General features: G+C 38.4%; 1 protein-coding gene and 1 long non-coding RNA gene across 2 annotated transcripts; one reads left to right on the top strand and one right to left on the bottom strand.

Annotated features, from left to right (window-relative positions):
* Window positions 1-9,371: 9,371 nt before the first annotated feature.
* Window positions 9,372-12,921, bottom strand: LOC104606257 (uncharacterized). Its single transcript, XR_736748.2, has 4 exons — window positions 12,701-12,921; window positions 11,458-11,577; window positions 10,879-10,941; window positions 9,372-9,562 (listed from the first exon to the last, which is right to left on the bottom strand). It is a non-coding gene; the product is annotated as an uncharacterized LOC104606257 (long non-coding RNA).
* A 38,007-nt stretch (window positions 12,922-50,928) lies between these two features.
* On the top strand, window positions 50,929-71,535 carry LOC104606256 (eukaryotic translation initiation factor 3 subunit E-like). Its single transcript, XM_010271357.3, has 8 exons — window positions 50,929-51,264; window positions 51,387-51,541; window positions 52,506-52,733; window positions 52,820-52,941; window positions 54,348-54,567; window positions 63,135-63,277; window positions 70,815-70,952; window positions 71,036-71,535. Exons 1-8 carry the CDS (start codon window positions 51,057-51,059, stop codon window positions 71,139-71,141), a joined length of 1,320 nt encoding a protein of 439 aa, XP_010269659.1. The 5' UTR covers window positions 50,929-51,056; the 3' UTR covers window positions 71,142-71,535.
* The last annotated feature ends 554 nt before the right edge of the window (window positions 71,536-72,089 follow it).

Here is a 72,089-nt window from a genome sequence, read left to right as displayed (position 1 = left end):
AACAAAATCAGCCACCTCTTCCCTCTTGGCTTTCCCAAACAATAGTATTATCAGTAAACAACAAATGTGATATCTGTTAGACAATGTATACCCTTAGTTTCAATCAGAATGATATACTGATACATTTATTATAAATGAATAAAAGTACATAATTGTTTCATGTTATAATTGGTGTGTTTCTGTGGAATTACCCTTAAACTAGATACTTATGAGACCCATGTTAGTTTATAATGTTCTCAATCGTTGGATATATTTGGGGAAGTTTATCCTGCCATGACTGACACTGATGTGCTGCCAAGAAGGTTGGGGTAGCCTGTCTCAGCTGCCAGGGTTGGACCCGAAGCACATGGAGTGTGTGTTTATTCGAAACACTGAACCCGGACCAATTTCTAGTTATGCCTGAACCTTGGAGACTGGTAGGCAAAATTGGAAAGTACACATAACCCCTAGACTCGATTATGGTACTGCACTGTGTATCAGATTGAGTTGTCTTTGATATGCCAATCAGTGAGATCCTTTGGGGGTTAAAACTTGGGTATGTTGGGGCAGTTTGAGAATTCACTCGAGAGGGTGATTATAGTGACAAGATCAGCCCCTTTGTCGGACAAAGTGAATGATCGGGACTGTACTCTCTCTGATGGAAACCAAAACTGTTGGCAATCGATTTTAACTGTATTTGAGATTTGTTTTACAAAATATATTTATATGATAATATATATATATATATTATTTTTTAAGAAAAAAAAAATTTGCAAAAGGTTTTAATTCCAGAGACCCATCCGAGTAGAGAGTGCAACACTGCACCTTGCAGCCAGGGGAGAGGTCCTTCCCTGTTGGGCAGTATTTGATCATTAAGGGTTGAGAAGTTAAGTGTAAGAGACCATTTAGGGTTGTTTACGTGATGGCCTATATCCTACTTAAGTCCATTGTCCTTGGGCCTTCATAAGATGACTGAACTCAATGATCATTTAATGTAAATGTTAGTCCTACAAAGAGCCCATACTGATGGACTCAGGAGTTCACTGTGCTTGATAGTGAATTCAGCCAAGCCTTTTTCACAGAGACTGGATGGGCTTATGTAGGGTCATTGTTGGGGTCCTACGCCATACAAAGTGAACCAACGGGCCAACAACTACTTAGGGATGTGTGCCACTTGCTTAATGGGCCATACTGATGGACTCAGGAGTTCACTGTGCTTGATAGTGAATTCAGCCAAGCCTTTTTCACAGAGACTGGATGGGCTTATGTAGGGTCATTGTTGGGGTCCTATGCCATACAAAGTGAACCAACGGGCTAACAACTACTTAGGGATGTGTGCCACTTGCTTAATGGGCCTGAAGCCCATGATTAATTAGATTAATCAAGGGGTCACATGACAGTTTAAGCAGTCATGCGACTTAGGCAAATATGGGTTTGGATAAGGGTATGGAGCACCCATTAGGATAAGAGGATAAGTCTTATCCACTTAGAGAGCCCAAATCCAAATAAAGATTTGGATTAGGAATCTCCTAATTAGATTAGGAGTGGTGCTCCTTATGGTTTATAAATAGGGAGGAGGCGAACTGCTCCTGATATCACAGTACTCTCAGTTCTATCTCTCTGTTCTTGCCGCCCCAGAAACCCTAATTTGACCTCCATTTCTTGGACTGATTTTGATAAGTTCCCTCTCTGATTTTTGCAAGAAAAATACAGAGAAAATTCGTGCTCACCTCCCTTGATCGATCCAAGGTATTGGATTACAGTTTTGTTGAAAACTGTATTGCTGAACCAGCTTCAATTCAAGTTGTGCCATCTTCAATGGAAGCTGATTTTGGAACTCTCTTTGGGTGTGAACTACCAGTTTGGGAGCTACATTTGTAGAATTCGTTTCAGGTATACTTCTCCCTTTCTTTTGGTTTTAAATTTGATCCGATTTCGGTGCAAGAACGATCCTAGAAAAATGCAATTTTTCTAAAACTGGGAATATAATTCCCGGATTTTGAAATTTCGCCCAACCATTTAGCATGGTTCGGCCATCCATATGATGGATTTCCCCTCCTTCAGTTGGGACTTCTGTAGCTATCTTAATCCCTTTAATCATCCCATCTGCATTTGCACGAGAGGTTAACCTCATTAGGCCTTCCCCATTGAGGTTAACCTCAATAGAGGATCCCCTTGCCTTTTACCTCTAGAAGCCTCAAAAATTCCCTTAGCCACCCCATTGACCAAGACAAAGTAAGAAATTGAGCTAATACAAGCGCTAATTAAATCACACCACTCTTGTGCAAATCCTAATTGCCACATGGCCCCAAAGAAGATAATCCCACTCCACAATGTCATAAGCTTTAGTGATGTCCAATTTAGCTATCATTATGCCCCAAGACCTAGACCCCTTCTTCTTCTCATAGTGAATGACTTCTTGTGCTATAACTATATTGTTCTAAATTTGCCTTTGAGAAACAAAGGCACTCCGAAATGGGGAATGCACTTTTGGAGCACCAGTTTCATTCTGTTAGACAAGAGTTTGGATGTAATCTTGTATAGGACATTACATAGACTTATGGGTCCAAAGTCCTTTACCCTATGAGCATCTGAACAGTTTGGAATAAAGGGCAATGTGAGTATGATTAATCCTTCCCACAAACCTTTTATTCCTGAAGAATTCATCCACAAACTTAAATACGTTCTGGCCCATTTCTTCCCAAAACTCTTGGAAAACAACAACAAGAATGCCATTAAGTCCCAAAGCTTTAAGAGCCCCTAGGGATTTAATCGCCTGTTCCACTTCCTTAAAGGTAGGTTGTCTTAACAACCCAACATTTTCTTCCTCAATAATGATTGTATCGGAGATTGGAGGGAACTCCTCAGGTTTTGCTCTCTAAGAACTAAGAAGGTCCTCAAAATATTCAACAAAAACCCCAACTATTTCCTCATGATCACTAGTCCACTTCTCGTCCTACCCCTAAATCCAACCTATATTATTCCTCTGGCATCGACAAAGGGTCTCTCTATGAAAATAACTAGTACTTTGGTCTCCTTTTTGTAGCCATAACTATCTAGACTTTTAATGCAAAAAGATTCATATTGATTTAAAATTTTGGTTCTCAAATCTACTAATTCCCATAGTCTTGAATGATTCTCTCCCAAATGATCCTCTTGCTTAATTTGACTTATTCCTTATTTATCCTATCCACTTTAGAGTTTACATCACCAAAATCGGTTCCATCTTTGCATTTCCTTTTTATTAGGTCCAGCTTTGACACAATTCTAAAACTAGTGTATCCTTCAATCTCTAGTTTCCAATTGTCTTTAATTATATTGTGATAGCTTTCTTCCTTAAGCCAAGCTTAAAAGAAACATAAAGGCCTAGTGTTTGCACTCAATTTTTACTCAGTCCATCGCTTGAACCCCCAATTCATCCCAAACACTTGATCAGACCTTTATGGTCCCTTTGGAACACCAAAAAACCTGAAGAACCCAAATCCCCAAATGAGTCATTTTCTGATGCTCATAGATTGGAAACTCTACTAGGAGTTCTTGGATCATAGGTGGCGCTCACATGGGGTCCATTTGGCTTGGATTGTTCTTTTTGTATGTAGGTATGCTTTTCTGTTATTCCTTTGCTTTATGATAATAATTGTCGGTTTCATGATTCTCATTGGATATTTGCTTATTGTTTTGCTCTTGTTGCATGTTGTTCAGTCACCTATTGCACACACCATTTGCATTAGATATAGAATCCCATGATCTCCTATTAGGAGGAGGGATAGTAGGTGTGAGGCCATTTGTACTGCACTGACAACCCACAAACCAGCCACCAACCTGAGAAGCCCGTTTGTACGAAAGGTGGAGGTTTGAAGGCTTGCTACCTTGCTGGAACTTGTATCTCGAAACAAACCATGTTAACCCATGCATTTTCACTTAGAACCCAATTTTGAGTCTAGAAAGGAGTAGGAAAAAATACCCCAGTTTTAGGATAGAACACGTATGTTGAAGAAAAGGCAAATGAGAGGAAAAAGGGAGAGGCCTAATAATCACAACTAAAACAGCAAGAAAGAGAAAATTATAAAGCATAAAAATTATATATATATAATACAAATGATTAAAAAATATAATAAAAAATTAACAAAAATGTATGAAAAAAGAAGGGAAATGTAAAAAAATAAAAAACAAATAAAGTAAAAAAGTGAAAAGGAAAAGAAAAGAAACAAAGGAAGGAACCAAAAGAAAGAAAAAGAAGAAAAATTATGATAATAATAAAGAGAGAGAAAAAGAAGAAAAAAACTTAAAAAGCATGAATGAAACCATATAAAAAGTAAAAAAAACACGATACATAAATAAACAATATAAATGATGATAATGGAATAAGCTACTGAAAAATAATCAACCAAAGATATGATAAATGAAATTTATCAAAAAAAAAAAAGATATGATAAATGGAATAAAGACATCTTCAAAACAAAGAGAGAGAGAGAGAGGGAAAGATAACATGCATGACCTAAGTGTGGGGAACTAGACTGAGGTTTTGCAAAGTTCTGCAAGTTCTAGGCCTTTGAAGTTGAACAAGGTGGTTCCTATTGTTATATCATGTTTTGCATATGCCTAGTTGAGCTATGAGATGTTTTTCCGATGAAGGGTATTAAGGGATACAAGATTTGATTGTTCTCATAAGATTCCTGAAAATTTATGGAGTTTGGGTGAGTTAGAACCTTTGGATTCGAATGGTATCAATTTGCTTAATCAATACCATCTGTTAATTCCAACCTAAAAGAGAATTCCTGCCTAACGACACTAGCTTTTGTTGGGAGCACCTTCGGCCATTGGACTGAGAGGTTAGGTTGAACTAGCATTTCATGGAAATTATCCTTGTAGATTTCTTCTACCAGAGCTTGACAATTTGAAGAGCTTGGAACCTCTATACCTAGGAGATCGATAATCAATTTCACTTGGAGGGGGATCTGGCATTAGTTTACTCAGCCTTACTTGATTCAAATTGATTGCACGGAATCTATTAATAAAACAACTTTTTTGTTCGTTAGACTTGTTGTATTGCATCTTTGCAAACTTGGATAGGGAAGATGAGGCGAAGTCTAGATTAGTGGGAACTAAACCCACTAATTTTACTAGTTGTACAATGTCAAAACATTAGCTACAGATTAGGTAGCTCCAACACCAGAACAGTGGTATCAACAACTATCAACAACAATATTAGCATCATGGAAGTTCACATCACCTCCCGGTCGTGTATTCGGAACATCTCCCGATGATGGCATCATCAGTTATGATACTATTATTTGAAGATGTTCTCAATACACGATTGGGATGTGCTATGGGGTGTCCCCTTGTGGGGCGGAGATGTGAACTCGCATCATGGTTTATAGAAAATGAGTAGAGAGATTTATAGAATGAGATCCAAGACATGAATACAAGTCTACAATCTACTAGTCATGATTGCATAGTAGCTAGGGTTCGAGGTCGTTTGTCATTCGAATATCGTCAAGATGATGTAATTAAGGTTGTGTTTGGTTGCAATACAAGTAATTTTGCACTGATGCAAAACTATGACGGTGCAAATGATTTGAGTGTAAATTTTGACCTATCTTTGTTTCAAATGTTAGTTTGTTTTGTTTGATTGCAATGCAAATGAAGTAATTTAGGACATGAAGCAGAATAAAGTAAAACCCAAAACAAAATTAAATTAGAATTTGCATTTTCTTCATTTGCACTCTTATGCATTTGTACTAGTGCAAATAAAATTGCACAACAAAATGCTGCAAAGGAAAATGGTAGCATGATGGATGTATGCCCGGAATCAACCCAAAACTTGCTTTCACAATTAAGGTTTGCTAAACATGAGAAGCCACCTTCCAATTCTAGTCCAATTAGATGTGAGGATCAAGATGATATTGTAGGTGGAGGTTGTCATAGTGACAGAAGAAGCCGACTAGCAAGTTGTAATAGTGACATTCCTAGTGATATTGCTCTAGCAATTGTGTCAAGACATTCCATCCAGTTTCTGTAGACTAGCAAGTAGCTACTGACCTTGTAGAAGGTGATAATGTTGTTTATGGCAAAGATGCAGGTTGTACTGCTAAAGGGGACAGAATGGATGTTGAAGTTGAATCCAACCAAATTTGTGTCTGAATTTAGGGCTAGCTCTCTCGGCATAAAATTGAGAGTACATGTGCTTCTCTGGATATACCATGGTTTTAAAAAGCAACCTAAAAATGGAACTGTTATGGCCACTGGTTTCTGGGTCGAAGATTCGACTGTTTAGTTTGAACAGATTGCCCGTTCTGACAAAAAATTAAAAATAAAAGGTCAAAACCGTTAAACGGGTCAACGATTCAACTGCCCGAATCATTAACTGATTCAACAATTTTTTATCAGGGACCAGATTTAGAATAAAATAGAACCATTTACCTGAACGGTTCCTAGGCCGAACAGCTCAATTGTCTAGATCAACACTAGTTCGAAAACCATGGGATATACACATAATGTGTAGTTTAACAAATGAAAGAGCAAACATGCAGTATATATCTAACAAATTGTAAGTCACTACTAATTGGAAACCGCTAGAGGTGGCATCAGTTCAAGCTAATGGATACCAAATTATTACATGGTTTTCTGATGTAGATTATATATATATATATATTAGATTTACAATATGCCACGCTCTCTTCAGTTCAATCATGATCTGTTAGATTTACAATATTGGCTTTTAAACCCGATTTGACATCAAGCCCGGTACCATTGGCACCTGTTGTTGCTATAAATCCATCCTTGTGGTGTCTTCTGGACCATTAATTGTTCAAGTGGTAGCTGGTGCAGTAACAATGAATTCAAAGGTTAACTCTCCTACATCAGCTATTGTTACCTCACCAATTTCGGCTCCATGCAGCACTAAAGTTCTTGTCGCTTCTGCTAGCACAACTGCTACAGTTATGAACAATGCTTTGTTGCAATTGGTATGGATTGAGCTTCTACTCGTGATATGGAGAAAGCAAAGATAAGCTTTTAATGGTGTGCCCTTGGCTTATACGAGTAACTGCTCTAAGGCTTTGTTTGTAATCTGGTAAGTTATTTATTCGGGTAAATGTAATTATCTAGGTAAGTTTTTTCTGGAAAACATTTACTTAGGTAAGTGCATTTATCCATGTTTTTGTATTTCTTAGGTAAATAATGTAATTATTATTTTAGTCATAAAAATCCATTATTAAAATGGGCATTTTTGTCTCATTTAAGTATTGACAATTTTCCCCCTAGGTGGGAAAGTTATTTACCCCCTCGGTAAATGATACACAGGAAAATAAACTTTTCGTAGTCCCCATATAAATCTGAAAAAAAAAAAAGAACATGAGGTTTTTGGTCAATGGGAACCAAAATCCCATTGACCAACTTTCCCCCCTCTCAAAATCCAAAAAAGGAATGCCCCCCTAAAAGAAAAAAAAAAGAGAAAAAATAAAAACAAGAGAGAAGAGGTGGGGACAAATTAAAAAATTTTAAAGCACTTCCATGGGACTAATCTTTAATCACAAGAGATATGGTGCACTAGAAGTTCCCGGAGAGTGGTGCAAACCTTGATATTTCACTAAAGAAACTAACAAACATTGTTGAGGCCCTTGACTGACTGGCCCGTTTCAAAATATATCTAGGGTCGGCCAAGAGAATTAATATATTAAGAAAAACAAAAAAAAAAAACAAAAGAAAAAAATGAATAAAAAATAAAAAATGACAAAAAATGCAAAAAGAAGAAAAAAGGGGAAGAGGGTGAATAAAATTGATTAAAAATACAAAAGGGGTAAATTTTGAGAAGTGAATAAATAGGAGTGGGAAAGTAGAGGAATTTCTCTAAGAGGTAATAATGAAAAAGATTAATAATAATAATAATGATAATAATAATAATAATACAAAAGGGGTAAAGTCATAATAAAATATGACTTTAAGAAAGTTGGAATAAAAACCAAGAGTAAATATTATAAAAAATAAAAAAACAAAAAATAAATAGAAAAATCAATCAAAAAGAAAAAAAATAAAAAAAGCCAAAAACAAAGAGAAAAAGGAGAAAATAAAAAATAATAATAAAACTGAGAAAAAGGATATAAAAAATAAGATAATGCAAATGAGAAAATAAAAAAGAATATAAAATTTCTTTTGTATGCTTTGGTTATAATTGTGAACTTTGGAGTAGAGCAAACTTTTCTAGGTCCTTGAATAAAACTTGTGTGTTGCTAGTTGGTAATTCATCATGTTCTCTTTCCTTTGTAAATTAAAAAAAAAATGAAATGAAAAATGATTGAAAAGAATAATATGAGCTTTTTCATGTTTCAAACTTGTATTAGTTGAAATAAATTGCTTAGTATTAATGCTTTAATCTAAGTCAAGTGTCTTTTCACTCATTTTTAATTACTATGTCTTACAAATATTTTTTTTAAATCTTCTGTTTTTTAATGTTTTTTATGATAGAGGTCCACATTGTTTGTATCATAGTGCATTTTGCATTCCTTCAACATAGTTGGCCATAAAGTATTAGCAATATTTATAGCCACAGAGCAATATTATGTTGTCTTCCTGAATTACTTCTTCCTAGCACCCCTAGTTATGCCATTTTCATTCTACTGCAATTAGAGGCTAATAAATCAATACCCACTGCACTCAGTTCTTTAGCTACCACTTTTCCAGGCTAATAAATCAATACCCACTGCACATAGTTGGCCAATTCATAATGGCCTACCCTCTTCGCAGGTGGCTAGATCCATTCATGACTTCATGCATATATTTTATTTGCACGGATTTTCACGTCACCTGGTTCTGAACTAAGGGCAAACAAGTTTCACCATGATTTTCTCGGTGTTTTGTCAGTGCATGGTTTTCATGTAAATTTTGTTTTCTGCATATAGCTACGGACAAAACCGTAGCTAAAGATAAAAAAAAAAAAAAAAAAACGATAGCCATAAACATATAGCTACGGACCAGCTAAGGTAAAAAAACTATAGGTATAGTTGCAGTGGCAATAGGTTATAGCTACGAACACTCGAATCCGTACCTTAAACCCACCTATAGCTATGGCCCATGTCCGTAGCTGAAGGTTCAAACTTATAACCATGCATTTTTTTGCTACGAACAAAACCGAAGCTAAAGTTTACATATAGCTACAGTAAATTGACCGTAGCTAAAATTGTGAATCTATAGCTACGGTTGGATTTATGACCGTGGCTAAAAATGTGAATTTATAGCTACAACTTCAGTTTGTTGGTAGCTAGAAATTTGAATTTATAACTATGATTCCTCAAAACTGTAACTAAGTCTTAAATTTTTCTGGTATTAAATACAAATACCACTTATTTAATTCATACTATATTTTGGAACTTGAACACATTTCCAATAAAGCTTTTATTCTTAAAACAATAAATTACATCTCATGTGTATATCATATACATCCATATGTTCGAAATATATTACAAATTCAAGTTGCTTTTATACATTAAACTCAATCCAAAAAAGTAAATAAATTTGACATTTGAAATTTGATCAAAATTTTCTCCATCTGCACATGTAAAGTATCTCCTTGAGAATGTTAAACCTATAAAAAATAACTGAAAATAAGTTAGAAATATGGATATGAAGTTATGTATGAAAATTTAATTAATTGTGCTATGCTCAACCAAAAAACAAATACAATGGCAAACATAACTAGTAAATTGGTGGAGAAAAGATTATGTAAATTTATCAATAAGAGATTTAATAGAGAAGGTTGAGGAATGGTGTTTAACACTTCATCTCTTTTGTAGTGCTAAATTTCAAGACAAAAAGTTTCAAGAAAAACCTCTTGGACTAATCATTACAACACTATAGGCGTTTCTAATCATTGAGTTGTTAAAACCTCTTGTATTTTCTATTGCCAAGAGGTGAGGAAGCTCAATCAGGTTATTACCAACTTTATTAGTAACCTATTATTGGGACTTAATGAAGAATAAGTGTTCACAAAGTAAGAGCCTAGAGTTTTTCTCTACTTGTGGTAGTTATTCCCTTCTCCTATTCTCTAGCTTTCTCTAGTTTGAACCATTATTACATGGCATCAAAGAAACTACGGTGATTGGCTACTTGTTATTTTCTTCCAATTTCAACTATTATTTTGAATTTTACTTCTCTTCCTAGATCTAATTTTTCAACTCTTATAAACTAGTCCCAAGAAACCTGTTAGTTATAAGACATTGAATGGTCATTTTAACTGGCAAGATGATAGTGTCACTTGGTGGTTTGGTGGTCCTCCATTTGATGTTTCAAAGAAGAGGGCTATTGGTGAACAGTGTGGAACATTCACATGTGGATTTTATCCTTAGTCTAGTGGTGTGCTTCAGTTGTGTAATGTTTTCAAGCTCTCAAGTTAAGTGGAGTGAGGATTTTGTCCTTAAATCCTCTATTCTCCCTTCCATCAACAACCTACGGGATTTCAAGGATTAAAATTTTGTTAATGTGTTCCGTCCACGGAATTTACTACTTAAAAGGTTGAACATATATATTTTGTTCTCCTGTTTTTGGGGACCTTACTTTTTATTTGACCCATCATGCATCCTTATAACTTTGGACTTTAATATAATATGAAGCTATGCCATAGGGTTGTCAATCCTTGACCATGCAAACAGTGTTCAATCCTATATTCAATCTATGGGCCCTTGAATAAGTCAGGTTGTCCTGCATATTGATTTTAAACATAATCAGCCTACCTAAGAAGGGAAAGTACCATGCTCATTGGAAGAAATGAAGTATGTTTCCTTGAGTGGGTACTCTATATAATACACTCTTAGTGTTGCTGCAATATGACTTGTTGCCATGAAGTATGATGTAATAAAGCCCTAGGGCATAAAAATATGTAGAAAACAAAGAATGATTCATTACCCAATTAACCTTCGATATTTATGATTCTAAAACACATGTTGCTTCCTCAACCAATTCCAGTACCTACATAAATAACAAGGGAAAAAGGAAATGGTGAAACATGGAAATAGAATTATAGTTGAGTTTGAAGGAAAATTAAAAGATAACACCATAAATTTTGGGAAACTGAGCTTTGCCGTAATTCACAGACAAAAAAGGTTACACAGATTATGAATCCAACATTGGAAAGTAAATACCAATAAAGTAAGTTGTTCAAGTAGTGAAAGGGAATTGAGGATCCCAAGAAGGTCCTTTCAACTCCAATGTAGGTATATTGTTCATCTTTGTAATTAATTTTCAACTAATTATGAGCAGCCATGAGTTGTGGTTATAGACCAATTCTGTTTTATCCCCTATATAGAATTATGATTTTGCAAAAGCTAACCTTTTCCTAATGAATTTGAAAATAGTTAGAATTTTCTGAATTGGTTTCACTTGGGTTCAATGATAAACCAAATATATCTCTAGGAACTGAATTTTGTTGTAGGATAAGAAAAGTTTAACTCGTCCACCTAGATTAAGAAAGATAAGAATAAGAACCTCATTAAGTCAGGTTGGAGATGCACAAATCTCTTCCAATTACAATACAACTTTCCAACCACAACTTCAATTTGGTACCAATTTAGACTCCAAGAATGAAGCGGTCCACCAATTCTTTACCTGGAAAGCATAGTATAACTAGGTAAATTGTTGTATGAGATATACTTTAACATCATTAATACACATGTTCTATAACTTAAGCTTCACCCTCAACAGGAAGTTGTGCTACAAAATGTCTTTGTTTTACTTTAAGTTCACAAGATGGGTTGGATATTACCATTCTATACAAGTTTGAGGATTTTCTATAAATTATATAATTGCAAAACAGGAGAACAGATGAAAAATGTTTATCATTTGGACCAGCTAACTTCTAATCCAAAATTTCCAAGATAAAAAAAAATAAAAAAAATAGCAGCATTGTTTTCAATGTTCCAAAAGTTTGGATTCCCATGCCCCATTGTATGAGCTAAGACAAATTCTCATATGTGTAGCCTAAAGACTTAAAAATAGTGTTTGTCTTTGTCCTAAAGCAAGTGGATGATTAAATATGACTAATTACTTTACTTTTAAATATAATAAAATATTTAATGGGGTAGTTTTATATGTCATTAATTGGTGTTTTCCACCACCTCTACTCTACATCTAAACCTTAAGTATGGAAGTATGGAAGACTAAAAATAAATCACCACATGGAATTCCTTTAGGAAATAGTCACTTTATTACACAATTTCAAGTAGATGGGATTTGCTCAATATTTTGGGAACATTTTTTGTCCATCTCACAGGGCTTCCTTAATCAGTGCCAATATCTACTATAGTTAGCAAAAGTTGAACTCAAGTGGGATGAATATCTCCAAGCATTGGACATTAAAAGCAAATGGTAGAACTATACGCCTCTAGTATTAAAATGATGGAAAGAGATAGAAAGGGACTAACGGGAAGTTGAATGAGAAAAATGGAGGAAGAGAAACTTGATGTTGATGTTATGATCCATTGCCTTCCGAAGCTTAGAGCTGAATTCGACCTTGTTTTCATGAAACAAACACAAAGAATATTAAAACCTACTCTTGACTAAACTTTGTTGTTCGTTGAGGTACTTGAGGACAAAGAAGATTAAACTAATTTGTATTAGGGCTAATGGATGATCCAGAGCAGAGGGAAATGCTTAAAATCTACTCTTGATTAGAAAAGAAAAGGAAAAAATAGAAGCAAGGCTTTCATTGTTTGACCAAACCTCCAAATACCTGATAGAGAATAGGTTCACCATTGCAGGTTAGATGGTGCTCCACCATAGATTTAGCTTGGTGCTGGTTGGAATCCAAAGAGAATGGTGAAACCGGTTTGGTTGCTGCGAGCGAATGAGCAAGAAATAATGGAAGAATGAGACAGAGGAGGAGAGGAGGGAAATAAATCAATCAAAATTTCAACTGCGCGTTGTACCAAAAAAATTCAACTACGCACTTGAAGGCCGAACTATTTCTGTGTCGCGGGATAGTGTTTCAACCATTATATAAATCAATATTTTAAAAACTAACCTGGGGTCGGGTGGGCCTGATTCCGGGCCTACATCTATATATAAAATTTTCAATATTTCATATTAAATGGCATATAATATATACAATGTTTTTAATTTATTGTTGATTGAACCATCCAAATCTTCATCTGATCACAATTCTGGTCTAATTCTCATAAAACCTAATAATCAATCAAAAAGCATTTACTTGGTAAAAAAATAGCCAAATTCAGGCGGGTGAACCATTCGACTTATTAAATGTATATTAAACTTTTGGAGGACATAACTTTTTGTATTCGAGTTTGTGATTAAGGTAAACTTTTTTAATTATTTAGGTAATTTTTAGATATTTATGTGTTCCATTTTTGTTTTCAAATTGTAATTTTTAGAATTTTTTACAAATAAAAAAATGAATTTAAATATAAAATAACAAATTATTACTTATATACATATATTACAAGTAAAATATTATTATACATTATTTTATCAATAAGATTCATCTATACATAGATAGACATTGGCATGGCATGGTCTAACCCGTTCAACTCGGACAATTGAACCAATGACCCGCAACCCATAGGTAAGCATGGTTTGGCCTTCAGGTTAGCTTTTAAAACATTGAATATGCATATAAATTTATACTATATATTTTACAATATAATATATATATATTATAATAATTATATTTATAATAGATAATATAATGGTTTTCGAAGTGTCGTTGACTTAAATGGTCAAATTGTTTGGCATGGGAATCAGTTAGGGTATGGATTTTGTTTTGACCCCAAACCGGAATTTTGCCTAAAATCGTTGATTAGGTTAGTGGCCCATTGACCAAAGCAGATGTACTATTGACCCATTCAACCAAGACAATAGTTTTCAGCCATTTCTTATTTTAATTATTTTTAAATTTTGTTATTTTTGAATTGTCACAATCCAATATGTTCGGCCCGGACAATTGAACCACTTACCTGAAAACCGATGGCCAAAGAAGCTTTGGTCCTAGGTCAATTTTTAAAACCTTGGAGAAAATAGGATTAGGGGTAATGATCGAATTGGCTAAGGACCTGAAACTAGTGTCAAATGCTAAAAACTAAAATAAATAAAGAGTCAAGTAGGGGTGCAAGTCGGGCGGGTTGGGTCGGGTTTGTGGTCAACCCGGGCCTGACCCTAAAATTTGGGCTTAAGGCCCAAGCCCAAGGTCAAGCCCGATTTTCCCAACCCGAGCCCAACCTGCATTATAATATGATGCACTCGGGTTGGGCTCAAGCTTGAGCCGGGCTTGGGTTGGTCAATGAAACCACTCTAAAATTATACATACATACATACATACATACATACATACATACATACATACATACATACATACATACATACATATATATATGTATATATGTATATATATATATATATATACACACACACACACACACATATATATATATATATATATGCAAAATTTACATATATACATTTGTATGTATAAATGTGTATAGTTGGGTTGAGCTTGGGCCGAGCTCAAGCTACCTAAGGGCTAAACCCGGGCCTGGCTCAAAAAAAATAAAAAAGCCCGACTTCTTGGACCCAAGCCCAGCCCGAGGACCGAAATCCAAACCCAACCTATGTAAAATTTCAGGGTGGGCCAGTTTGGGCTCGAGTTGGGCCTGCCCAAGTTGTACCTCTAGAACCAAGAGTTCAGTGGATTATTCACCAAATGTTAAGTTCTTATACATTGCTTTTTGCAATGGATTTGATTGGGCAATATAATTCTATAACTCCCTTGATATGGTCTTCACAACATGACCATATTAATTATTAATTAATTAAGTATTACTTTATTAAATTAATACATAATTATTAAGAAAATATTTATTTAAATTTTTAACTATTAATTTATTAATGGAATTTCTAGTAATTTAGTTTAATTGTCATTAATTAATAATTGTTCTCTCATTAATAGTTAAGTAATATTAATTAATTATCAATGATAAGTCATATTTTATTTCTTATTAGTTAATTATTTATTATTATTATATATTTATTAATAATTTATTTAAATAATGAAATTATTTTTTTATGATTAATTTTAATTAGTTTCATAATAATGAAAATATTTAGGTACATTTTAGAAATTATTATCTTTTATTTATTCATTTATGAAATTGTTAATAATTTATTTTCTACTTTAATTATTATCAGATAGTAATCATTAATTATTATTGTTAGTCATTAGTAATAAATAATTATAATTTATTAATTATTAAATGACTATTAATAGTAATTAATAAATAATGAATATTATATAATTGTTATTTATTATTTTTTCATACATTACATTAATGTTTAATCATTTTAGTAAATATTTACTAGTTTACTAATTTTTATCAATTTATTAGTGATTTAATAGATACTTTATTTGTTAATATATTTATTTTTTTTTCTAATAAATTTATTAAAACATTACCAAATATTCTACTTCTTAAGGGTAGAATTGTTGAACTTTTTTTAAATCAGGCTGACCTTGAAGTTTGTGGGCTTCATGTGAGCTCAAGCCCGGGCCAAGCCTAAACACAAAACACATGCTCAAGCCAGGAATTTTCAAGTCGGGCTAGGCTCAAATGATTACCGTTATGCAATTTCATTCTTCTATAATCTATAACCACGGATAACTAAAATTTGTAGCCACAACCATAAATAGATTTTAGCCACGGACAACTAGTTCGTAGTTGAAGGTTAATTTCATTCAGATATAACCTATAGCCATGGACAATTACAATCCATGGCGATAAATAGCCACGGACAAAATGACCATAGTAAAAGTCAACTTCTAGCTACGGACAGTTTAGGTAATATCTTATGTTTTAGTTACGATTCCTTGTGCCCGTGGCTACACTACAGTAGCTATAGACACATTTTCTTGTAGTGTAGATAATTCCTAGGTAATTTCTCTCCCCTTTCACTAGTTCAAATAATTTAATAGAATCAAAAGGGCAAATAAAGCAAATGTTTCAATAATAAACAAGAATTGTTAGTTTCCCTTCTAAACCAGAGGAATTTCTTTAGGACTGTGGCACCCATTTGTAAAAGGGTTAAGATATCGGATTCAGAAAATCGTACCATCAAGGTTAGAGAACTAATCATAAAAAAAAGGTTAGAGAACTCTATAAAGCCACACATTTGCGAAGATGTGGTCAAGTTGAAGAAAAATTTGAGGAATTAAGGCACTTCAATTCCCTCTTGCACAAGTTTTCAACAAGCTATGCATATACCAGGTTTGGAGCTACCAAAAGGAGTCAAAATTCCAAACTTTGAAAAATATAATGGAAAGGGTTGTCCTAGAGTGCATCTGAGCACATACTGTGGAGAGATATTTCAACTTGGAGTAGATAAAAAGGTACTAGTCCAGTTTTTCCAACAGAGTTTGGAAGGTAAAGCATTAACTAGGTTTGCGTAACTTGAAGTGGATAACAAAAAGACTTGAAATCAAGTGGTCATAGTTTTTTTGAATCGGTTCGATTATGGCATAGATTTGGCTCTAACAAGGGAGACATTAAAAGATGCGAGGAAAGCGTCAGGGGAAGCTTTTGCTGAATATGCATATTGATGGACATCTACAACCTCAACTAAAAATCTCCAATTCTCCACCCTTTTGGAGGATATGATCGAATTGTTCCCAAGGACCTTAGAGTCACAATTCTCAACTTGGCTCCAATAGGGGATACGTTAAAAGATACGAGGAAAGCGTCGAAAAAAAACTTTTATTGAATATGCATACTAATGGAGATCTGTGACCACTCAACTAAAAATCCCCACCCTTTTAGAGGATATGATTGAATTGTTCCTAAGGACCGTAGAGCCACCATTCTCAATATTCGTGAAGTATCAGGATTTCAAGGACATTAAGGGTATAGTCACCATAACTTGGTACCTGTTTTATCAACCATGCTGAAGCTTGGGCTAAATGGGAAGCCCATGTCCAAACTACAAACTACAGGGAGTTTCATATCATCATAGAAGGAGATACGTCTCTTGTCATCTCATACCTCAAAATAAAAGGTAGATATTCCTTGGACGTTGAAAGATATTATCAACATGTTTTCAGAGAAGCAAATCAGGCGGCTGCCTGGCTGGCTCAGGAGGCTCTTTCTTCTTCTTCTCTAGATTTTAGCATTTCATCTCTTCCCTCTTCTCCTCTTCTTATTTGTTCTGCTGACTTTCGGGGATGTACTATCCCGTTGTATGTAGTACATTTCTGTTTCTTTTCAAAAAAAAAAAAAAATCTTTTCCTCTGGTTATCCCTATTTATTCTTTTCTAGTTGAAAGCCATTGACGTTTATGTTCTTTGATTTCCGCCACCAGAATTAAATAACTTCATTTTAAGATCCCGAGGTCTAGTTCTCATCCATGGGACCATAAATCCGTTGAACGCCATTTAGCATCCAACTTTTGAGCGGCCATTTTTGTTGGTAGATCATCAAAAATGGTAGATTTCTTTCCTCTTTTGTAGTTTTTTCCCCGTGTCCGAGTTATACAAATATAGCAGAAACAAGAAGTGTTCGTAGCAAAAGATCAGGAACCACAAGTTAGGGCCTTTGAACTTTGACCCCCAAACCCCTTTTGCTAGAGGTTTACTCAAATTCCCCTTGTTCTTGAACTCTAGGGGGACATCATATATCCTAATCCACACATCTAAATGCTTAATAGACAAGGTTTTTGGAACTGTTGTTGGACTCCACTTTACTAGCAATAGAGGGACAACCATTTAACACTTTATCAGCATCCACCTTTCTCTAATAACAAGTAAAAACATTATCATGGGCGAATTCCACCAAGTATTTCTTCTTTGCATTCTAAGGTTGTTTGATTTGTTGTAATGCCCCAATCGAGTTTTAAGGGTTTGTTTGAGAATGTATTGTTAAACAAACATTTCAAGCATTTACTCTCCATGGACTTTAACTTGCTACTTGATGTGTTCATTTTCCAATGAAGTTACATTGAGACTTGAAACCAAGGAAAAGGTGAAGAAAAAAAAGAACAAAGCTTCATCACATCAAGCAAAAAAAGCATTGTAGCTTTCCTAAGCGAAAGAAGCACAATGACTTAACTTCAAAAAGTTAGACTAAGCTTGTTGAACAAAAATTAGAAACCATTGACATCAAAAGCTAATAACTCAGGAAGTTTCTACAAACAGTGCAAATTTTTTAGGTGCTAAAAGAGAGGCAAAAGCCTCCCAATATACTGTCCTTATCATTGTCTTTAGAATCTTTGCCGGAGCAAAACGAGAAGACTAATTAAAGTTCCAAGGGTGTGGGCCATAGTTATGGGAGTGCATGGGCTGGGGTAAGTTGTGTAGAGCTTTGGGCATAAGCCATAAATTAAATTTTATAAAAGTTTGTAGTATTTTATATTATATAACATGTAATCGACAAAAAAATATAATATATAACATATATAAGTATATATTCCATATGTAAATAATTTATTGGGGCCGGTTCAACCAGAATGAGGCTAGAAGTATTTGGGCCTAGGCCCTAAAATTTTTAGTCCTAATGTGGGTCTAAGCCCGGTTGGAACTAATCGACACAAAAACCAAGGCTCAAACCCAAAAATTAGTTAGGCTGAGCTTGGTTGAGAATGATCACCCCTAGTCTTGGTTTAACCAACTAGAAACCCACTTGAATTTGAATGAACACCAGCATTGGTTATTAACATTTTCAAGGCTTAGTTTGGCAATAGTGCAAATGCAAATATGTTCAATGCAAAACCTTGTATACATTATTTTTAAGCTTTGTATTTGCAATTTTCCCAAAAGCTCAATTCGAGAGTATTGGGAAAGGTGTAAATACAAATATGTACAATACAAAACCTCATATTTGCACTCTTCCCAATGGTGGTGTTTTCTTTTTATTATTAACTAGCAGAGGACCCCTGTGTTGCAAGGGCTATGAGGAGATTTAAATAAATAATTTTATGGGGTTTTTATTGTTCAGTCCATCCCAACAAATCTTAACTCCACCATATAGTTGGGGTAGGTGCTAAGTCAGAATTTATGCTAATACACAGACAGGTATTGGTATTATAGGTGGGGGTATTTGAAAATTTAAATTATTGTAAGTTTGCGGTGGAATTTAGAATTATGAGGTGAAGTGCAATATAGTTTTTACTAATTTTATTGAGGGGTCTGCAAGATTGAAAATCATTAAAAAAAGAAAAATAATTTGTCAAAGAAAATAAGTTGTCTTTCTGAAAGGAAGAAAAATAAATTATTTTTATTAAATTAAAACTTTTTAACAAATAACACTCACACCACCTCTCTATCTCTTTCTCTCTCCATTTTGATATATGTGTCACCCAACTAGAACGGGGCTTTTGTGCCTATGCTAAGTAAGGGCATTAAAGTCTAAACAATACACAACAGAAAAAAAAAACTTTAGTTTTCTTTAAAAATAGAAAATTAACATTATCAACATGGTTTCGAACCATCATTGACCCGGGAATCGTCCAGGCAATCAATTTCATTTTACCCAAAACCTAGTTCTTGGTCAAAAACCATTAAATTGGTTAATGAGCCGTTGATTTGGACGGTCGAATCATTGACTCGTTTAACATTTTTTTTCATCATTTTTTATTTTAACTATTTATTTTAATTTTATTAACTTTTTTGTCATAACAAGTCATCCGTTTGAATTAGACAGTCGAACCGTCGGCCCATAAAGCAGTGGCTAGAACAGTTCCAATTCCGAATTGCTTTTTCAATAGTTTTCGAATACATATATATATATATATATATATATATATATATATATATATATATAGATTTCAAGGGATTTAAAATACATTTTATGCACCATTATGACAAAATATAGAATATTTCATATATTGAACACTTTTTTTATAAAAGACAATAAACACATAATCAGGCCCAACCCGTGTAGGCGGCTTGTTCCTGGGTTCACGTTTTAGGGCCGGAATCCAAGGTCTCGTATTATGGGAAAATTAGATTATCAAATCATAATATCAGGTCTTTATTAAAAAGAAATGAGAAATCTTCTTATATCTTTTACTAAACAACAAACTGCCGTCCATTTGATATTGATGGCAATTGTAGTTATTGTGGCGAAGAGGAGGATGAAGTTCATATCTTTATAAAGTGCCATTTTGCTAGACAATTTGTCTCATAACAGGAGAATCCATACCGGCTCATCCTAAGAACATCAAGTCGGTTCTCAATTGGTGGATTTCTTTGGACTGCAACACTAGAAATACAAAGGATCCATTATTAAGAGAAAAGACTGCTATTTTATTATGGCAGATGTGGAAGAATCATAATAAAAAAGTCTTCAATAACAAGATTATGCCCCCACCCATTATCATCGATATGGCTTGGATCTCATTTATGGAAACTGCTTCGGGTCTTGATAGTGATCCAAATAATGGACCTACTAAACAGTATATCCTAATCAAGTGGATAAGTTCAAAAGTGGATGAAATCAAAATTAACTTTGATGCTTCTTCAGAAACAACCACTGTTCTATTGCATGTGTGGCCAAAAATCACTTGGGCCAGATTTTATACTTCAAAGCATATGAAATTGGATGCACAACTATTAATCTTGTTGAAGCTTGGGCTGCTTGGGAAGGCCATAACCTTTCCCTCAACTTCAACAGGAAACCCATCACAATTGAAGGAGACTCTAAGTTGGTTATTGAAGGCTTGAAAAACCGAGTGGAAGCCCCATGGAGACTAAGAATGATCATTGAAGGTTGTAGAAGTTTGATTGAGAGGATTGATGGCGATGTTTCATACTATCACAGCTACTGGGAAGGTAATCAAGTGGCTGATTGAATTGCAAATTTTGCTCACTTCAACGATGTATCCATTCCTTCTCTTCCATTTTCCTTATGGTCCGTTTGGTTGTTGAGAAATAGTGGGATGAAAAGGGATGGGATGAGAAAGGAAAATTTATTTTCTCATTTTTTGTATCTCATGTTCATTTGTTGAGACCTATATCCAATAAAATCTGCTTCCAGTGTTTGGTTGATGAGAAAATTTTGCAGCATGTTTGTTTTTAGCTCACTTGGATAAATCCATGTTTTCTCCAACTCCACAACACAACCCTATTTATGGGGTGACATGGCATATTTGAACCTTGACACATGGTATGCTTCCATGGCAATATTAAAAACAACATGAGCATTGAAAATATAGCATATTTGTAGTATTTAAGTTAGAAAAAGTAGCTCTCAAAGTCATAACTTCCTCAATAAATGCAACTACGTATGACTTCCTCTTCCCTAACCCCTTCCATTCAGCCGAGCCACTTGGTAGTTTGCCCACATTTGGTTAGCTATCTCCTCTCTAAGACGATGTCCTTCTCTAACAGTCTCTAGAGTGTAGCCCTAGTTTCATTAAGTAATAGTAGAAGTTAGAATGAAGCATTAGATGAGAAATTCAATTAGAATATTGAGTTGGAAGCCTAAGTCAATATGAGCAACTTGCTCAAGCAATATTCCTTGATTCTTCACCTAACCCTTTAAAGTTAAATAGAAGATAAACCCTTTTTATGAACATATAAAGATTCAACCAAAATACCCCCCCTTAGTATATATAGTTAGGTCAAGAAGTAGATGGGAACGGGCTATCAAAAGAGGTGGTTTATCTAATTGGATGGTTAGGATCTGTAGAGGGTTTTGCGGATTGGGCCATACCTAAAAGAATATCTACCAATCTGGATGGATTGAGCCTTGTACTGTATAACCCTCCCAAATATGTTAGTTCCCCAAATCTATGGGGTGGAAGATAAGGGTTGTATGGCTATTATTCTTTGAACAGTTGGTGTGTCTGGAAGCGTGTTGTTGACCACTTCGGAACATCAGTTTTAATATTTATAAATTTCTCTATTTCTCATAATAATTACAAACGCAATAAATGGTGACAATGGGTCGTATCCACAGGGAAGCGAGGGAAAAATCGTTATGAACTTTAATTCAAATAAAATAACACAAAGAGAAGTTGTAGAATCACAAAGCTTTAATTAATTACATTGGAATTCATTAAAAACAAGATTCAAACACTACTAAAAGTGGAAAGTGCATAAAAATAAATAAATAAATAAAAGAAATTAAATGAAAAAGTCTGTAATCCAATCAGAGGTAGCAGTCTCCGGATCTCTCATTTGACACTCGAACTTCTCGAGCTATGCCTTCCGTTTTACCTAGCCAAATTTCAGATCAGCAAAAAAGAAACAAAGCAAAAATTAAACTGAATAAAAGTAAATTTGCAGGAAGGAAAAAATCAAACTGAAAATTAAATTTAAAAAAGAATTAAAATGGTTGGGATCCGATTCTAGAGGTGGCAATAGTGGCTTTGGCGAACTGCAAGCAGGAACCCCTCCTCTTTCCTAGGCTTTCTCCTCTTCCTCTACCCTTGAACTTCTCAAGATCAACCTTCCGTCTTACCTGGGGGTGGAATCCAGCCCCTTCTTATGGCCTCTTGGGTCATTTTTATAGAGAATGGTGGATAAAACTAGGATTAAAGAGAAAGAGGGGGGGGCAGTTGGGTTCTAGCAGAAATATGGATGCCCTAGAGTTTAGAATGGAGGGTCAGGATTGTCCTAAGGTGATCCTAAGGCTGAGAAGAGAATGAGGGGGTGCCCAATATTATGTAGGGCTAAGATTTGGGCGTGTAGGGCTAAAAGGTGGAGATTAATAGGAGTGGGTGACGCCCTAGAGTGGATGGCTGAGATAGAGAATAGAATAGAGGGATGAGATCTAGTGGCTAAAGGATGAATGGTGAGGATTAGAAGTTAGGTGGCACCCTAGGGTTAAAATGCTAAAAAGAGAGTGTCATATAATGAATGGTGGAGATTAGAAGGGACGGAAGATGGATATTTAGCAGTTAGGGGCGGGTAGTGTTTGTTAGAGATGAAAATAATGAGTGGAAAGGTGCCCTAAGGTTTTCTAAGGAGAGAAGAGTATGCTAATACAGTAGGATGGGTGCCATTCTGGGTTTAGAAAATATGAGACGCCCTCCTATGTTCAGTTTTTCACAAAAACACCCATCTCTCAGCTAGACTTCAAATAAGCTTCCCAAAAACTGCGTTTCAGCCATGAAACTTCCCCAGTTTTCCACAAGATTTGCACAGAGACCCTCATAGGTCACAATATTGAATTTAATTGGGAAAATGGGGCATTTTGACTCTTCTAAGGCCTAAAATACCCCTGAAATGATGCCCTTAAGGCATCAAATTACAGAGTTATCACACCCCCCAATTTAACCATTGCTAGTCCCTTAGCAATGCAGCCTTAAAATTACTCTGAGTAAAGAAATCATTCCCATTGCAAGGTCATCCTTAAAAAATTAGCCAAGTATTTTGATTTCAGAATTCTCAAAACTTTGTATAGATCAGTATTGGGTTTAAGGGGTAAAACCGTCTTGCTTAAAAATCTTATATACCCTTCCATTTGCAAAATGTCTTAATAAGCTGAGATTGATTTTTAAAATCATGCGAGTATTCTTCTTATCATTTCTGATAGTGGATTTCAACACTTGAACTTAATATGTACACTTATTTTTATTGCTACCTTCCACCATTTGATACGAATCTCGACTCTTGCCTTAGGTGAAAAGACTCGATTACTAAGTGTTAGGTGATTGTCTTTGGCATTCCCTTTCCCGTTTGACGCGAATCCCGACACTTAACTTAGGTGAAGAGACCCGGTTACTAAGTCTAGGGTGTCCATTGACCCTTTTTTTTTTTTTTGCAGAAACACTGTTCAGGGTAGCCCACAGTCTCTAACAATTTAAAGAATTTTTGTCTATATTCTCAATCTTTCTCTTCTTATCCTGCCAGGAGCAAACTTGAGAGTATTTTCCAATTTCTAAATGGTTCCGACAATATTCAAATAAGAATGATTTTAACTCCTATCACTTGCTACCAATTTCTGCAAAATTCAATATTCTTTTATCAGCTTCCTTAACTTTTTCTATTTGAAAATCTCTTTTAGTGGAACTTTTTTTATTTTTTTAGTAAAATTTTTAGTTCTGCATTTCTAAAGGCTTAGCTTCATTTTTTTTTTTCTATTTTTCTCTCTCTCTTTCCTCACCCCCAACTTAAGTGCCATTGTCCCCAATGGCATGACTAAACTGATGCAAAGGGTCTTGGGCCAAAGGGAACAATCAATAGAGTTTCCCGAGGGGTTCAAGGTCTGCCAACTGGTCTCGAATCAAGAAAAGAAAAACTCTAATTCGAAAAACAACTACGTTGGGTTGCCTCCCAACCAGTGCTATGTTTAACGTCTTCAGCCAGACCCATTGACTCACTTCTCTCTGGATCACTTAAGCCTATCTTGTCAATCTTTCCGCTCTCAGAGACTCCTCCCACATATGGTTTAAGTCTTTGACCATTGACTTTGAATGTGATTTCATTCTTTGGATCAACAATTTTCATTGCACCATATGGAAACAATTTTTCCACAATAAACGACCCGTCCCACCTAGACCTTAATTTACTAGGGAACAAACGCAGCCTAGAATTAAAAAGCCAGACCTTTTGATTTGGTACAAAAGTTTTTCTTGAAATGTTTTTATCATGGAAGGCTTTTGTTTTGGCTTTATAAATGCATGAGCTTTCGTATGCCTCATTGCACAATTCCTCTAGTTTACTTAATTGCAAGGCTCGGTGGGATCCAGCTTGGCCTAAATGTAGATTGAACTTTTTGAAGGCCCAATAAGCCTGATGTTCTAATTTGATGGGAAGGTGACATGCTTTACCAAAAACCAGCCTATAAGGAGACATTCCAATGGGAGTTTTGTAGATAGCCTAGTAAGCCCAAAGTGCGTCATCTAGTCTGTCGGACCAATCTTTTCGATCGGGCCTAATGGACTTTTACAGAATACTTTTAATTTCCCTATTGGACACTTCCACTTGACCATTAGTTTGGGGATGGTAGGGGGTTGCTATTTTATGGGTGATTCCGTATTTGCGAAGCAAAGCACGGAATTGCGCATTAGTAAAGTGTGACCCCCCGTCACTAATGATTTACTCACAGACACCCAAACCTAGAGAAAATGTTCTTTTGAACAAATTTCATTACAACTTTGTGGTCATTGGTTAGGGTTGCTACCGCCTCAATCCATTTTGACACATAATCAACGGCCACCAGGATGTATTCGTGACTGGATAATGGCAGAAACGGTCCCATGAAATCAATACCCCAAACATCAAAGATTTCTACAACTACAATAGGGTTAAGTGGCATCATGTCTCTACGGGTCATATTCCCGACAGATTGGCATCTTAGGCAATTTTGGCTAATGACATGGGCATCCTTAAATAAACTCGGCCAGTAAAAACCACTCTACAGAACCTTGGCCACAGTTTTCTTTCCCAAAAAGCGCCCCCACAAATGAGAGTATGACAAAAACTGAGGATGCTTTGATGTTCAGACTCGGGGACACAACACCGAATCACTTGATCCGAACAAATACGAAATAGCTCGGGATCTTCCTACAAGTAGTATTTGAGTTGAGAAAAGAATCTGTCATTCTCATTCTTAGACCACCCCTCGGGAATTTTACCTACTACTAAGTAATTGACAATATGAATGTACCACGGGAGAGTATTATGAGAGACACCTAAGGGGTGCTCATCTGGGAAGGAATAGTCGTGGACAGGCTTGTTCTTTTCAATTTGAATTCGGGACAGATGATTAACTACTACATTTTCAGAGCCCTTTTTATCCTAAATCTCAAAGTCAAATTCTTGCAAAAGAATGATCCATCTGATGAACTTAGATTTTGCCTCTTTCTTAGACAACAAATGTCTTAAGGCCGAGAGATCAGAGTAGACAACCACTTTGGTGCCCAATAGGTATGGGCAAAACTTTTCAAGAGCAAACACTATATCTAACAATTCTTTCTCGGTAGTGGTGTAATTCAATTGAGCCTCAGATAGGGTGCGGCTAGCATAATATACTACCACAGGACATTTATTCACCCTTTGTCCCAAAACTACTCCGATGGCATAGTTAGAGGCATCACATATTATTTTAAAGGGCAACGACCTGTCGGGAGGTTGAAGAATTGGGGCTTTGGTCAGTGCCTCTTTCAGATAATCGAAAGCCTTAACACAAGCCTTATCGAAATTAAATGGAACATCCTTCGCCAAAAGATTGCACAAAGGCCTAGAGATCTTGGAAAAGTCCTTAATGAACCTACGATAGAAACCGGCGTATCCGAGAAATGAACGGATTTTCTTGACAGAGGTGGGAGGAGGGAGTTTAGAGATTAGGTCAACTTTTGCCTTATCTACCTCGATCCCTCGTTTGGAAACTATGCGGCCTAAGACAACACCCTCTTGGACCATGAAGTGACTCTTCTCCCAACTGAGTACCAAGTTTGTCTCGATGCATCGTTGAAGAACTTTTTGTAAGTGTTCGAGACAAGTTTCAAAGGAATCCCCGAAGATAGAGAAATCATCCATAAATATTTCTAGATAGTCACCTACCATTTCCAAGAAAATTGCCATCATACACCTCTGGAAAGTTGCTAGTGCATTACATAATCCAAACGACATTCTTCGGAAAGCAAATGTGCCATATGGACAGGTGAAAGTAGTTTTCTCTTGGTCTTCAAGGTAAATGGCTACTTGGTTATACCCACAATACCCATCTAAGAAGAAGAAATATTTCTGCCCTGCAAGCTTTTCTAGAATCTGGTCAATAAAAGGATGAGGGAAGTGGTCTTTTTTTGTGACGGCATTGAGTTTCCTGAAGTCGATGCATATTTTCCATCCCATGGTAAGCCGGGTGGGGATCACTTCACCTTGATCACTAGTGACCACAGTGAGTCCACCCTACTTAGGCACCACTTGCGTAGGACATACACAACTGTTATCTGAAATTGGGTAGATAATACCCGCATCCAACCCCTTGACTACTTCTTGCTTGACCACTTCTCTCATATTTGGATTCAACTGCCTTTGCATTTACCTACTTGGTTTGACACCTTCTTCCGTATAAATATGGTGCATACAAATGGACGGACTAATCCCTTTCAGGTCAGTCACTGACCAACTAATGGCACCCCTATACTCTTTTAACACATTAATCAGTTTCTCTTCTTGTATAGAGGTTAAGTCGGTTGCTATAATTACTGGTAGTGTTTGGTGGGGTCCTAGAAACACATACTTAAGGGAGTCCGGCAAGGGTTTTAATTCTAGTCGCGGAAGAGATTCAAGAGAAGGCACGAGTGGTTCACTCTATAGCTCTGGGAGAGGTTCGACAGTAGGCCAAGGCCGTAATGGGTGTGGAGACTTAGTTAAAACATTAGCTTCCTTCATCGGGTCATCTGCTATGACCGGTTTGGTTTCTTCGGGGTTTCTATTTGCAATTATTGTACAACAATCTTGGTCTAGGTAGGCAGAAGGACTTCCAGACTCATTTAGGTCTTCACACTTTCCCTCCCTTTGAAGAGCTGAGATTTCTTCAGCATTTTCTAAGTATGGAACATTAGAGGTTGTAAGATCTTGGTATTGGGGAAGACCTAGGGATTTGTTTCTGGAGTCCATAACTGGCTGACTAAGCATTGAATCATTTTCCAGTTGCAGGTTAGCTTCCATTAGCTGAATTACTTGGCTCTCGAATCTTAGGATTGACTGTTATTGAGCTAAGATCAGCTGTTGGAGCTGCACAAACCTATCATCGAGTGAATCGATTTGATAAGGTTGAGGGGAGGTTTGACATGGCTGAGTCGGTTGAGTCCCAGGGTAATTATTGTACTCACAATGAGTTTGGGCTTTAGACCATTGAAAGTGCACATCTGGCAAGGTGGGTTCTTGGGCTTGGGCCCAATAAGCAAAATTGGGCTGATTTTCCCACCCAGGGTTATATGGACTAAAGGATGGGTTAGCATTGGGTTGGAGAAATACATTAGCTGATGTACTTACTCTAGAATGACCGGTTGACATGGGCCCGCTGCAGGGCACTGACTAACATGATGGGCTAGACTTGCACAAATGGAACATGTTGGGCAGGATGACAAGGTTGAGAATGGGCTAAATTGTTGACGACATGCATGGACTTGGTCAAGTCTTTGGGCCATCCCATTAATCTTGTTTAGTTGTCAAGACACATGGTTCGAATCTATCGGTGGCTTAGGTTGGAAGTAGTTTCTCATTCCACAAACTCCGACCATTGAATTCATTTTGTTTTTAATTTGAATTTATTTTGAAATTTGAAATTTAAATTCAAATTTAGATTTTGAAATTTAAATTCCTGAAATTTAAATTCAAATTTGAATTTTAAAATTTTAACAAAAAATGCAAGAAATTCAAACACACGACCTACGGGCTGACCCAAGGTTTCCTAAGCTAGTGGTTCAACTTGGAATTACACTACTTCCTTTGGTTAGCCAAGTAAGAGGTGGGGATGTGGGAGGCTCCCCTTGCTCTCACAAGCACCTAATTAAGTAACCACAAAACCCACTTAGGCTTAGTCGTTTAATCTCTTTCCCTAAACACCAACCGCCGGTTTTGGAAAGTAATATAAGTTTCCCTAAAATTCAGAACACTTTTGAACCAAATGTAAGGCTCCCTAAAAGATCTTGCTATTCAAATCTGAAATTAGGATTTAGGGTGAACCACATGTGAAAGGATGGTGGTTTTTGGGCCAAGGAAGGGTGATGAAATCTCCACCTTATCTTATTTAAATTGGATTGCCCTTAAATGGATTAACGAAAAAAAACACAATAAACAAAATAGATGCAACTAATTACAATGCACGAAGAAATTTAATATGCAATTAAATAGTCCTATATGATGCAACTAATGAAATCTCCACCTTATCTAATATGCAATTCAGAAATTTAACATAAAATAATAAAATAAGCTAAGCAAAAGAAGCAATTAAAATAATAATAATAAAAAAGAAAACTTAACACATTCACAACTATCAAGATAATTTCAACAATTAAATAGTCCTATATGATGCATGCTCTAGCATATCAAACCCTAAATGTTGGAATGCAAATGCAAAAAATTTAAAATATTAATTAAATTTTTTTTGAATTATTTTTATTTTTTATTTTTTTGGAATTCAAAATTTGAAATTTAAATTTTGAAATTCAAATTCAAATTCGAATTAAAATTAAAATTAAAATTTAAATTTTGAAATTTAAACTTAAATTCAAAAATTTGAATAATTTCCTATTAACAATTAATTAATTAATTAATTAACTAACTAACTAATTAAAGGGCAATTAAATAAAGCAACAAATTTTTTATTTTCTTGGCGTGTTGTCGTAGGCACCCAAAAATAAAACCTATACTCCTAAAAATAAATGCAGTAGTGCGAGTAAGGATCGTTCCTACATAGAGTATCTAGCCTAGTTTTTGTGTGTTGCGTGAACAAGGATGGAGGGGGGGTTTGTATGTAACGAAAACCAGAATTAAAAAGAAAGAAAACCAAACGAGAAGCAATGCAAATCAAGGTACTGAAATTAATCAAAAGAACGAGTCTTGGTCTAAGTCAACATCCACCATCAGAATTTCACTACTACTCATCGATGCAAAGATATATCAATTAAGACTTTGAATATTCATCCTAGGAATTATTTTCCTGTATCTCCTTAATCACAGTTAATTGGAAAACAAGTGATCCTCTTAACCCTTACTACTGAACAATCCCTAAACAAGCGTTAAAGATTTAACCCAGTTGTAGCCTTAAGCATTAAAGATCGACGAAACTAAACAACACAAGCACAAGTGGTTTCATTTAATTCAGTCAAGTCTCTTCCTAAGATCTAACAATTTCTGACGCGGCAAATCATTAAACCCTAGTTGCTTCGCAGATTGGAGGGATCAAACAATTAAGAATCTGATATCTAATCTAGCAGTAGATTGCAACGAATAATAAACTAGTTGGCCTCCTAGCAATCAGACGAAACAATCATAAACATGAACATAGAAGAACATTCGATATTCAAAGCATAAATCAAACAATGAAAATCAAATTGGATCTCACAGTTTTGTTGATTCTAAGGCTTCATTTTCCTTCGACCAAGTATCAAAATTTATCCACACATGGTCATGGTGAAAACACCAGAAAAATTAGAGAAAAGAGAAGAGAAGAGAGGTGCGACAGCCTAGGTCTGATTATTTTCTTTTTGTTTTTCCTCTTCTTTTCTTTCTCTCTACTTTCCCCAAGAGAATCCTACAAAATCTCCTAAAATTTCTATAGATAACAATCTCTAAGTCTGATTTATCAAGAAAAAATTCAAAAATAAGATAAAATAAAGTTCTCATGTAAGTGGGAGAGTGGTGGTTTCGCATATGAAAACTTGCAGGCTAAGGAACGTTTTCAGCACGTCAGCAGTGCGGTTGCAGCTACTTCAGGCCCGATTTCGACCTCGATACGGTCAGTATCTATCTAAACTCAAAACATAAACGTTGTAGAGTTTTTCCTTATCGTTCTAACACATCTTGAATTATCTCAATCAGCATTCGGATGAGAGAGTTATGCCCAAATTATGTTGCAGTGCCGAAACTGTCCAGAATTACCCGATTAACTTTTGTTTTTCACTTAACGCCTCCATTTGTGCCCTAAATCAAAATATAAGAATAATGAGTCCATTTAGGCACTAAATAATTATAAAAGACTAAACACTAAGGGAAAAAAATATGATATTTTGCATTCTCATCATTTCTCCTTCAATATGAAATAGAGAAAAAAAATGAAAGGAAAAAGAAAAAATCGAAGAAACATAAAATTTCTATTATCCTAAGATGACCATGGATCATGTGATAAATGAAAATGAAATATATAAATAAATTAACCTTTTATGTTTTGTGGAGTATTAAATGGGAACACAACCTCTCAAAAATTTAATTAATTGAACTCATACTCTTGTTATAAACTTGATCCAAGTACAACTTGTGTACCTTTTAAAATTAATATACAATACCCTAAAAATTAATAAAAAAACCGTTCCTAATATGTTCTGTACAAGACTCGAGGGATTTATAGACATTCAACAATTTCTTGGTTGACTTCCTAAATTGAAGAATCAACGAGGAAACAAATGATAAACATTGTTCTGTTTTGTTTATCGATCTACAAAGCAACAAATAAATGAAAAAATGAAACAAAACAAAAAAAAATGCAAAAGTGATACCTCAGTTTATTCGACACCTCAGTCTAAAAATCACGTACTTGGTTTGCTTGGGATGACCTAAAACAAATCAAGAATTAAAAACAATAGAAAATAAGGTAGGTCTGAGATCAATCAACATTATCAACCCAACAAAACGCCAAACCTAAAACAGAAAAAATAAAAGTAACACAAAAAAACGGTAGATTTGAGTTCATTTTAATGTTTAGTGCTGATCTGGAAGAGGTAGACACCGGAAGCCAAATGAACGGAAATGACTGTTAACATGGAAGAATGACATCTCTAACAGTAGATATGCCATTTTTCTATGAATGGAAACTGGTCTAGAAGACTAGGATGGTGGTAACAAAAGTGCGATTTGAAGGGGGATTCATTCAATGAAAGAAGACAAAAATGGGCAGAAATCATGAGAGGATGCCAAATCTGAACTTACCTTTCGAAAAAATCACTGGAGATGATGCCGATGAGATGATCGTTGGATGGTATCTGAGAAGAAGATGACACTCTCTGGGTTGCTGGCTTGACAAAATTTTCTCACAAAAGGCCTATATTTTCCTTTCTCAATGGGTCTCACCATTTTGGTGTGACCCCGCGTATTGGTTTTCGGGAAACCATGTCCCAAGTCTTTCTCTTCCCATCCTAATTTTTCCTTGAGAACAAACAATTGGAAAACTAAATATTCTTCAAAGATTCTTTCCTTCTCATCCCTTTCACAGCAACCAAACATACCATTAATCATTTTATCTTGTGTTGACATTTGGGGGCGTGCTACCCCTGTCTTGTATAACCTCTCTTCTTGATTTATCAAAAAAAAAAATGAAAAATCATAAATCAAATCATCTTTGATGATAAACATTTAAAAATGGGAGGAAAATTACATAGTGTACTGTTCAGAACTGAAATTTTTATTTACATAAGAAAAATCATAGACTTTTTTATACTTCACTTTTATTGTCCACTCCCTCTCAATTCACCTTTTGTAAGTCAGATCACCTTTACAAACATTTAAAAATTAAATTTAAAATTAAAGCAAAAAATTATTGGTTGATAGGATTACTTGATGGGTTTTTACATGTGCCGCTCCTAGACAGGCATGTGAGGGTACCAACTACTCTTTTTTCTCTCTCTCTCAAGGCAGCATTATAACTACCAAATCATGCCAAAGTTGCTAGCTGTTTTATTTATTTTTCTCTCTCTCAAATCTCAATTAGATGACAATAAAAATTTCTTTTTTTCTTCTTTCATTCATGTGTCATCCATTGATTTAAAGAGAAAAGATGAGAGAGAAAATGACAACAAATGTTAAGGACAGTTGGTGACACGTATCACACATACAATCTAATCACCTGAGAATGAGTTAGAAACCAATAAAAATCATAATGACCAATGCATCTGAATGCTCAATGGCTTGGATGGTTAAAAGACTAAAATAGCCTTCTATCCATGTGCAATAGGAGTGGATCGGGTCACTGGTGCTCGCATGTCTTGAGCATGTGAAGGTGAATGGAGAAGGGCCTAAAGATCCTATTTTTTTAATTTTCAGGGCTTCTTCCGTCCACCATTTCATATAAACGCCATACACATGAATGGACCTAAAACATATCTAAATGGATTTACAAACAACATAACCATTTTTCTTGAGAAAAAATAGGGGCAAGGTGGACAAATACCACCCTTGTACCTTTTCCAATCATTAAATTGTGGGTTTTCCCAAAATTGCCTTGAACTTAATCATATGCCCCTATTTTTTCTAAGAAACAAGGTTATGTTGTTTGTAAATCCATTTAATATGTTTTAGGTTCATTCATGTGTATGGCGTTTCTATGCATTCTTTTTATCCTTTTTCTTACCTATATGTTTGGTTTTGTATTTTTGTTTTTGAAAACAAAAAACTATCACATTCGCATGGGTGCTTCATAGAACATGCCCCACAACACATCCCAAGCATGTCTTGGAGATATCTCCTCATGACGAGTATAGGAGATGGTTTGGCATTTTTTCACTGTTATGCTGATGTAGTGCCTACTGGTGCCTAGTTGATATAAACGGTAACAATTATTATCTTTCTCGGTTTTACAAGCAAATAAAATACAAACATTGAATAAAAAACACCCATGATTCCAAACACATAAGCGATGCTTGGAACTGGTGTCGTTGCTCTAAAAAACGGTGACACATCAGTGCCACGTTGGAAAAATCGGTGCTCTAGAAAATGGTAACATGTTTGGAATCGTTTTTTCCATAAAATATGGTGCTCCGAATCATGCCTTGGAAATCAAGAACGCGTGGTCTAGGAAATGCCGAATTCAACGTTTTCTCAATTTGGAGCTCGTTGCTGCCAACGGGGACATGATGTGGCATCCAACATGGATGTTATTTGAATTGATATGGTGCTTCGCAATGCACCATATTGTAAAATGCTTCTCCACTCCTTTTAATGAACCCTAATCTTCTTTTGTGTTTTTTCATTTGTTGGAGGTCGAGTGTAGTGTCTTCTTTCCCAGTCATCAGAGGTCTCCTGCGCAACCAGTCAACGGAGGTCTACCAACGCATCCAATCACCAGAGAATCAATCTCATCGACGGAGATCTAGAGTTCTATCATTTATTCGCTCACCGAAGGTCTAGAGTTCTTTTCTTCATTCATTAGAAGTATACATTCTTGGATACCAGATCTGTATTCTTCGAGCATTCCGAGTTATTTTTTTCTGGTTTTTGTTGTATTATGATCATCATGTTTTGGTTGATTAGTGTGATATTTTGTTAAAACATTTACTTTGCTCTTTCACTTAGAAAAACAGAGCGGTGTTTCCTTCCTACGTTTCCTCTCATCATGCATTTAATATGGTCGATTAGGATAAAATAAATTTCTTTCTAGTATGAAATTTGATGGAGGGTGATTTGACCCGACCTCCTAAGAAGGCGACACGTGGACGTGGCTCAACATAAGCAACAGCTTAGCATGACAGCCTAGCTATAACTGAGTGACGAGCTCGTTAAAGTCCTCGCAGGTCAGCTCGCCACGGAACGAGCTCGCTACAGCGCGAGCTCAAGTACTCCAGTATGCTAAAAGGGAATACTCCAAGCCAAGTCTATCCCAGCTCGTGGGCTGAGAAATCAGCTCGCTCCAATACCTAGACAAGAGGACTGCCCCGAAGGCGACCTCAGGGGGAACCACCTCGGGATACCTCTAGGAGCTCGCTACAAGGCAGCTCGCTATGGGGTAGCTCGCTACAAGGCAGCTCGCTATAGAGCGACGCGGCGTTTTCAGGAAGCTTCTTATCTGACGAGACCGTACCCGTCAAACAGCACCACGTCTCCTGACTAACGGCGTAGTCCCTGCTAACCCAACAGACTGCATCCACATCTCTCAACAGGTGGTGCCGTGTCTGTCCTTTCTGGGTCGTGTCTCTCATCTGGTTGGGTAGTACTCTGCAACGGTTACCTGCGCAACCCTGGCAAATAACGGCTGCGACAGAGGGCCAGTGGCGGTTACGCTCGATTTGACAAGAACATCTGTATTTAAAGGCCCCGATTTCCAAGGGGAGGGAGTAATGGTAATTGAACTGATCTAGCTCTATCTACACTCTTAGCTTTCTTTGCATCCTTTATAGCTCTCTCAAGTGTTCTAACTTAAGAATCGGAGTATTCCCACCGGGCGAGCTCCCCGGGAATCCTTCACCTTCCTCTTCTCAGGTTCCATCCGTCGCCAGGTAGAAGCCAGACGTCCGCCAGCTAGGAGTGCCCGGATCGCGCTGAATCATTTGGCGCCATCTGTGGGAACCGCTTCAAAAATCCTTTCTCTAGCCTCTGCAACTTTCTCTAAGAACTCAGCATTCATGGCTTCCTCTAGCAATGTCGGGCATGGTGCCAACCAGAACGCTTCTAGGGAGTGACCTTAGCTCCCCACTGTCTGTAGTGGACAATTCACCGTCCCCCTCTCTGTGGACGGAGTTCCCAGCCTGAATGTGCCTCCAATAGTGGCACCTGTGAACGCCCTGCTCCCTTCCACGGTTGGAACAACCTTCACTGAACCTTATGTTGTTCCCCCAATGATTAACCAAAACCAGCTTGAAGACCTGGTGCAGTGCATGCGAGCTATGCAAGCTCAAATGCCACAGTTCCAGCAATTTCAACTCTATCAACAGCAAGTACTGCATCAAGTTTCTCAGTACCAGTACCAACAACAGTTCCCTTCACTGCCTCAGGTCCAACAGCCACTTCCCCCTTGGCATCCGGCCGTGAAGCAAGCCAAGCCCACCCGTCAAAGCGAACGTCCTCGCCGGGGAGAGGCCTCTCAAGCCCAGAATCCTTCCAAGAGCAAAGCCTCGTCCCACGATAGGAAGGAAAGACCAGTCACCCCTGCCTTGTAGCCTGCAGGCAAGTCGGGGGCCTCCCAGCCGACCAGTTCCACATCGCCTCAACACTCTTAGTTCGAGCTCCCGCTCACCAAAAACCAGTTTGAGGTCCTAGCCACAGATTATAGGCAGGGCCCTTCGGTTCATAGCTATCATTAGCAGTCTGAGCCCGTCGAGCTCGGTAGTACTGAAACAGGTAGCACCAATGCCGAGCTGGCGAAGCAGTAGCGGAGGCACCGACGAGCTCGCCAAACTACCACTCACGTTCTGCCTGAGCTCAAGGGTAAGGAGGATGTAAGCTCAGGTGAAGTAAAAGCTACTCCTCTCCTTTCAGTTCCTTCCCCTCTGTCGCCAGAACTTCTTATTGTTCCTATGCCAAAGGACTTCAAGCTTCCTCCCCTAGATAAGTATGACGGATCCTTCGATCCGAATGACCATGTTGATGCCTTCCAATCCTTGATGCACCTGGCAAGGGCCAGTGAATCCTGTATGTGCGTGGCTTTCTCGACCACCTTCAAAGGAGTGGCCCGCACATGGTACCGGAATCTCGCGCCCGGGTCGACAAGAAGTTGGGCGCAGTTCGTGCAAGTCTTCACTTCCCATTTTGTCACCCGCAAGAGGTGCCCAAGAACTCAGGAGAGACTCCTTGGCATATTCCAGAAGGAAGGGGAGTCCATTCGGAGTTATATCAAGCGGATCAATGATGCTTGTTTGCAAATACCTAACCTGGATCCCGCGGTTCGGCTCACCGCGGCCAAGCAAGGCATCACCCATAAAGAATTCAAGTGGCATGTGGTTGTTAATCAGCCCAAGACTGTGACCGAGTTCCTCAAGCTCGCAGATCAGTTTATAGGAACGGAGGAGGAGATCAACCAGAAAGGTGAACAGGCCCTCAAGAAAAGAAAAAGGGAAATAGAGCCCTCAACTCAAGGTGATGGCAAGAAGAAGAAGGACCAAGCTCGGGGGGCAAGGCCGAGTCAGCCTTTCCGAGCTCCAGCAGCCGAAAGAACGGACTACACGCCCCTGAACGTGAAGCGGGCCAAGATCCTTATGGCGATCAAGGGCGCCCCGTATGTGAAGTAGCTACCTCAGCTAAAGACAGATCCTGGTGTAAGAAATAAAAATTTGTATTGTAATTTCCATAAAGACCACGGTCATACCACCGAAAATTGTGAAAACCTCCGTGATGATATAGAGAAGCTCATCCGTCGCGGATACTTGAGAAATTTTGTATAAAATAATAATAATAATAAAGCAGGTCAGTAGGGGGAGCAGGATAGAGATGCTCCCGAATCTAGCAGGCAGGCAGAGCAACCGCAAAGGCAGCCCTCTGAAGAGAGACCAGTTTGGGGGACTTTCCACGTGATCGTTGGAGGTTCGATTGTCGCGGGCTGCACTTCGGCTACAGCTCGGACATTAGCTCGCGAGGCCGCTAAGGAAGAGCAGAATCCCCTGAAGCGGCCAAGGATGGAAGACCCGATCTTCTTCACAAAGGACGATGCGCACGGAGTCCACTACCTCCATGATGACGCACTCGTCATAAAGATAAAGATTAATGACTTTGAATTCAGGCGTGTCCTCGTCGACTTGGGCAGCTCGACAGATATCCTTTACAAAGCAGCATTCAACCAGCTCCAGCTCCAAGAAAGCGACCTAAAGCCCGCGAATACTCCCCTGGTAGGCTTCAGCGGAGAGGAAGTCAGGCCCCTAGGAAGGATTACAGTACCTGTGGAAGTCGGCACCTGGCCTAGCATAGTGAGGCTCAACCACGACTTCTTAGTGGTCGCAACACCCTCCCCGTACAATGCCATAGTAGGTCAGCCAATCACCCATGCCCTACGTGCTGTGGTCTCCACTTACTATTTGGCAATGAAGTTCCCCACGGACTTTGGAATCGGGATAGCGCGAAGTGACCAGATTGAGTCTCGCAAGTGCTACGTCGCCGCCCTTAAAGGGAAAGCCAAGGTGGCCGATGACCTTGAGTTGGAGCGACCTGCGGAGCAGTGTGAGGAGCGAGCTGCACCCACAGAGGAGAATGTCTCCATCCCGGCATCGATGGAGGACCCAACTCGGACACTTCAAATCCGCGCTTCCATTGAGGAGCCTCGGCGATCTCAACTGATACGCTTCTTACTTGAAAATTTAGATGTTTTTGCATGGTCCACGGCAGAGATGCCCGACATAGACCCTAGCATCATAACTCACAAGCTTAATACTGATCCTGTAGTTAGGTCCGTTAGACAGAAGAAACGCAACTTTGCCCCAGAGCGATGGAGGACAGTCGACGAGGAGGTCGGGAAGCTCCTCGCAACTAACTTTATCAAGGAATTCCATTACCCGAGCTGGGTGGCCAACCCTGTTCGGGTAAAAAAGGCTAACGGTAAATAGTGCATGTGCGTCAACTACACCGACTTGAAACGAGCTTGCCCAAAGGACTGCTTCCCACTCCCCAAGATCGACCGTCTGGTGGACGCGACCTCAAGGCATGAGTTGCTGAGTTTCCTAGATGCCTATTCGGGCTACAACCAGATCAGTATGGACCCAGTTGATGAAGAAAAGACTGCCTTCATAACTGAGCTCGGCCTGTACTGTTACAAGGTCATGCCCTTTGGGCTAAAAAACGCCGGGGCAACCTTTTAGAGACTTGTAAATAAATTGTTTGAGCCATTGATTGGTAGAAAAATATAATGTTTTGTAGACGACATGGTCGTCAAAACCCAATTTTCGCATGATTTAATACAAGACTTGCATTCAGCTTTTGAAATTTTGCATGAATTTAACATGAAATTGAACCCGAATAAGTGTGTCTTCGGTGTCAGCTCGGGTAAACTCCTCGGGTACATCGTCAACCGGCGTGACATTGAGACCAACACATATAAAATAAAGGTCATCCTAGACATGAAGCCACCCCGGAAACTGAAGGAGGTTCAGAGGCTGAATGGCCGAATAGCTGCTCTGATCCGCTTCATGTCCAAATCGGCAAACCGCTGCCTGCCTTTCTTCAAGGCAATCAAAAGCAAAGGTTTTGAATGGACCGAAGAGTGTCAGCTCGCATTCGACGAGCTCAAAAAGTACTGCGCTAGTATACCAGTCTTAACCCGGCCCGAGGAGGGTGATGTTTTAGAGCTGTACCTCTCGGCAAGTGACAAGGTGGTCAGCTCGGTACTGATAAAAGAGGTAGATCGGGTCCAACGACCCATCTACTATGTTAGTAAAGTGTTGCAGGGAGCAGAAACGAGATATCCAGAGATAGAGAAATTGGCATATGCCCTAGTTATCGTAGCCCGGAAGCTTCGTCCGTACTTCCAAGCTCACACTGTCATCGTCCTTACCAACAAACCTCTGAGGCAAGTTCTGCTCAAGCCCAAGGTTTCCGGTAGACTGACGAAGTGGGCCGTTGAGCTCAGCGAGTACGACCTCCAATACAAGCCGCCAACTGCTATCGAGGCCCAAGCCTTAGCAGGCTTCGTCGCGGAATGCACTTTCAGTTCCGAAGTCCCCAGGCCGGTCAAGCACGTGGCCCCCAGCTCGGGCAAGGGCGAAGTTCCCAGGCCGGTTGAGCTCAAGCACCGTGAAGTAGCAACCAGTGCGGCATCTCTCCTAGTTAGGCCGAGCGCGAACTGGGATGAGGGGCCCTGGATCCTTCAACTAGATGGCTCATCAAACCAGTAGGGTAGCGGAGCCAGAATTGTTTTGTACGGCCCAAGCGGCACAAAACTGGAGTATGCACTACGCTTCGAGTTCGCAGCATCCAACAATGAAGGGGAGTACGAGGCGTTAATAGCCAGGCTGGCTCAAGCCAAGGAAGTGAAAGCCAAGCATATCGTCATCTGCAGTGATTCCCAACTCGTGGTCAATCAAGTCACAAGCGAATACGAAGCCCGCGAACCAACCATGATCGCCTAGAGGCTCTACTCGACTTCCAGTCACACTTCATCAAGCAAATCCCGAGATCGGAGAATGCTGAGGCCGACGCCTTGTCCCGGTTAGCCAGCACCAGTGATAATACCATGAGAACCGTGTACATAGAGAGTTTGCCTTGGCCTAGCATTCTCGGGGGGCAGAGAAGGCTGTTCTTGTCATGCAAGCAGAGCTGAGATGGATCGATCCGATCACGAGCTTCCTGCTGCATGGGACCCTCCCTGTGGACTGTAATGCCGCTAGAAGGGTGAAGCGTCAGAAGGCCAAATACGTCATAATAGACGGACGGCTGTACCGGAGGTGTTACATGCTCCCCTACCTGCGCTGCTTGCGACCTTCCGAGTCCAAGCTCGTGCTCCGCGACACTCATGAGGGCCTGTGTGGCAGACACTTGGGGGCAGGGCCCTCGCCCAAAAAGTGCTACGACAGGGATACTACTGGCCAACAATGAAAGCAGACGCGATCGCGCTCGTCAAAAGATGTGACAAGTGCCAGAAGCACGCTAACATCCACCATCAGCCCACTGCCAACCTCAAGTATCTCACCAGCCCGTGGCCTTTTGCAAAGTAGGGGATCGATATACTCGGACCATTTCCACCAACAACAGGCCAGAGGATGTTCTTGTGGTAGCAATTGATTATTTCACTAAGTGGGAAGAAGTTGAACATCTCGTAACAATCACAACTCGGAATGTGCAGAGCTTCTTCTAGAAAAAATATAGTGTGCCGCTTTGGGTTACCTCGGGTACTGATCTCTGATAACGGTTTGCAGTTTGAGGACATTAAATTCCGGAACTGGTGCCAAGACATGGGAATTCAATAGAACTTTAACTCAGCCACACACCCTCAAGCAAATGGCCAAGCGGAAGTCACGAACTGAGTTATCCTCTGCGAACTGAAGGCACGCCTAGACCAAGCTAAAGGACTATGGGCAGACGAGCTACTCAGTGTTCGATGGGCTTATCGGACCATAGTGAAGACCGCTACAAGCGAGACCCCCTTCAACCTCACCTACAGCACTGAAGCAGTTATCACAGCCGAGATCGAGGTTCCCTCGCTATGACTAGAAGCATATGATGACAAGGCAAATGAAGACGAGGTACGCACCAACCTCGACCTACTTGACGAAGTACGGGACCTCGCATATATTAGGACCGCGGCCTACCAGCAAAGAGTAGCTCGGTACTATAACGCCAAGGTCAAGAAGCAGAACCTCCGCGTCGGCGACCTGGTCCTCCATAAAGTTATGGTGCCTGAGCCTGGTGTTGGTAAGCTCGGGCCAAATTGGGAAGGACCCTACCAAGTAAAGCGGGTGCTCGGGGAAGGAACATATGAGCTCGAAACCCTAGAAGGGAAACAAGTACCTCAGGCATGGAATATTGTCAACTTAAGGCAATATTACCTATAAGTTACTGAGTAGACCAAGAGTCACTCCCAGAGCCTAAGGGCCAAAATGCCGAGCTAATGAAGACCTCAGCGTGATAAGACCCAGTCACCTCTATGGCATGGGCGAACTCTAAGAGTAGACTATAAGTCACTCTCCCAGCCTAAGGGCTAAAACGCCGAGCTAACGAAGACCTCGGCACCGCATAAGACCTAACTGTTTCATCGGCATAGGCAGCTTGAGTGTGAACCCTATGACGCATGGCTCGCTTTGGTATACTAGTTGAACCCGATAAGGGACAACCTACATCAACTTAACCCAGGTGCATACAGGTCGGGCGTATGCTCACTATGATAACCACCTCGGGGTATACCATAGACTACCCCAAGTATTGAGGAACAGTTCGAGGTAACAACTACCAAAAGACCCTATTTCGGGTATGTAGCTCTAACAGCTCGAGTGATAAAGTCGCTTCGGAAGAAAGTAAAGAGCACACAACACTTAGCAGAAAAAACAAAATATCTCATTACTAGATCTTATAAACAAAAATAAACAAAAAATCGGGCCTAACAACCCGGGAGAAGTTCATCAAAACCAAAGAAAAAGCTGGGCCCAACCGCCTGAGAGATTTCATCAAAAAAGAAATATTTAAAACCAGGTCCAGGCACCCGGGAACAACCATTCCAGAATAAGAAGAAAGAAAAAAGTGCAACAACCGGCCTCAAGGTTCTGCTGCCTCCACGTCCTCGTCATCCTCCGGAGAGTCAGGCTCCTCCTCCTCCGCTATGTCCGTCGTCTCTGGATCCACACCCTTCATTGTTATGCCCTCAAGGTTGAGCCCAGAGAACTTCTTCCGGATCAACCATCGGCAGAGTTTGAATCCCGAACGGTAGGAGCTCGAGCCGTACTCCACCTGGAGGTCGTGGTACTCCTGGGAATCCTTGAAGTCCCACACCGCCTTTGCTCGCTCTGCCTCCACCATGGCATCAAAGTTCCAAGTCCGATCCTGGAGCGTGGACTACAGGTCCTGGACCTACTGGTAAAGGAGCTCCCTCTCCGCTATCACCCTCGACGACTCCTCCCGGTAGCGAGCGCTCTCCTCAGACAGTCGGGTGATTTGTGCTTCCTGGTCTCGGATGATCCGTGCACATTCGACCTCTGAGTGAAGGCGTTCTTGGAGTGAATGTTAGTCTAGAGGGCCATGGCATGGATGGCGGAGTTCACATGCCAGCAAAAGGTCGAGGTCAAAAAAGAAAAAAAAAGAGAAGAAAAAAGAAGGGAAAGGGAGGAAAAAAAAACCACTTACCACCACGCAGTGAGTTGAGGCCAGTCTGGCGAGCTGCTTAGGGTCCACCCCTCCCCAGTTGGCGACCTCCTCGTGGGTGACCGCCTACCGGCTCCTTCGCGAAGCCATGGTGAAGTCAGTGATGCTTTCCCACTTCCCCCCGGTAGGGAACTGCGAGAAGGAGAAGGGATGGGACTACACAAACGGGGGGTACTGCCCTTGCATCAGGACCTCGCGTTCTTCTGCGCCACCTTCCGTGGCTACTCCCTCGAACGGAACCGGTGGGACCTCTGGCGGTGGTGGAACGAAGGCTGGATCAACAGTCTCGAACTCAGCGCTCCCGGAAGTGGAAGCTCGGTTAGGGCGTGACCTCTTCACCTTGCTCTTTTGGTTGCTTGATAGAAGGCGGCATGCATCTACACCAGACATGTTGGCTGCTAAAAATCACAAGGCATTAGTCCAGAAAAAAAATCACAAGGCATTGCGCGACCTAAAGGAAACCTACCGGGGCTCAGGCCGGCCCGCGCGAGCTTGTCCTCTGTCAAGTAGTCTGAGCAATGGAAGCCAATCGCTGCCCAGGAATGCAGCATTTCCCGAAGTTTTGGATCCAAGTTAAAGTCGAATCCTGGATGACAGCCCTCCAGTGGATTGGGAAGGGCCACCCTTCGGGGTTGTGAACTACAAAATAATCTCGCTTCCAAGCTGGGATCCTGTTTGGCAACTCGTGTAGGAGCTTGAAGTCGGGACGGGGCGAGAAGTAATAAGAACGCCTTTCTGGAGGTGCACTGGGGGAAGCATTCTTGATAGATAGGGTGGTGGAGAAGATGTTGAGGTCAAGAGGAAGACAATACTCATAAAACAAAGAAATTGTCCCAACTACATTTTGGATTGAGTTGGGGTGAAGCTGGTCTATAGTAACATTAAAATGATTTAAAACCTCCACTATCAAAGGATGCAGAGGAAGACGAAGTCCAGCGACGAGCAGTTCCTGGAAGATCACGATTTCATCGTGACCATGTTCCCAAGGATAGTCACCGGATGGGAGACTGTAGATGAGATTTCTAGGGATGTCAAATTGAAAGACCAAGGTCCTGAGTCTCTCCATCGACATGGAGGAAGGACCAAAGCTGTCCGGCTCTCTACCCTGGGAGGTGGAAGCCATTTCGCCAGAGGACTCCCAAGCCTTTGGAGCCTGCCCCCAAGCTCCCCCTGAGCTCGAAGGGGCATCATCTTGGTTACCACCCTGGGGAAAGACATTGTACGGGTACCCAGACATTGTTGACAAAGCAAGAGGACTCTCCAGGAAAAAAGCTGAACCGAAAGGACGGTGTAAACAGGAGAAGAGCTCAAGCAGCTAGGTAAAGGCGCGACCTCAAATCCGAAAGTAAGGCAAGTTGGCGTAAAGGAAATGAGGCCTGGGGCCCTCCTATTTATAGCCACTGTGCCCACAAACTGACGTCTCAGATTAAGGCGAATCCGACGGTTCGTAGTCAAGCTAACCGCACATCTTCTAAAACTAAAACATGACTGGTTGCACGTCTTCCATGATTAAGGAAATGCTGGTTGCACATCTTCCGAAACTGAGAGCCATTTTGGCGCGCTTTTTGGCGCCCGAAAAGTCCAGAAATCACTTGACATCCGCGTGTGTATTTAATGCGATCGGTCAATCAAGTTTGAATTTCGGGTCAAATCCACCCGTCACACTCCATGAACTCCTTGCGCTGGGGTAGAATCCTTAGCCCAAGGAGTGGGGGGCAATTGATGGAGGGTGATTTGACCCGACCTCCTAAGAAGGCGACACGTGGATGTGGCTTAACATAAGCAACAACTCAGCATGACAGCCTGGCTACAACTGAGTAATGAGCTCGTTAAAGTCCTCGCAGGTCAGCTCGCTACATTACAGCTTGCCACGGAACGAGCTCGCTACAGCGCGAGCTCAAGTACCCCAGTATGTTGAAAGGGAATACTCCAAGCCAAGTCTATCCCAGCTCGCGGGCTAAGAGAATAAGCTCGCTCCAATACCTAGGCAAGAGGGCTGCCCCGAAGGAGACCTCAGGGGGAACCACCTCGGGATACCTTCAGGAGCTCGCTACAAGGCAACTTGCTATGGGGTAGCTCAATACAAGGCAGCTCACTATTGAGCGACGTGGCATTTTCAGGAAGCTTCTTATCTTACGAGACCGTACCCATCAGACAGCACCACGTCTCCTGAGTGATGGCGCAGTCCCTGCCAGCCCAGCAGACTGCACCCACGTCTCTCGACAGGTGGTGGCGTGTCTGTCCTTTCCGGGTCGTGTCTCTCTTCTGGTTGAGTAGTACTCTGCAACGGTTACTTGAGCAGATTTGGCAAATAACGGTTGCGATAGAGGGCCAGTGGTGATTACGCCCGATTTGACAAGAACATCTGTATTTAAAGGCCCTGATTTCTAAGGGGTGGGGGTAATGGTAATTGAACTGATCTAGCTCTATCTACACTCTTAGCTTTCTTTGCATCCTTTACAGCTCTCTTAAGTGTTCTAACTTAAGCATCGGAGTATTCCCACCAAGCGAGCTCCCTGGGAATCCTTCACCTTCCTCTTCTCAGGTACCGTCTGTCGCCAGCTAGGAGCCAGACGTCCGCCAGCTAGGAGTGCCCGGATCGCGTAGAATCAAAATCCTTCCTACGTTTCCTCCCATCAAGCCTGCAAAGAAGACTAAAATATGTTTACCATGGAAAGAAAAAAAAAAAGAAAAAGAATCTTTATATCAGATTGATTTTTCATCCCATGGGGATCAATAATGTAGACATGCTTTTTAATATAAAAGGAAGAGAACACAAATAGGAATTTGGAGCATAAAGCAGGGACCTGACAATAAACCTCAAGAAGATAGAAGTTAGTCTAAAATAACCATAATGCACGAAGATAGTAGTTCAGTAGAAAATACATTGAGAAATGAAAATAGGTCATTAATCAAGGTTGAGGATTTATTTATTGCAGCCACAAGCAGCTGCATTCTCATACCAAAATATTTAGAAATATTTTGGTATGAGAACAAAAATCTCAAAGAGTTACAAAGCACAGGATTCCACAAACCTTAAAATACAGGAAGCATAGATTTGAGAAGAAGATTTCAGAAAAATAGAAGAAATAATTATTTCATACAAGAATAAGCACAACATATTTCAACTAGAAACTGGAAAAAAAATAGTATGATATCTAAGGGCATAGATCTATAAAATGCACAAAATAAGTAAAGGACTAGTGGTTCATCCATTTAAGGATGTTGGTCCGACATAGAAACTAATTGATAAAAGAATTGGGTTTTGGGATAGAACTAGTGGTTCATCCTTGAATTCCATCTCTACCAGGATCAAACTCTTGCCTTTTGAGATTATAGCCACTCAATTCACTCAGAGAAGGTCCATCATCCCTTGAAGACTTGGGTTTCTTCCCACCAACACTCTTGTCCACTTCAGAATCTAACATTAAAGCAAAAGTAAATAAGGATTGCCCTTGATAGGGCACAATCCTTAATGTAATAGAAGGCAATTTTAAGGACACCATAGAAAAATAGAAATCATATCCATTAGAACTAAACATGATTTCAAAACTAGAAGATTCTGAGCTAGGCCAACTAGTTCTTTTGGCAGGTAGAATTGGTCTGATTGGATGGGTATTATCAGCATTTTTAATAGGTATATTACATACTTTATGCCATTAAGGTTTTTATTATGCAAATGAAAATAACATTTTAAACCTGAGTCAGAGAACCTGTTTGATCAATTCCACTAAAATGCAGGTTTTTATTAATTAAATAATAAAAATGGATTTAATAAGTGGGAAACCTGTTCAGCCCTGCTAATAAAGTTTATATTTAGAATTTGGTTTTTACTATTTTACAAAATATAACTAAATATTACTAGAACATAGGTAATTTTAATAAAAAAAAGTATAAAAATGTTATAATGGTTAAACATAAGATGAGGACCATATAACATAGTAGTTACGGGCCTATTGATGTTAAAAATTATAAATAATGCCAATATATTAAATAATCCCAAGAAGATTGATATTCATAGGTGTGTTGATACACCATTTTTTTAAGTCCATTTAAAACATTAGGGTGTGTTTAAATCAAATGTTGGAAACTTAAGATATGTTTTAGTGTTATAGATGTTGAAAACTTAATATTTAAAACCATGTTACTTCTACTCCATTTGGTGGATCTACTAATGTTCCTTGTGTCTTCTACTCCATTTAAAACCTTGAGCATCATACATGGCATGATTGATACAACTAAGGACCTTAGATGGCGACCAGTGGCAGCAACCATGACAAGATCCATTAGTCCAAGTGAAGTTAAGACATTAATCAACACGTCATTTAAGACAATTCAAATTCCTAAACTAATAGATGTATTAGTCTAGTTGTTAATCCAGTGCACCAAACCACTCCAATGAGTCTTGATTTACTATGGCCCAAAAACTGTGGTCATTGTAGTATAGTGTATACCCAATGACCATCAACCACTTGTCCTCTCTTTCATGATAAGTGTTTCCTTGTGTATAGATTAGTTAAGTACTTGTATCCTCCATTAAGACTTTTTTTCCTTAAAATAATTGAAAATAGCCACACCCTAACCCATTTGAAATAACAACTCCTAGCTACTCCTTCATATTTGATGCAAAATATGTACTTAAATGGTCTTAAATACATGTGGTTCTATTTTGCAAATTGACAAGGATTTAAAACTTAGTTTCAAGTAGTACTGCTTTGACCAAAGTTACTTTGGATTCTAATGCACAAGCATGTGACAAGTAGGATGGATGCAAAGACGTCAATTAATGATGATTGTAGGATAATCGACCAATCCGCCACATGGACTGATGTGGAAGAAGAGACATTCATCAAGCTGATGGTTAAGATGATGATGGACGAGAATAGACCTACATCAAGTTTCAATAACATAGGGTGGAACTATATTAGGAATCATTTTAATCAAATCCACAACAAGAATTATGTGCATGTGCAATTCAAGAACAAATACAACATACTTAGGAGGCACCACCAACATTACAACAAACTCATAAATCATACTGGGTTCATGATGGATCCTATCACCAAGATGTCGGTTGCCGATGAAGATGTTTGGCAAAATGTTTACAAGGTCAGTGAATCACATAACCTGACATGGTTTAAAAGTTGATTGATGCAAATACTGATTATACTTAAACACATGCAGACATACAATTAGGCAAAAAATTTTGGACAAAGACATATCGAAACTGTGATGATTTAGAATACATCTTTAAGGGGACACAAGCAATTGGAAATAGGGATTACTCAACCAACATGGATCCAAATCACCTTACCGAGTCCCAACAGTCGTCTAGTTCTATACCAGTAGTTGATCTCAATGACAGAGGAACCCCATTCACTGGAGAATCACTATCAACTCCCAACATCGATGATCTTGACGAGGAGATCCCAGTGGAGGCCACTGAACGGCATACAAGAGTTGGGGATCCTCCAAGCACCACAAAGAAGGGGAAAAGGGAAAATCTTCAAGGGATTGAACATGCCATTCATACTTGGGTGGAGACGAAGAAAAAATGAATGGAACAAGATGTAGAGATGTACGAAAGGGAAGTAGCAAGAGAAAAGGACAAAGAGGAAAGGCTAAGGGAGATGGAAGAAAAAAAAAGAAATGAAAGAGATGACAGAAATACAACAATGCATTAGCATTCTTAATGACATGTATGATGCATCGCATTGCATTCCCCATCGTACTGTTACTTCAAAGCGATAAAACTGTTCCATGATGCAAAATGGAGGAAATCTTTCATGACAATGAGATTTGATCTTAGGAGACCTTGGCTTGTTGCTCTTATAGACTGCAATGGACCACTGAGCTATAATTGACATTTTCTATCATGCATTGTTATTTTGGAATTAGTAGTTTGGTTTTGTTGAACTTTTGATATGCTTCCTATGCAACTTTTTTGTAACACTTGTTTCGATTATGTTAGGTTTTGTTATATGTTTTATTTTTGGGCAAATATGTGAGAATGCTTAGTAATGAATTTGATCATTTTTTGGGCAACTATATATTGACCATGTTAGGTTTCATTCTATTACTTTATTTTCTATTTCATTTTATGTTTCATTCTTTCTTATGGAAGCCATTATAGGGTAAATATTATCTATAACAATGGAACATATCATCGTGGCGACATGTTGGCGTAAGAAGCGTGTGAATGATGGTGATTCATCATCATCAGATGATGACATGATGATGATGGGGTGTTGTAGTACTTTTGGTGTTGAATGCGTATAATACGCGAAAACCAAAGCGACCATATAGGACATCAACTCTAAGGGGACATACATATATATGGCTTGAAATCCTAAATGACTTAGAGAATTTGGAAAGATGCTATGAGTCATTTAGGATGGAACGACATATATTCAAGAATTTTGCAAATCTACTTAGGTAAAGGGGAAATCTAAAAGACATGATGAATATCATTGTGGAGGAAGCCTTGGCATTTTTTTCTTATAATAGTGGGCCAGAATGATAGAAATCGCTTGATGGTGGAGTGTTTTCAACATTCTTATTGGACAATTAATACACACTTCAAGAAGGTTGTTATGACAATATGCTAAGAAGAGAACTAGTGATTTTGTCTTCCTTCGTTTAGGTTTCGACATATATTAGGGAGTCAGATAGATTTTACCCGATATTCATGGTAATTGCAATACTAATCACATTACTGTTTTGTTATTGTTTACGATTCCCTACTGAGTTGTTTTATACCATTAAGAATGCATTGGTGCTATGGATGGCACACATGTTTCTGCTAGTGTGTTGCAAGCTGAGCAAATACCTTATATGGGTAGGAAGAAGGTATGCACATTAAATGTCTTAGCAATATGTGACTTTGATATGCTTTTCACCTTTGTATACACGGGTTAGGAAGGATCTGCACATGACTCGATGATACTTTCAGAAGCTATGACTAGGCTGAATATTGGGTTTCCAATACCTTCTCCAAGTGATTCAAAATAAAAATTTACATATATACATTTGCTATATTTTTCTCCGAACTAACCACATACTAAAAATGTAGGCAAATATTATCTCGTTGATGCTGGCTTTCCTAATCCACCAAGATTCTTAACTCCATATATTGGAGAGCGGTCTCATGTTAGTGAGTTTCATGGACACGGTGGTAGGTTTCAATCCAAGGAGGATCTTTTTAACTACACCCACTCTTCTTTGCGCAATGTCATCGAGTGATGTTTCGAGATATTGAAGGGTAAATTTCCAATATTGAAAAACATGCCATGCTATGATTTAGACATTCAACCATACATTGTAGTGACATGTTTTATAACTTACAACTTTATAAAGAGAGAAGCATGTAAAGATGCAGACATCAATTGTTGGGCCAACGAGGGCATGACATCAACTAATGATAGTGATGGTCATAGAGCTGAACAACAAGTTGCAAGCTCTTCCACCTCCAATACCGATATGAATGCTATTAAAGACAATATTGCAAATGCATTATGGGAGCGATATCAAAGGAATCATTGATAACCTAGCTAGTGTTTTATCTTAGGTGTTTAATCATTATTGGTTGTCCGTGTGTTATTAGTGACATTTATGCGCATTTACAATCGAATATACTTTTTATTTTATATTTATTCAATTGAATATTATTGGACTTGTATGTGATATGGCTTATGTTATTAATCCATGCAATATCTATAATTGTTGTTCAATTTTTTTTTGCAAATTATTCCATTTTTTATGTCATTTTTATGACATTCTATTTTAGGCTTTTCCATGCAATTTCGTTCAATTTTCTGATTTTCATACTTTGTTCTATATTTTTCCATTTGTCTAGAATTTTTCTACTTTAATGAATTATTTTTTTTCTATTTTCCATGCAATTTTCAGATTTTTTGCCATTTTCCTCATGATTTCTTGAATTTCTTTTTTTTTAATATTCTATTCAACAATTGGGACCATAGGATGAAATGATTTTTTTTTTCCACTGTTGGATGTAAGATTATATATACATAGTAGAAGCAATAATGGGTACTAGTGCTAAAAAAAGATATGGAGCACTGATACCAAATAGAAGGTGTTGCTATTGCTTTAAGAAACGCCCTACTTGGCAGCAATGTTTCCAAATAAAAGATGACGTAGCTAGTGTTTTATCTTAGGTGTTTAATCATTATTGGTTGTCCGTGTGTTATTAGTGACATTTATGTGCATTTATAATTGGATATACTTTTTGTTTTATATTTATTCAATTGAATATTATTGGACATATATGTTATATAACTAATGTTATTAATCCATGCAACGTCTATTATTTGTTGTTCATTTTTTTTGCGAAATTGTGCTATTTTTAAATTATTACATTTTTCAGCAATTTACTCCATTTTTATGTCATTTTTAAGACATTCTATTTTATGCTTTTCCATGCAATTTCATTCAATTTTCTAATTTTCATAATATGTTCTATATTTTTTCATTTGTCTAGAATTTTTCTATTTTTTTCATGTAATTTTCCTCAATTTCTTGAATTTCTTTTTTTTAATACTCTATTCAACAATTGGGACCATAGGATGAAATAGGTGTTTTTTTTTTTCACCTTTGGATGTAAGATAATATATACATACATAAATAACCCTAATTAGACATAACAATCGGGTCAACGGGTTGGCCCATAACCCAATCCAATCCAACCCAATGTAATTGTTTCCCGGATTGGGTCAGGTCGGATTCGCGGGTTGGATCAACTTTTTGCCGATCTAGTTGCTGTTGCATCAGGAAACGTCCTGACAGCAACACACCGTTTCCTGATGAGAAAACGGTGCTTTCTACGCAGCATCGATGCCAAACACATACATACTTGTCCCTCTCTTTTACAGAGAGACGCTTCGCTAGGGTCTAGGAGGTTTCAGCGGCTGGAGCCATGGCGAACTACGATCTCACTCGAAGAATTGCTGCTCATCTGGACCGTCATCTCGTCTTCCCTCTACTCGAATTTCTGCAAGAGCGTCAGCTTTATCCCGACGACGAGATCCTGAAAGCAAAGATCGAGCTCCTTAACAAGACGAACATGGTCGATTACGCTATGGACATCCACAAGAGCCTCTACCATACTGAAGAAGTTCCTCAAGGTTCGACCTTTTTCTATCAACGTGGTTGAGCTCTTACTGTTGTTGTTATTGCTATTTGCAGCTTCTCCGAATTGCTATTCTCTCCGCTGTTTTAGGATTTTTAATTGGGTTTCTTGTGGCAGATATGGTTGATAGGCGAGTAGAGGTCGTCGCGAGATTGAAATCTCTTGAGGAGTCTGCTGCGCCGCTCATTTCGTTTCTTCAGAATCCTAACTCGTTTCAGGAACTCCGTCCTGATAAACAGTACAATCTCCAGATGCTGAACGATAGGTACCAGGTTCGTAATGTCTTTTATTTTCGGTTTCTTCTTTTTCACATTGAACTTTCTTTATTATCGATTTGCCGTTTTGGAATAACAGAACAAAGCGTCTTTTATTCTTATTTTTTAATACGATTACTTTCAAATGTTTCATCCTTAAAGTACATCCTGCTACCTCTGTTAACGACTTATGCAACAAAAACAAAGCGAATGTAAAAGGAGAAGGAAAAGAAGACTTTACAACATGCCTTTTTTGGGCTTTAGTTTGTGAAATTTCCAGCTTTGGCAAGACATTACCACTTGCTTCTCTAAAGTCTAACACTGAGGCATTACTGATCATGGAAAGAATTATTATCAGCAGCTGAAAAGAGAGATGATGCTTGAACGTGTTTGCTATTAAAAGGAGAAAGTTTAACATTTTGAGCTATGGTGTTTTCTCTGTGTGACACAAGTTTAACTTTTTACTTTCGTAAGTTCAACTGTACGTAATCCTTTATCTTCTCCCAAAAGGAAAAAAAAGATGTTGAATTAGCTGCATTGTAAGGTGGATAGAAACGAACATGACAACACTTATTGTCATTAAGGCTCAGTTTGGAAGGAGTACAAATACAAAATTTAGAGTGCAAAACCTTGTATTTTGTATTATTTTGTATGCATTTGCACTGTGCATATTTGTATTTGTACTGTTTCCAAACCGAGCCTACGGAAACTTGAAGGCGGAAGGAAATGAGCATGATAACACTTACTGTCATTAAGGAACTTGAGGTTGGATATATTGTCTATTATTCTTTTCAAATCTATTATTTTTTTATATGGGTATACCAGCATCTACTATGTTATCTTTGATTGACAAGGCTTCTTTAATTTGTTTTGACATGTTTTCTCCACATTGTAGTTACTTGTTTGTATTATTAGCATTATTTTGGAAGATTGATTTTTATTATATACAATTTTACTCATGACGTAAATACTTCATTGGCAGATTGGTTCAGATCAGATAGAGGCTTTGTATCAATACGCAAAATTTCAATTTGAGTGTGGTAACTACTCTGGTGCCGCCGACTATCTGTATCAGTATAGGGCATTGTGCACAAACAGTGAGAGGAGTTTAAGTGCATTATGGGGAAAACTAGCAGCTGAGATACTTATGCAAAACTGGGATATTGCTCTTGAAGAGCTTAACCAATTAAGGGAGATAATTGACTCAAGGGTTTGTGCCAGTACCTTCTTATATGGACAAGAATTTAGTGATAGTGCATTGTTTGATCCTGTTTATTTCTTTTGGTATTTCTGCAGAATTTCGTATCACCGTTGAGTCAGTTGCAAAGCAGAATATGGCTAATGCATTGGAGTCTTTTCATATTTTTCAACCATGACGGTGGAAAATCTGGGCTCTTTGATCTTTTTTTCTACGACAGGTCTACCATATGAATACTTCAATCCTGTTTTCTCTTCCTCTTATTGCTTTGTTGTTTTTCTATGTCTTGTACAAAACTTCTTTTTTCAGACCTGAAGATACATAACATTGTTCTTATTTATATTTGTAGTTGTTTTCATGCTTTTCTTGAAGGAGACGTTGATTTGCAAAGCCTTTTCTATTTTCCCTAGCCACAGCTAGGGGTGCAACTTGGGTGGGCCCAACTTGAGTGCAGACCGACCCAGCCTGCAATTTTGCATGGGTTGGGCTTGCATTTTTTCTCCCAGGCTGGGCCTAGGCCCAAAGGTTCAGGCTTTTTAATTTTTTTTGGGTTGGGCTCAGGCCTAGCCCTTAGGTAGCCTGAGCCCAGTCCGAGCCCTTAGGTAGCCTGGACCCTTTCTTTCCCACAACCAGTTTTTGTATGTTCAAATCTTTTCTTTTATTTATGATTGATGGCTTTGTTTTCTTTTCCTTATATAATGGGAAAACAAATTCTTTCTCACCATGTGTATATTTTTGACTCGTATGAGTGCTATTGGGAGGAAAGTTGTTATAGGGGATCTTTATGCAACTTTTTTTGATAGTTTATGCGTAAATTTACTAAAAAGAATATAGAATGGTTTATGTAGAAGCCGCCAATCAGCCCCAATTTAGGCTGGTAATTGATACCTAAACTAGTTTTTCTAGATTACATTTTTCAGTTTCCAACCTTCTTGAAAATAGTTGATCACTATTTAACCTTTGTTTGGATAGTGTGTATGCATAAATGTTTGCTGATCTTTATATTCAAATATATTCAATTTCCACAGCTCTGCATTGTTAAGCCAACTAACTTTGTAAGATTTTATTACATTGTGAGGTTGTTTGCATCATATTTGTTGCATTGTGAAGAGTCCTATTTTAGTCTGTTGAGATGCTCCAATTGTTTCTGTAGGTGTAGGAGTATATTTGTCATTCATTAATGAGGGTTATCTTTGTAATCTATGTACCTTATTATAAAGTATAATGAGATGGGCATAGGCCCCAAGTTCTTCTGCCACTCATTTTTTTTCTTCCCTTCTTTTCTCTTCTTTACTCATCTTCTTATTCAAAATTATCCTAAAGCCAACTACTAAAATCAATTACTTTGTCCATTTATAATTTTGATTGAACTTTTGATATGCTGCTTTCACATAATGTTGTTGTTTCAAGCCCAAATCCTTAAATGATGCATTTCAGACTTTATGCATATAGCCACTTTTCTTAGGTATTCCTACAGACCAACATGAAGATATAATTTATGTTGTCAATGCTATTTTGCACCATTGCCTTGGGATAAGGCTTCGATGATGGTGATGAATGTTATTTTGCACCTTGTAGGTTAGCCTATAAATATATTAAAGATCATATGAATGCTTATTTCTACAGGTATATAAATGCCATTCAGACTAATGCACCTCATCTTTTACGTTACTTGGCAACTGCTTTTGTTGTTAACAAAAGAAGACGGCCCCAGTTGAAAGAGTTTATCAAAGTTATCCAGCAAGAGCAGTACTCTTATAAAGATCCCATCACAGAATTCTTAGAATGTTTATACGTGCATTACGACTTAGATGGTGCTCAAAAGAAGTTGCGGGAGTGTGAGGATGTGAGTTTCCTGGCCTCAAGATGTTGTGCTTTATGCTTGTTTGTGATAGTACAATACATGGATTTGGGACAAGGTTTTGAGTGCTTTTAAGCTGAAAATCTTTGGACATGTTTACTTGCCTAAGATTGATTGCAAGTTGGGTATGAGTACTTGGAATGTTGTCCATTATTAAACAACAAAGAAGAAATTGTTCGTAAGACTGCATAATGTATAATATAATATAACTAAGGTGTTTTTTTTTTTTCAAAAAAAAAGGTATCATATAACTACGGTGGTCCTAGAAAACACGTTCTAGTTTCAGTGATTTCTGAGATTTGAACTGTTTAGTATCACTTAATACCAACTCTACAACATGGGGTTTCTGGAATTGGTTTGAAATATTCTCAATTCCCAATGCGGGATTTTCTCCATTTTTTTAATATAATAAAGAATGATGGTGCATATTTTTTTTGAAACAATATGTATTATAATGAGCCATAGACATAGTCCATATACATGGACGTTACATGGATGATGAGCATGAGCTGTAAACCATATACAAGATATACAGGTATGGTCATTTATACATCAAAACTCAAAAGAAGAATGAAAATTGATTTTGTCCCTTTGTGAACAAAAGTGCTCATATTGGAAACCATGTAAATCTTTCAAGATTGATACCCACAATACCAATTGCTTCCCAATCTTCCCTATCACGTATGTGATTGAGCTTGATTTCCTTTTGAAAATGCATCTTTTTTGTTCCTTCTGTAGACTCTAGCATATTGAGAAGGGGGGGGGGGTCCTCTGGAGGCCTCTTACTGGACAGGAGAAAGTCATAGATGGCAGATAATCCATTGCCTCCTGAAAAGTGCAAAGATTTGAACCTACACCTCATATATGCTGATCACTTTCCTATAGCACCAGCTGCACCACCCAATTCTGGAGGATGTTATCCATAGTGAAATGCTTAAAATCTTTTGGAGGGTGGATATAGTTTTATTGTAGGAGCTGAAGCTGGAGAAGATGGATGCAGAAGTATTCTGAAATATTTGGGGAGATGGGAAGGTTAATTGTTGTTACAAGCAGCAAGCCTGCAGTGGGGAGTGCAGGGGACCCTACGAAAATTTCAGTTCAAAGATAGAACGGTGGGACAGAAGCTATTCTTGACCTTGGTTGCAGGTTTGATGAAGTAACCAGAGCACAAACTTGCAAAGGTTGGGGTTGGGTGATGCTAGAGAGCTGGAATCCGTCTTGCAATGAGCTCGAATGGGAGGAAGAAGTGCCGCAAATAAAGTTGGTAGGGCTTCCATTCAATCTATGGAAGCAGGAGATTTTCTCCCAATTGGCGGCTCTCTGCGGGGGATCCCTGGTAGCGACAATCACCTCGTCCCTCAGAGCAACCAGGATCAAAGTGAAATGTCGCAAATCAGATCAGATTCCAAGGTCAATGGAGATCTTCTCTGAAAGGTGATGGCAAAGAACTTGGTTAGTGCTGGAAGCTGAATCATTGCTTTGGGAGAAATGTAGAGAGGAAGAAGATGATGATGAGGTGCCAAGTGGACTAATCGTAGGGGATTATTTTAAACCACATGTCGCCCCTTTTTTGGAAGAAGGGCCGTCAAATGGCATTTCACTCGGCTCCAACTTGCTTTTAAAGTTGGGTATTTCGATTTTTTTTTTTTTGAATTTAAGAGGCCGGCTGAACTGAGAGGTGGGTCATCCTACGTAGAAGCATTAAGACAAGGGTCTAAAAAAGTGACAACGGCTGAACTGGTTTCGAATTGCCAAACTCATTCACTTGTTAAGAACACCCTACGTGCTGTCTTATCGGGCACGTGCGGGCGTGCTTGTGAGCGGCTGGGGGACGATAGTTTCGGTCTATCATTGTTCCCTTTGACCTTTGACAGTCAAATAGAAGTGTCATCCTCTAAGCTAAGTTGGGTGAAGTGAGACAAACCTAATTCTTGCTATGACAGGACCAAAACGGAATGGAAGGAAGTGAAAGAGGATGACCTGTGGGTTGATTGTGAAGATTCTGGTGATATCTATCCTTTGAAGATGAGTCAAGCATTGGTAGCGTTGAATGCACAGTTCAGATCTGTTTGGAGAACGAGGACAACCTTCAGTTAGCTCCTCTTTTTGATGAAGGAAAGGCTGCTGATTTCAACTCGGGCCTACAAAGTGGGGGCCAGCTCCACGCAGTGAAAGATTTAGAAGGCGAAGTGCGGCTATTCTCAGGGAGCGGTTAAAGAACCTTCCTAAGAGTCAGGAGAGGAATAGAGATTTCCAAAGGGATAAGGATTCCAGGCCAAACAAGCGACAAAGACAAGACGAGCAGTTGGTGTGTTGGTAGGGGAACTAGGAAATTGCAGAGAATTTGCTGGCGGAGGGCAAATCACTAGATTTGGTTAATTCGGCTACAACTTTGTTACCTTCCCAAGATGTTAGAATTGAGAAAAGGGGTGTGGTGAGTCAATGACAAAACTGGGATATTGAAGGTTCCTTTACTCCGATGCTTGCTGTCTGCCCCTCTATCAAACTTCAGTAACCTCTGTAACTCTATGGGTTTAGGTTTTGGTACTAATCCCTCTTCCTTTGGTTCCACAGATATTTCAGCTCCCATCCATGACACTGATGTGATTTTGGAAGTGCCTATAGAAAAGGAATTGGGTGAAGGTTTAGGAGAAGAACATGCTGATAAGGTACCAGTGGGACTATGGGAGACAAGGAAGGAGGGTTGGTTGTTTTGGAGACTAGGGAGAATAGGTTGCAGGAAACCAAAGTAACTGCAGGTTTGGGTTTGGATGGGGAATTAGGGCCTGCAAAAGAGAATCAGTCTGAGGAAACACCAAGAGGGGAGGAGTTGGGGAAAGAACCCGTGAGAGAGAAGGACAAAACCAATGAGGCTGAAAAGAATACAGTAAGTGGGGAAACCCAGAATGTAAGGGACTCGGTGATGGATCTGGCTGACAAGATGGGTTTGAAAAAGCAGAAAGTTAAGGAAGGGAAACCTCGAAATAAAATGGCCAAAGATAAGGGAGGCAAGTGGAGAAGAAAATTGAATGAAGTGGAGAAACTTATAAATGATGTGGAAGGCTAAAATGTAAAATTAAAGGGTGGAATAGGGAGCATTTCGGGAGAGTGGAGGAGAAGAAATTAAGTGTTATTTCCCAGATTGAACTTTTGGATGAAAAAGGACACAACTCTCTCTTAGAAGAAGAAAGGACCTTAAGATGGAATCTGAAGAAGGAATTGGAAGAGATAGTGCTAAGGGAAGAGATGTGTTGGAGACAAAAATCAAGGCATCAATGGATTAAGGAAGGGGATGGTAATACTAAATTTTTCCACGCAATCGCTAATGGAAGGAGAAAAAACTTCGTGGAAAAGTTAGAGATTAATGGCGAAGTAGTGGATGATCAAGAGGGGTTGCTAATGTTTTCACGAATCATTTCAAGGCAGTTTACAAAAGACAGGGGGATGTGAGGCTTAGAGTGGCCTAGATTGGACTCAGAGGTGGCAAATCAGTTGGAAAAGGAGTTTGAATTGGAAGAAATAAAGGGAGTCGTGTTTTCAATGGATAGATCTAACGCTTCTGGACCTGATAGTTTCACTATGGCTTTCTTTCAGGATTGTTGGGATATCATCAAGTTAGGTCTGTTGGCCATTATTTGAGGAGTTTGCGAAGACTCACTTTATAAGTCCAGGGGTCAACTCCACCTTCCTGGCTTTGATCCCTAAAAAGGGAGAGGTTGTTCAACCGAAAGACTTTAGACCCATCAGTCTAGTGATTAGCATTTATAAAATTTTGGCCAAAGTGTTGTCGTTAAGGTTAAAATCAGCCCTGCCAACTTTAATAAGCCAATCACAAGGGGCCTTTATTCAAGGTAGACAGATCATAGATCAAATCTTGATAGCAAATGAAAGTGTGGAGGACTTCAAGAGAAGGGGGAAGAAAGGTTTCGTATGTAAACTGGACTTCGAGAAAGCGTATGACATGGTCGATTGGTCTTTTCTGTTAGAAGCCTTGAGAAATTTTGGGTTTGGAGAGAAATGGTGTGGCTGGATTGAGGCTTGTTTAGAAACTTGCCATTTTTCAGTTTTAGTTAATGAAGTGGTTAGAGACTTCTTTCTAGCCTCTAGAGGGTTGAGACAAGGGGATCCTCTTTCTCCTTTCCTTTTCACCTTGGTAGCTGATGTATTTAGTAGGCTCATTTTGAGAGCTGATGAGTTGGATATGTTTAGAGGATGGAGGGTAGGAAGAGAGGGTATTGTGGTGTCACACTTGCAATTTGCGGATGACACATTCATTTTTGTGAGTCTGGAGATCCCTCAAAGGCTAGAAACTTGAAAGGAGTAATAAAGTTTGAATGCGTGTTGAAGATGAAGGTCAATTTTGAAAAGAGTTGTGTAGTGGGGGTAAATTTGGAGATGGAGGAATTGAGTGAGGTAGCAGAGTCCCTAGGTTGCCTTACATCTAGCTGGCCCTTGAAGTACTTGGGTATGCCTCTAGGAGATAATCCAAGAGAAGGAAGATTTTGGAATTCGATCGTAGAAAAATGCACAAAGAAACTGGTAGTTTGGAAGAGAAACTACATTTCCCTTGGAGGTCGGATCACTTTAATTAGAGCTACTCTTGTGAACTTGCCAACTTACCTTCTATCTGTCTTTAGAATGCCACAAAAGGTGATTTTGAAGGTAGAGTAAGTCATGAGGGATTTCTTGTGGGAGTCAGGGGAAGGGAGGAAGGATCATGTGGTTAGGTGGGAAATAGTGTGTAGGAGGAAGGAGCAGGGAGGATTGGGATTAGGCAATCTAAGGAAGAAAAATATAGCATTATTAGGTAAATGGCTATGGAGGTGGCCTCTAGAAAGGGAGAGGCTTTGGCAAAAAGTGGTAAGGAGTGTGCATGGTGTTGCAGACAATGGATGGGATGCTGGTGTATCTTGGCGTGCTACGCTGAAATCCCCATGGAAGGCTATTCATAGTATTCTTCCCGTTTTCCTGAACCTGATCAGGTATGATGTTAGTACTGGAGATAGGGTTTTGTTTTGGGAGGATGTTTGGATTGGTGATTGTGCCCTCAAGGACCTCTTTCCCTCCTTGTATTCCATCTCGTGTTTTAAAAACGAGCCAATTCAAAGGTTTGTATCATCATCCTTTTCTTGTGGCATAAACTGGAATCTGGGTTTTAGAAGAGGTTTGAGAGATTCTGAGCTTGACCAGGCTGCTTTGCTCCTCAAAACTATTGATTCTGTTTGCTTGGACCCTCCTTCTGTAGACTCCCGTATTTGGAAGCCATTACCTTCGGGTTCCTTTTCTTGTGCCTCCTTCTTTGCTTCCTTGTGCTCCTCTCCATTGCCTCAACCTTTTCATAACAAGGAAGTTTGGTCCAAACCTGTCCCTCTTAAAGTTGGAGCCCTTTGTTGGGAAGTCTCCCTCGGGAAAATCAACACTTTGGATGTTTTGCAAAAAAGAAGACCTAGTCTTTGTATCTCTCCTAACTGGTGCACCCTATGCAAAGCTAACGAGGAAAGTTGCTACCGTATACTAATCACTTGCCCTTTTGTTTTAGGCCTTTGGGAAAAGCTTTTTGATCTTTTTGGGTGCAGGTGGGCAGAACCGGTGCAGATTTGCAATCTTTTTGATCCTACAACTTTCAGGTGGCCAAAGAGAAGAGGAAGAGTTTTGTGGAGGTGTGTTAGAGCTGCTTTGGTGTGGACTGTGTGGGAGGAACGAAATGCTAGAATCTTTAATGACAAGGAGAGGGATCAAACATGTGTGTTAGAAAGTATCTTATGTAGGGCCATAAGTTGGGTAAAATCCTTGGATCTGTTTTCCACTTACACTTTCGATGACATAAGGAGAAATTGGGAACAACTAGCTAAAAGTTCTGCAATCAGAAACAAGCTGGTGGTGGATTGGAAGCCTCCTGATGCAGGCGTCATTAAACTAAATTTTGATGGCAGTAGTTTGGGCAACCCGGGGCTATCTGGAATAGGGGGAGTCTTCAGAAATGATGAGGGTCAGATTGTAGCTCTATTTTCTGGTCCTATAGGGTGGGGAGACTGTAAATGCAGAACTCCAAGCTGTGTTACAAGGAGCAGAATATGCAAGAGAGTTGGCAGTGGAGCATTTAATGATTGAAGGTGATTCCAAATTGGTTATTGGATGGCTAAAAGAACCAGAGACGGCAACCTGGCCGTACAGGGGGACTTTGAGAAGATTTAAGTGGCTGACTTCAAATATTTCAGTCACAGTTCAATGGGAAAGAAGATCGGCAAATGGTCTGGCAGACCTTCTATATAAACAAGGAGTACATAGGAATCAACTCTTTTGGGCTCAATTGTAAGCTTTATGATGTAGTTTGGAGGCTGCACCTCGCGCCTCTTTGTGGGGAATTGTATGATGAATACTTAGTTCTTTATTTAATAAAATTTTCATTATCATTATCTATCAAAAAAAGATAAGGAGTTCAGTGCTAGAGGAGGTAGGAGAAAGTGGGGATTATAGGGGGGGAAGTAATTAGGTTCAGTTCTTGCTGTGATTATGAAGATCATCAATTGGAATGTAAGGGGGCTAGGGAGTCCCACAAAAAAAGGGGAGCAGTTAAAGAGGTGTTGGGGAAGGAAAGACCGGATTTTGTGCTGATCCAAGAGTAAAAAATTCAGGTAGTTGATAGGAAAGGGATAAGAAGCATTTGGGGAGAGAGGAATATATATTGGAGTTTTGCTTCTTCTTGGGGTGCTTTGGGGGGAATAATAACAATCTGGAAAGAAGAGGCAGTTCAATGTATGGAAGAATTAATGGGTAAATTCTCAGTGTCTATCAAGTTAAGGAACTTGCAAGATGGGTTTGAATGGGTTCTCACAAATGTCTATGAGCCAACTTCTTATAGAGAAAGGAGTTAACCATGGGAAGAGCTAGGGGACATTAGGGGTCTATAGGAAGGGCCTTGGTGTATTGGGGGAGACTTCAATGTTATAAGATTTGTGGGTGATTCAATTGGAGGAAGGCAAAGGATTACATCAAGCATGAGGAAGTTTAATTCTTTTATTGAGGAATTCGAGTTGAGAGATTTTCAATTGGGGGACAATCTTGTTTTACTTGGTCAAACCTCCAAGAAAACCCCATTTTGTCCAAGTTGGACAAGTTTCTAGTTTCTCTAGATTGGGAAGAACATTGGACAAGTCTAGCTGGGAGAACTCTACATAGAATCACCTCAGACCACTGGCCCATTTGTCTGTTTCAGAGGAACAATGAGGGAGGCCCAATCCCTTTTAGATTTGAAAACATGTGGCTCAGTTATTCAGATTTCAAAAAGAAGGTTAAGGTTTGGTGGAATAGCCTGGAACAAACATCATTGTGGGAGGGCCAAAAATTCCTAAAAAAAGCTTCAGTTGCTGAAAAAGGAAATTAGAGAGTGGTGTGGAATAGGGAGAAGTTTGGAAGATTGGAGGAGAAAAAAGCTGAATTGGTTTAAAAAATTTAGGTAATTGACAGCAAGGAAGTGGTGGGTTCTCTTGGTGAGGGTGATAGGGAACTGAGGTGGTCTTTGAAGGAGCCTAGGGAAACTTTGCTAAGAGAGGAAATAAGTTGGAAGCAAAAATCAAGAGAGAGGTGGATCAAAGAAGAGGATGGTAACACAAAATTTTTCCATGCCATTGCAAATGGAAGGAGAAGGAAGAGCTTGACTAATTCTCTAATGGTGGGGGAAAATGAGGTTATAGGGCAGACATAGATTGCTAAGGCTTTTTCGGAGCATTTCAGGTCTATTTATAGAAGGCCTCTAAGTGAAAGGTGGTCGGCTAAAGGGTTGGATTGGGAGACTTTGGGGGAGGTGCAAGGGCAATTTTTGGAGAAAAGGTTTGAAGAGGATGAGATCAAGGAAGCAATTTTCTCTATGATTAGATGAAAAGCTCCAGGGCTGCATGGATTCACAATGGCATTTTATCAAGATTGTTGGGACATAATTAAGGGAGATCTCCTCAGAGTGTTTAGTGAATTCTACAGAAGAGGGGTAATCAGCCCGGGGATGAATTCTACCTTTTCAGCATTGATCCCAAAGAAGAACAATGCTATTCAGCCTGGTGTCTTTAAACCCATCAGCCTAGTCACCAGTATTTACAAGATTATAGCAAAAGTGTTGTCTTTGAGGATTAAGAAAGTTATCTCCCCTCTGATTTCAGTCTCAAGGGGCCTTTGTCCAGGATAGGCCAATCATTGGTCAAATTCTTATTTCTAATGATTGTGTGGAGGCTCAAAAAAGATTAAAGGGAAAGGGAGTGGCGTTCAAATTGGACTTGGAGAAAGCCTATGATTTGGTGGATTGGAATTTTTTAATTGATATTATGAGAATGTGTTTTGGTTAAATTTTCTCAAAAAAAAAAAAAAAGAATGTGTGGTTTTAGAGATCTGTGGTGTAGATGAATTAAGGGTTGCTTGTGGTCTAGTCACTACTCAGTCTTGCATGTATCATTTACTGTGTTCTCAGCATATTCTGTTTATTTGTTTGCATTGTACAGAATTTCTTCATGATAAGTTACCATCATGATTTAAGTTCAGATGCATGTTGAATTATTATGCAGGTGATATTGAATGATCCCTTCCTTGGCAAACGGGTAGAAGAAGGAAATTTTTCCACAGTACCATTGCGGGACGAATTTCTTGAAAATGCACGTCTCTTTATCTTTGAGACATATTGCAGAATACATCAGTGCCTTGATATGGGGTCTGTATTTGCTTCCTCAATCTTGTGCAATTAAATTTTGTATGAGATCATTGTTGCCTTCCAATTTCGATCTGTGGGCTCTTTTGGTTTCAGTTGGTTGTTATTTATTTTTCTGTTATAGATGTATTTATGTAGTGCAGCTTTGACGTCTTGATTTAAATCGTCTCAACTGAGGCTAGGAATGTCTTATTGTGCATTTTCTAGTGATATGCTTATGTAAATAATTGATTTAGGATGAACCTCAGATATAGAGATATAATGATGAAATGCATATAAAGGAAAATGAGACTTGGCTGCACTAATGTTTCTCAATCATGTTCTTTAGATTTTGCATTTGCTTTATTTTTCTGTCATTTCTCTTTGTTCTTTTTTCTATTGGTAGGATTGTTGATAGTGATTTTAGTACACTGCATATATGCCATTTCACTGTTTGATATATAATACATATTTGACATTTATTTTCAGAAGACTGCTTAGAATGAGTTATTAAACTGGCTGGAAATAGTGGAATTTTAATATACATTTTAGATAGTGGTATTATGAAGTATACACTTCATAGCAGAAAAATATGGGCTGGATGAAAGGGGTTGGGGCAGTGGTCCACCCATGTCAACCTATGGCTGCAGTCTATGGAAAGGGATAAGCAAAGCTTCCAACCTCTTCAGAGGGAAGTCAGATTTAAAGCTGGGAATGGGAGAAGGATTAAGTTCTGGTTTGACGCCTGGACAGGGGAGAATTCCCTGAAGGATATGTTTCCTACACTGTTCAATGCGGCTGAAGATAAAGAAGCAGTGGTAGCAGATACATTTGTATTAAGGGAGGATGTTTTCTGCTGGGCCCCTACCTTTAGAAGGGACTTCAATGATTGGGAGATTCAGCAGGTGGGGAATCTCTTGGTTTTGCTTCAGTCCGAGGGATGGCAGATCCGAGGGATGACTAAGAAAGGAAAAATTTGCTGGTCTTCCATTCCCTTAGCAATAATGTGGGCGGTGTGGTTAGAAAGGAATAGCAGGGTCTTTGATCTTAAAACCTCTACTGCAGATGAAGTCACCAATTCGGATGTAGGTTTTGTTAGAAGTTAGTTGTCTATACTTACTGAAATTAAAGGGGATACTTCTGATTGTAATTTTTTGAGGATGAACTTTCTTTGAGGTCCTTCTGTTTTGATGTCTACAGCTTCTCATTGTACAAAGGACCTTTACATCAATACAATGATACTTTACCTTTGCTCAAAAAAATAAAATTATGAAGTATACACTTAAAATTATGTTCTTCCATTGTATGATATATACTTGTTTGTTGGATACCAGTTTGAATGGTATCTGACTCATTTTCCATTTGAATTCTTTGTATTTTAATATCTGCACCATTCTCTTTTGTTTTTAAATTGAAAGTTGTGGATTCTTTATTTTATCAGTAAAAGCAGAGAAACTTTATTAATATAGAAGAAATTTAGAATGGAGAGTAGCCTCGGCTACCCTTGTAAACAGACAGGAGAAAAACAGAAAGACAAACCCAGAAAAAGCTATTTAAATTACAACCATGCCCAGAAAGTCTGTTCTCTTTAACCCCTTTTTTCGCTAATTGATCTGCTAACTTGTTTGCCGATCTTGGAACCTACCAGATTGAATCTGCATATCTTTGGACAGACTTCTGATTTTTTGATCTCATTTCTGAACCACCAAGGCTCTTATCCTCTCTACTCAACCAGCTTAGGATCACTTTAGAGTCCCCTTTGATAACTCCGTTGCTTTTTGTAGACCAAACAGAACTGCCTCCAGTTCAGCTCTTATAGAGTTCCCTTCCCCAATTGGTCCCGAGAACAACCCCAAGATTTCTCCCTTCTCATTTCTTAACACTCCTATTCCAGAAGGGCCTGGGTTACCAACACTGCTCCCATCAACATTCAGCTTGAGGAAATCAGTAGATGGTGGATCCCGCTGATGCAAAAGTTTTTTCTTGGAGGAGGACCCTGCAATCACCCTCCAGTTTCTATTTAAACACCCGACAGGAAATTTTGACACTGTAGAATGGATGGAAAGACACATTTTAAGACGTGCCTTACTAGAACCCAAGCAATACCACTTTCATTGTTGTTTGTACACTAGCAGTGGCCTATTAACATTTAGAAGAAACAAATATGAAGACCTTTTGAATACCCCAAGTCCCTACATATTGTGGATATAATATTAGATATCAAAATTTCCAGTAAAGCAACAATAACCTAACTGATCTCTGATACTTAACCTTAAAACAGAATGAACTAATGACCAAAATGCAACTCAGTCCTCTGCCTCAGTAAGGGCCCTAACCTCCTAGGATTATTAATGCAAGACTATTTTTAGGAATTTGTGGCTAGACATTTTTTTTTGATGAGTGCATCTGTGGCAAGATTCTCCCTTGCTCTTCTCATTGGTATAGCTTTTACTTTCCATGACAACAGTGAGTTACCTACTTGATCTCAATGTATTACTTGGAAGAAGAATCTTTCTTTGGTAGCCTTGGTTGATGGTTCTAAATGTTAATAAAATATGAGCACATTGGGCAGATCTATTTCATCTAAAATTTTGAAAATTTATGTAAAAATTTATGTTGGCTACTTATTCAACTCTAAATTTAGATGTAATATTAAAAATTTAAAAACCAATAGTCTAAATAATTAAATATAAATTATTAATAAAAATAATTAGAAATTATTGCAAAAAAATCATCTCAAATTCCAAAATTTTGAAAAATTTAAAATTGAAGTAGCTATTGAGTCTTGATTTCTCCCTCTCTCTGGTGTGTGTGGGTGTGCGCACATTCGTGTGAATGTTCATGTGAATAAAGCTAGGGGTTGTAGGATTAGTTTATCCATTATGCTAAGTTGTCATTTTGATATTATTGGTGTCTAGCTTAGTCAAGGATTGGTTGTCTCACAGCTAACTGTGCAAGATCAAGAGACTGATCTGGAATTGATTTCAGGCCAAAGCTAGGGGTGCCAATGGATCGGATCTTGGTCCAATCCTATTTTGTCGAATTTGGATCACCTCCTATCCGATTCGATATATGTTAGTTATTTATTTATATAAATATATATAACACATATGTATGCTATTTATTTATTTATTTATAAATATGTTATTTATATTGAATTTATGTAAATTTTCTATATTATTTATTTTTTTATAAAATCATGTATATATTTGATGAAAATAGTTGAAAAAACACTTGTATTTTTTGTTTTTCTTTATTTAAATCGTTATATTTTATTTTCTTTTAATAATTTAATATCATTATTTTTTAAATTAAATCAGATCGGATCTGAATATTTGACATCCTCATCGGATTCGAATTCAGATCAATGTTTGCGAGATCCGATCGGATTGGATCTACTCTTTATAATATCAGATCGGATTCGTATATAACCTGATTTAAATCCAATCCGATCCATTTTCATCCCTAGCCAAAGCTATTCTCCAACTTTCTCTAATGTGAAATAACCAATGTAGGAGATTTATGAAGTAGAAGGCTACATGAACAAAGTCTAGAACTGGTACTCACTTCTTAATTGAGTATAAGGGCCTTGAGTTTCACTCAGAAAATTCTTAAATATTATACCCAAATTGTGCAAAAGATAATCTCTACTTAGAATTGGAACCATCAATTGCAGGAAATTCATTAGTCCATGCACCACTTTATTTGATCATCTTGGGAGGTCCCATCTCTACTATATGTCTATGTTTCTCTTGGCAACACTATTTTGCTCAGGTGTGCTGAAACAAACAATATGCTGAACAATATGGCAGTTGTCTAAACATTCAATGAATTTAGTTGACTGGAATTCACTAAAAGATTTTGGTTTCCCATCCAAATTGATTTCAAATCATACTTTGAAATTTGAGAAAATACTAAAAGAAGTTGATTTGTGTTTGCGTGGGAAAAACCAAGTAAACTGAGTAAAATCATCCATAAATATTACTACTCTTTACCATCTGACAACTAACACAAACATGAGGTTCCTTGATCCAAGAAGAAATTCTTAGAAAATCTTTATCTTTTTTGATGAGTAATAGCACTGAATTTTTCTAATTATAAAGTGAACTATAAGTTCATCATGACAGTAAAAACCCAACTAAGGAGGCCAGCCTCCGCTAACCTCTGAAAAAGAAGAAAAACTTAACTAATTTTTCCCCAGTGCCATTGATCCCTTGATACCCCTTGTTTTGCTAGTTTGTCTGCCAACCCATCGGCAGACAAATAGTATCAATAGCATTCACGGATTTGATAGCTGAAAGAGTTTGCATGATTCTTGCATCTAGTGCATATTGTTGTCCACACCTTTCCTGTGGCCACTACCTTGTTGGTATGAAAATCCTTGATCACAAAACCATGAGGCAGAAATTCAGATGACCAGAAGTTGTTTCTTGTAAATTGAGAAACAAATAAAAGATTTTTCTTTGGCTCTGGAACCATCTGAACACCATGCAAATTCTATTGTACCAATAATAGCATTACCATTATGAGCGATAGGAAGGGCAGACCCATTTTCAACATAAATAGTAGAGTGACCATGATATGATTTAATATTAGACAAAAATACCTAGTTCTGGGGTCATATGTGAAGTGGCACCAGTGTTAGCATAGGAAGTGGTATCACTGTAATCATTAGCATTTACAGTAGTGAAAAGTCAAGGAAGATCTTCATTCCTCACTTTGACGGGCATCATCAAATCTGTACCAGCACTTAAAGTTGTGCGAGTAAACTAGCCACATATACCATGACTTCCCTGTTGTTGTAGTTAGATGTTGGTATGAAACCCTTTCCTTGAGAATTATAAGTTTGACCTCTACCTTGTCCCTCCATTACTGTTGCTACGATCTCCTCCTTGTCTTCTTTAAATAAAGAAGACATTTTCATGGTTCATGAGCTTGCTACATTCTTCCTCCTGTATCTTCAACTGCTCAACTTTTAAACATTCAAAAAAAAAAAAAAACCTTTTAAACATTGCAATGTCCAACATGTTATACTTGGTTCTCCTAAATGTGGATGCTGCCATAGTTTATTCTCCTAGATTGATTCTATGACTTTCGATGACTGCACAGTAAGAGACCTACTGTGTGGGGTCTGTGGACAGATACAGGTCAAACATTGTTAGAGAATCAAAACATAAAAGAAAAAAATCATTAAAAAAAAACATGTTATACTTGGTTCTCGAGTAACATTGACAAACTTTTTCTGCTGATAAAAAAACCACTGAAAACTTTTCTTGTTCAGGAACAGGTTGTTGAATAGCATCAAGACTGTCACACAAATTCTTGAACTTACTCGTATACTCAAGTGACAAGGAGCCTTTTGAAGAGTTCTAAACTTATCTTTGAGAGGCATCTCTTTGTCTCTCTCTAGCAGCCAGAAAATATTCTTCCAGGTGTTTCTAGATTTGCTTGGCTGTGCTGCATCCTATAACAAGGGTGATGACTTCAGTTACGGCTGGCAATTCTGACCCCAACCCATCTGACCTACCCAATCCACCCACTTGAAGGCCACCATGGCCATCCATGGCCACCCATTCTATTGGTGGGTTAATATGGGTTGAGTGACCCATTAGAGTCAGGGGAAAAGGTTCAGGGTGGGGTTTGGTCGTAGAGAGGATAACCATTTTTGGGTTCAAAGGATTCCCTTTTGCCATTCACAGACTTGGAGGTTCTCTACTCCTTCCTTTCTGCCGTTCTAGTGAGGGTAGCCTCTCCATTGTTCTAGTTAAGGTTTGAACTTCAAAGGTTTGTCTACGACATTTGATTTCTTCTTCTTCTTCGTTCTAGTTAGGGTTTCAACTTCAAAGGTTTGTCTACAACGTTTGTCTTCTTCCATGGGAAAAGGGGCTCAGGGTAGCCTCTCTCTTCTTTTTCTTCTTTGGTTTCTAAAAATACAGGGGCTCTCTTGTGCTTGATCCAGAATGTAGACCGTTTATCCAATTTTTCTTCTGGAAAATCATTAGAATCTCTCTCTCCCTCTCCTTCACTTGATCGAGATTTTAGTTTGGAAAAAAATTGAAACTGTTTTTATCGTTTTGATGATTTTTATAATTTTTTGGTTTATTCATTTTTTTCTAAAATATATAATTGGCTTCTTATTTTTCTGAAAAACATTTTTTTCTATAATTTTTGTTTTTATTTGCCTCGAATATATATATATATATATATATATATATATATATATAATATCAATTTCTATTGTTTTATATATTTTCTTCAAATTTTACTTATGTTTTATGCTTACTGAATAACTGAAATATAAATTTTTTGAAATTTTCTATCAATTTATGTTTTTTGACAGATAAATTTATGTTTTTTGACAGATAAAATATCTATATTATATGTAAAAATGTAATATGACATAATATTCAAGTTACTGCATTTTTCTTCAAATTTCTGTAGTTTCTGTATTTTCTATAATTTGTTTTGCAAAAACATCTGTAAATTTTAGTTTTTTCTTTCTGTAATTTTCTGCAATATTTTTATTTTTCTGAATTTTCTTGCAATTTCCTGTACTTTCTGCAATTTCTGTTGTTTTATATGAAATATATATTTTTTACCATTTATTGTGTTTTTATGCATTTTTTTAGTTTTTTTGAAAACACGATATAGTGTTTGTTTCATATACTTTTTACTTTTGCTTTCATACTTTTTGAAAGTATGAAAAACACCAAAAGCATGAATTCGGCTTTTCATACTTCGTGCTTTTGGTGAAATAGTGCTTTCGTTTTGTGTGAATGGTGGGTTACATGCGACCACCCTTCGTTAAAATTCTTAACCCTACCTCTACTCGTCACTGCTAGAGTTGGACCGCCGTTGCCGGTCTCAAACTGCATAACCACTGGAAACTGTCACCAGAAGTACGAATGGGGTGTGCTTGTGAGGAACAGAAAATGGTATTTCTGTTTTGGAAAGCATACTTCTGAAAATTTTTTACCCAAACGTTTCAAAGCAAATATACCAAAGTAAAGTATTTTATGTACAAAAGTACTGTAGAAGTCTATCCAAATAGGTTTAGTTGAGAGAGAGAGAGAGAGGGGGGGGGGGGGGTGAGGGAGGGAGGGAGGGAAGGAAGAGTACAAATGAAAAAAATGATTGGGTCAATGTCTGGTTCAGAAAACTGCATACTTGGCGATAGTACATGTACATGAATCCTAAGACTGGAACCCATCTTTTTTACATTGATCAACTTGAGTGCAGATGAAAACTTTATCTCTGATTTGAATGCAAACATGTCTCGGAATCCATGTTTTCTGTCATTATGAATACACATACATTTTTACCTAACACCTGCAAAACTGAACCAGTGCACATATGTGCTGAGAATACAAGACAAATAAAAAAGCATACTAGAATCCATGTCCACTCAAAGTCATAAGGTGCCCTCGAATGTGTATATTGTTTCTGTGACTATTTTGTACCAAATGTGAAATGCATGCTTTAATCTCCATGATCTCTTGTAGATCTTGGTTGAACTGAAGTTTGCTAGAAAGCTTGATGTAATGTCTCCTGCTTTTTACAGGATGCTTGCTGAGAAGTTGAATTTAAACTATGACGAGGCTGAGAGATGGATTGTGAATCTTATTCGTAATGCAAAGCTTGATGCTAAGATTAATTCCAAGTCAGGAACTGTTGTTATGGAACCCAACCATTTAAATGTGTAAGTTGAAATTTGTTAGATGTGAGAATTCCACCAATATTGTACTTTAAAAACCCACTTTCTTGCCACTCATTGTCTTTCAGGTATGAACAAATCATAGAGAACACGAAGGCACTCTCCATGCGTACATACAAATTGGCAAATCAGGTTCTTGAAGCTGCACACACTCAAGCTGCTCGAGAGGGGTGAGAAGTTGGACTATGGTGGTTTTGCAGTTGCTTGGATGTTATCCTTGCCTGTTCTGAGCAAATCTAGAAGTTTCATTATCTTTTCTAGGTATGTTTTTAAAAGATTTTGGTTGTTCTGAGTTGAGGATCTTGAGAGAGCATACTGGTGAAATCTTTTTGTTCTCACCAGTCCGGAGAAAAGAAAAATTTTGCAAGGCGATGCTTCTAAAAATATTGTCAAAAGAAACCGAGTTTGTTTTTACTATTTAGTTCTGTTTGTTTTGAATCCCGTAGGTGCCAGAAGCATAACATTGAGCCCTGTAATGATTCTCCGTTTTATTTCATTGTTAGTAAGCTATACAAAACTAGTCATAGGATGCAAGCTTGTTAATCATATTCATATGCCTGTATGCGTTTAAAGCTGTTAGCAGAACGTCCATCTTATTATAGGTTACTGGTTAATTTATGAATAGATGTGGATTTTCTTGCCATTAGCCAAGGCCAAACCGCTTCCTGGAGAAGGCTGGACGGTTGTATTCATCAGTCTGTAGGAGAATAGGAAATGGGAGATGCTTCAATTCTTGCCATCAAGATCAAGACGACAATGCCTTAAGGTATTTGTTGTCTTGGTGTTGCAGAGCCACTTCATTCCCATTTAAGTGCCACATGCACTATGATTTCACCAAAACATATTTCTGTTTGGTTGGCTGGTTTGAGTACAACTGTTCGTATTGTGCTATTTCAGGTAATGTGAAAATGTTATTTTCAAGGCCTCGTTCATGTCTCGGAAAGTCACTTACCTGGGTAAATATAACCCAAGTAAGTGTACTTAGCAGTTTTCTTTTATTTACCAGGTAAGGTAAAGTTGTACAAATGACCATTTTATCCAAAAATGGTCATTTGTTCTATTACGTATAACGATTTTTTGTATATATTTTTGGAAGTGATTATCTAAGTCTTAGGAGGGTAT

This window comes from Nelumbo nucifera, chromosome 2 (genome assembly GCF_055504915.1).
Source record: "Nelumbo nucifera cultivar China Antique chromosome 2, China Antique-T2T, whole genome shotgun sequence".
Taxonomy (NCBI): Eukaryota; Viridiplantae; Streptophyta; class Magnoliopsida; order Proteales; family Nelumbonaceae; genus Nelumbo; species Nelumbo nucifera.
This window is presented reverse-complemented; position numbering and strand designations above follow the sequence as displayed.

Bases quoted from the DNA above. Each gene is read 5' to 3' on its own strand.
- LOC104606256 (XM_010271357.3), top strand. From the start codon at position 51,057: ATGGCGAACTACGATCTCACTCGAAGAATTGCTGCTCATCTGGACCGT. The intron at 51,265-51,386 runs GTTCGACCTTTT...TTCTTGTGGCAG, and splicing joins TACTGAAGAAGTTCCTCAAG to ATATGGTTGATAGGCGAGTA. The intron at 52,942-54,347 runs GTCTACCATATG...TTATTTCTACAG, and splicing joins GATCTTTTTTTCTACGACAG to GTATATAAATGCCATTCAGA.